The sequence below is a fragment of the Macrotis lagotis genome, chromosome 2, assembly GCF_037893015.1.
Source record: "Macrotis lagotis isolate mMagLag1 chromosome 2, bilby.v1.9.chrom.fasta, whole genome shotgun sequence".
NCBI classification, from domain to species: Eukaryota; Metazoa; Chordata; class Mammalia; order Peramelemorphia; family Peramelidae; genus Macrotis; species Macrotis lagotis.
In genome coordinates, this window is record NC_133659.1 from 260,285,869 (window position 1) to 260,357,957 (window position 72,089).

Sequence of the window (72,089 nt, forward strand, 5' to 3'; positions counted from 1 at the left end):
AAAAAAAATAGAATTTATCAGTCCTTTCTCTGGAATTGGATAGCATTTTTTTTTACCACGACCAGAAATAAATAAAGGTGACTGGAGGTGGCACTAGCTATGAGTCAATCAGGGCTAACTGACTTCCCCAACATCATTCAGCTAGTAGGTATGAAATGTTTGAGACTGGATTTGAACTCGGGTCCAGGGCTGGTGCTCTATTCACTGAGCAACCTAGCTGACCCAAAGCAACAGCTACCATTTGTATCACACCTTAAGGCTGGCAAAGTACTTTCCATGTATTACCTCAACTGATCTTCACAATAACCCTGTAATGTAGTAATTATCATTACCCTTCTTTTACTGATGAATAAACTATAATAAACTATAGGGTCAAGTGATCGTCACAGAGCAAATGAATATCTGAGGCAGGATTTGGACTGAGGCCTTCCTGACTCCAAGATACACATTTCAACTACTGAGCCATAATACTACCTGCCTGGTTCACACTTTTAAAATACTGCTAGCAGCCACCTTGTGAGATCATAGATAAAACTGTTATTCCCATTTTAGAAAGCTAAGGAAGCTGAGGCACAGAGAGTTGTTCCCCCAGTCACACAGACTCCAAATCTAAGCTTACGAAATAGATGCTTCAGGGAGTTATGAAGGAAAAAGGAAAAAGGAACTATCCTCCATTAACTAGCCTCTCCCCACCCTTCCATTTCCTAAGGTCACTAATAGGATAAAAATAGGTTGTTCAGTCATTTTAGTCAGCATCTGACTCTGTGACCCAATTCTGGATTTTCTTGGCAACTATACTGGCAACTGGTTTGCCAGTTCATTTTATAGATGAGGAACTGAGGCAAACAGGGTCAAGTGACTTGCCAAAGGTCACACAGCTAATAAATGTCTGAGGCCAGATTTTAAACTCAGGAGGATGAGTTTTCCTGTCTCTCAGCTGTGTACCCTAGCTGCCGCTAATTAAAATATACCCATTTGAAACTTCACCTATTATTTTTAGCTCTGACATCTGGAGCCAGGCAGAACAAATCTAATCCCTCTTCCACCTGACAGCCCTTCAAATATTTGAAGTCAGTTACTATATATTCTCTTTTTTTTTTTTTTTTTAGGTTTTTGCAAGGCAAATGGGGTTAAGTGGCTTGCCCAAGGCCACACAGCTAGGTAATTATTGTGTCTGAGACCGGATTTGAACCCAGGTATTCCTGACTCCAGGGCCGGTGCTTTATCCACTACGCCACCTAGCTGCTCCTAGTTACTATATATTCTTAATGTATTCTCCAGGTTAAAAACGCTCAGTTCTTCCTAGATTAAGACAATTAAAAAGTCTGAGTGAATGAATTTAAGGCCCAAGATCAATAATTTAAATTTGCATCAAGTAGTTGTCTTCATTTTTATAAACAGTAATTTGTCATTGTATTTACATAGTTCTTGTGTGAATTTTGATGGGTAGACTCCCTACTATTTTATATAAACTATAGTTGTTTAAAATGGAATGTCTCTATGGATTCTTGAGAATAATAATGCCATATAAGGAAAATAATGCTTGAATAATATTTTTGCTACTCAGCAAGGAGAAATAATTGTAGAATAATTATTTTTTAGCTTTTGTATTAGTTTTCTTATGAGTTGTTTATACACTGGACTGGAAAATGGTTATGATAAAACTTAAGGAGAAAGGACAAAGCCAATATTCTGAAGAAAGAAATGGTCATGTCCTTAATGAAAAAAGTGAAGGAAAAAGAATTAGGAGCTTGAGGAACTAGAAATAAGAAGTAAAGAGTCATGTCACCTTAGTTTCATTTCCAAGTAAAGCAGTCACTGCAGCTTTCACCAAATTTCTCCCTGCCCTAACCACTAAACACAATTAATTACCTTCATTTGTTTGCTGAGCTATTGGGCAAAAATGTGGATAGTAGTCCACATTAACCTCTTTTTTTTTTGCATGTAAATGGGGTTAAGTGGCTTGCCCAAGGCCACAAAGCTAGGTAATTATTGTGTCTGAGACTGGATTTGAACCCTGGCACTCCTGACTCCAGGGCCGGTGCTTTATCCACTGTCACTTAGTGTCCCTCACATTAACCTCTTGAATACAAATAAGTCTGTTTTCACAATGACCAGAGTGAAGTTTAAAAAAAAAGAAATTGATAATAGAGGAAAATATCAAAATTGTTTTTATTGATTTTACTAATTTTATTTTTTAACTTTTTTTATTAAAGATATTATTTGAGTTTTACAATTTTTCCCCCCAATCTTACTTCCCTCCCCCATCACAGAAAGCAATCTCTCAGTCTTTACTTTGTTTCCATGTTGTACATTGATCCAAATTGAGTGTGATGAGAGAGAAATCATATCCTTAAGGAAGAGACAAAAAATCTAAGAGATAACAAGATCAGACAATAAGATATCTTTTTTTTCCTAAATTAAAGGGAATAGTCCTTGAATTTTGTTCAAACTCCACGGCTCTTTATCTGGATACAGATGGCACTCTCCTTTGCAGACAGCCCAAAATTGTTCCCGATTGTTGCACTGATGGAATGAGCAAGTCCTTCAAGGTTGAACATCACCTCCATGATTTTACTAATTTTCTAAATCTAAGGCAGAATTCAAATAAGTACTAAAAGTAACTTAATAATATTCTTATTGGGGCGGCTAGGTGGCGTAGTGGATAAAGCACCGGCCCTGAAGTCAGGAGTGCCAGGGTTCAAATCCGGTCTCAGACACTTAATAATTACCTAGCTGTGTGGCCTTGGGCAAGCCACTTAACCCCCATTTGCCTTGCAAAAACCTAAAAAAAAATATTCTTAAAAGTGATATGGTTTTAGAATTGCAAAGGACCTTAGAGATCATCTAATTTGACTCCCCCTTTTTATAGATAAGAAAACATCTATAGAGATATAAACAAAGTTACACAGGAAGTTAATAACTAGGATTTGAACTCATGTCCTCTGATGGTAGTTGTAACATTTATACCTCTCTATAATATTGTCTCCTCCTTATTCATATGAAGAAAATTTCTTTTTTGAATTGGATTTGTGATTTCACTAGGGTAGGAAACTCCTGATGAGGAAGATTCCTCAATTAATGCAAATTAGGATCTGCTCTGCAACTGAATCTTAGAAAGTTTTCTGGGGCACTGCTAAGTAAAATGACTTGACTAGGGTCACCCAGCTAATTGGTATGTGTATGATGTGAAAATTGAACCCAAGCCTTCTTGACTCCCATGGCCAACTTACCATCCACTATGACATACTATCCCTGTATGATGAATACTAGTCAGAACACATGGAAGGAAATTATAAGATTCCCCCCAAAGGATAGATTCTTTTTGAATGGAAGCAGTGAAAGGAGCAGATAATCTTTCACTATCTCTTCTAATCTTATAATTGTATAACAACTAAGCTCATGGCCAAAAGATACTGCAGTATTAGTATTAATGTTAATACTTATTGGTGTCACAAGACAAAAACCAAATAAAAATCAAGTGTGATTGAAGATATGAAATATTATTTATAAATATATTGATATTATATTATGAAGTAGATTTGTATAAGCAAAATGTTTATGGAGTTTTGTATGATAATGACAGAAAGTCACTTTTAGCTAAAGAAATCAGAAGATAATAGAGGAGGTAGCATTGAAGCTTTGTCTTGAGCAGTGATTAGGATTTCAACATCTTTCTTTTTTTTTTCTTTTAATAGCTTTGTTTTATTCAAATGCCAAAACATAAGGTACAAATTGTAGTTACAATGCATTTGTGTCTGATTTAAAAACATCGATCGCAATGTTATAAACAACTTACAAAAGGGAAATGCAAGTTGCTTTGCTGTTGTCACTGTCTCCCCGGTCCATTTCTGGAGGATTATCCTCAAAAGAATTAAAATCTACTTTGATTTTCCCGCTCTACAAACAGGAAAACTCTATAATAAAAGAGAGTAATGAATGAAGTTACAACACAGCATCAAGGGTTTCCTGAAAGTAACTTGTACCATTACTGGGGGAGACTGAAGCAGGAACCTCGCTCCCGCTCCCGCTCCCGCTCCCGCTCCCGCTCCCGCTCCCGCTCCCGCTCCCGCTCCCGCTCCCGCTCCCGCTCCCGCTCCCGCTCCCGCTCCCTGCTACACAACCTTGACTCGAACGGGCCTCTCTGTCCCCATCCCATCTATAGATAAAGGTTTCACAATTCTATTATCTAAGTCATGTAATCTAATTAATTACAGTGGCCCTAATGAAACTGGCTCTTCGGACAGGATGAGGGCTTGTAATTAAACTGTGAGACCTTAATGTTTTTTTTTTCTTCCTGACAAGAGTGCAGGAGGGAAAAAATATCCGCATCCTTAAGGTATGCAGGCTAAATGATGAAAATAAATATTTAAAATCAGTGTTAAATTCAAATTTAAAAAATGAACTATGAATAACAAGCCTGCAGCAACATCTTAGCAGGAAGGGAAAAACTTGAAAAAGTATCTGAAAATTTTAATATTTTAAAATAAAATCAAATATCCTTTACTAATTCCCTAAGTTTTCTCCTAAAGGACCATTTTTTTCATATTTAATTCCTCCAAGGGATTCAGTTTTGTTCCTTTTTTTTTTTTGCTGTAAATCCCAAATCAACGATGACCAAATGAGAACAAATAACTTAGAAGTCATTTTTGTATGAACAAATTCACTACAGATTACAGGAAAAAAAATGTACATTTTTTCTTTGATGTTTTAACTTTATAAGAAAATAGAAGGTTGGATAAATATCCAGCACCAAAAAAACTGATGCACACTAGCTCTTTAGATAAATTGCACAATATTAAAAGTATTAAAATTTAAATATACCTACATGCCATATACTCATTTGTTTTTCCTGTGAGAAATTTACCAAGATTCCAATTCCATCTGCTTTTTCATTGCATTGAAATGCATCTCAAATGACTAATAAATCAAAAGGCCAATAAGCAAAATGCCTTTTAAACTGAAATCAATTGGTAAGATGGTGTCAAGAATTAGCAAAGCGGCCTAAATACCAAAATTCAGTAATCTTGGGCACTTTTCCATTACTAATATGTCACCATCAGTATCCATTTTGATTTCAAATGTGAATTGAAAAAAGTCTAATCTTTTCAGGAAACAAATGGGTGAAAAAGTTGAACTAATGGTATATCAATATTCAGTTTTTAAGGAAATTTATTTGTAGTGTAACGTTATTGTAAAATTCATTAGTTACTGGCAACACCTGCATTGCTTAATATAACTCTTCAGAATCTTGTTAAAGCATATTTAAAAAAAACTGAACCATAAAATGTACATTTATTTTTGAACATTGTGCCATTCAAGTCCACATAATGCCCACTGCATAAAATCAATGTGATGTTACAATAATACATGATCTGATTCTTATCCTAAAAGGCTTCTGACCATGTATAGTACCCAGAATAGACCCAATGCCTTAAATGTCAAACTGTAAAGCCAGTTATGATCTTAAAACAAAAGGGAGAATTTTCTATGGGATAAAGGTTTGACAGTGTTTAACTGTTTGCAGCATCTGCTTGCCGAGGCCATCCTTCCTCTTCAACTCCAGAGACATATTCCTCTTCAGATGACTCTTTAGTTGGAGCCCTAATGTATCCTGGTTCCTTCTTTCCTTCTACAAGTTCTTTATCAACTTCCACGCATACAATGTCAGAATTTGGTACTTCAAACATTGGTTCTAGTAACAGCTTTTCCATGATAGATCGAAGGCCCCTTGCACCAGTCTTCCTATCTAATGCCAATCTGGCTATAGCCTTCAAAGCATCTTCAGTAATGTTCAGCTCACACTTGTCCATGCTGAATAATGCCTGGTACTGGGGAACAACTGCATTATGTGGTTCAGTAAGAATCTGTACAAGTATTTTTTCATCTAAGCTATGCAAGGGAACCACCACAGGTAACCGTCCCACAAATTCTGGAATCATGTCAAATTCAATGAGATCTCTGGCTTCCACATGGCGTAATAAACGATCTTTCTCTTCAATATCTTGGTGAGCATTTGATTCCCCACTTCGGTTGGCAAGATCTGCTGCTGCTGCAGCCCTCCTGCCTTTTCCTAAATTAGCTGGCGTCCCAAATCCAAGATATTTCTCATTTTTCCTCCTGCTGATTATTCTGTCTAAACCATTAAAAGCACCAGATGCAACAAACAATATGTTTGTTGTATCGACTTGCACTGTTTCTCCACGAAGTTTACGGGAATTTTTTTTTCTGGAACTTTCACTATTGTACCTTCTAATAGTTTTAACAAACCTTGCTGAACGCCTTCTCCACCTACATCCCGTAACTGATGAATGCCTGGCACACTGCCAATCTTATCTACTTCATCCAGAAAGACAATTCCTTGTTGTGCTTTTTCTACATTATAATTGGCATCTTGTAGTAATTTGGCAATCACAGATTCAATATGTTCACCTACATATCCCCCTGAGTCAAGGTGGTACAGTCACAGATAGCAAAAGGTACATCAAGACATTTAGCTAGTGTTTGGGCCAGCAACGTTTTACCTGACCCAGTTGGTCCCAAAAGCAAAATATTACTTTTTTCAAGTTTTATGTCATCATGGGCAGAATCCAGGATTTCACCTCCCTGTTTCTCCTGAGGTATTTGTTGATTCACTTGTTGCTGCATTGATGCTCCTAGAGCATTACCATGTGGACTAATTCCAGCAATCTGAAGCAATTTTGTAAATCTGTACTCATCCTCCCGTCTTCTTATTTCTAATTCTCTAGGAGTTAATGATGTCTGCTTCTCAACTTCTGCTTGCTGCCTTAAGTTAGCTGGGATATTATTATAAATTTTCTTGTAATGATTGTACACAGCAACTGAAAGCACCTTCTTGGCAAATGATTGACCAACAACATATTTGTCTTTTTTGGGGGAGGAGGTGGTTTGTGTTGGAATGCCAATTTTACAGCTTCTGCTGCTGATTCAGGCTCTTTAATTATGCTTTTCTTTGAGTCGGCTTCAGATAGCACAACAAAAAAATGATGACATTTTTCACACTTCACAAACCGGGTGGAAGACACAAAAGTCTCTACATGTGTGCACAGATCGCCACATTTTGGACATCTCAGCTGGTTTCCTCCTTTCCGAGAACTTCCAGAGCCTGATTTTTTACTGCCCTCCCTCACTCACTGGTTTCTTATTTCCATCTCCAGAACCATTTTCGCTAGTCCCATCTTTTGAAGCAAAGTATGCTGGTGTTTCTGAAAAAGTTCTAAAAGGAGTTCTTCGAAGAATCTGTGTTTCAAAAGTCCCTAGCCTTCCTAAGACTGGGAAGTGACTTCGTCCACAAGAAATACCTCTGTGCGCGGAGCCGAGCGAGGGGGTGGATGAGTCGCGCGGCCGCGCAGGTACAAGCGCAGCAGCCGGACATCGCTGAGCCTAGGCCGGGGCCGCCCCGCCGCCGCTTCCCGGGCCTGGCCTCCTCCCCGCTCCGGCCGTCCTCTCCGGCTGGACTCAGGCCACCTAGGGCCGCCCGGCGCTCAGCGCACAGCCCGCTCGCCCCGTCGCTAGGGCGCGTCGCCCCGCTCTTGGCGCTCCGCAGCGCCGGCTCCGCCGGGGAGATAGCTAACCAACCCCCTTCCCTTCCTCCGCTTCTGTGTATGATTTACTGTGAATATGAATTCTTATTTTATGATCCCTGTTTCACAATATAAAAGCAAAATCCTCAATCTGAGGAATTGTCCCTTGCTCCAATAAAAATAAGAATTATTCTGTTTTCTTAAGAACTTTTTTGGTTAAGATTATCTAATTAATTGGGAAACAATCTTTACAACTAACGATTCTGACAAAGGACTCATTTCTAAAATATATAGAGAACTGAGTCATATTTTTAAAACAAAAAGCCATTCCCCAATTGACAAATGGTCAAAGGATATGCAAAGGCAATTTACAGATGAGGAGATCAAAGCAATCCATAGCCATATGAAAAAATGCTCTAAATCATTAATTATTAGAGAAATGCAAATTAAAGCTTCTCTGAGGTACCACCTCACACCTCTCAGATTGGCCAATATGACCAGGAAGGATAATGATCATTGTTGGAAGAGTTGTGGGAAATCTGGGACACTATTACACTATTGGTGGAGCTGTGAACTCATCCAACCCTTTTGGAGAGCTATTTGGAACTATGCCCAAAGGGCAACAAAAATGTGCATACCCTTTGACCCAGCAATACCACTACTGGGTCTATACCCTGAAGAGATGAGGAAAAGGGTAAAAACATTACTTGTACAAAAATATTTATAGCAGCCCTGTTTGTGGTAGCAAAGAATTGGAAATCAAGTAAATGTCCTTCAATTGGGGAATGGCTTAGCAAACTGTGGTATATGTATGTCATGGAACACTATTGTTCTATTAGAAACCAGGAGGGATGGGATTTCAGGGAAGCCTAGAGGGATTTGCATGAACTGATGCTGAGTGAGATGAGCAGAACCAGAAAAACGCTATACACCCTAACAGCAACATGGGAGTGATGTTCAACCTTGAAGGACTTGCTCGTTCCATTAGTGCAACAATCGGGAACAATTTTGGGCTGTCTGCAAAGGAGAGTGCCATCTGTATCTAGATAAGGAGCTGTGGAGTTTGAACAAAGTGCAAGGACTATTCCCTTTAATTTAGGAAAAAAAACCAGATATCTTATTGTCTGATCTTGTTACCTCTTAGACTTCTCTCTTTTTTTTAGGTTTTCAAGTATCTTTTTGCAGCAGATTATCTCATTTACATTGATACAGAATCATTTTACATGTTTTAAATTAGACATTGAGTGGCTTTATTTTAAGCAAATTAAAAAGGAAATAAAGTGGAACCATTCAGAAACATTCTTCATTAACTGATTTTTAGCATAAGTATTTTTTTAAACACTTAGAAGCCACAATATTCAACAAAACTGTGGCTACTATGGAAACAATACACTTTGCTATAGTTTAACTTGAAAACCTGAAACTGGTTAGATCGCTATTTTTAAAAAAAAAACCAAACACTTGTATATGAAGAGATGATGATTCTTAAAAGTCAAATAATTTAATGATTTAGTGATACTTTTCTGATGATGCCAACAATGCAAGGACAGTAATTGAAGAACCATGGTTGGCAAGAGCTCAGCTTAAACTCTATCCACTTGGGGACAGAGGATAGAGTAAGACTTGGTACAAGGGCAGTATAGTAGACTTGAAGTCTGGCTTTAAGTGTCAAAACTTAAGTGGTAAGGGTGACAGGTTACCTGTGTAATGATAACTCTATAATGATAATTATGTCCTGTAGTCAATACTTTAACCATCACCCCCACCATTAATCTTCTTAGATCATTAGATACCTTCACCACATCACAAAGTGCTTACTTTATTAGATGAACTGTACTCCTAGGATTTGAAAACAATGACACACAGAAACAGTTGTGATGAAGGGAAAAATTGAATAGCTCTTGACATACCTTTTTAGACAGAAAATTCACTGTCAAGGCATGCTGTGTATAGGATCCTAGAGAAAAAAGACAATAGGGATGGATTTACTTGGAGAAATTCCTCAGGAGAGTTGCTAAGTGAAAAGTTAATTAGTTCACAGCTGTATGCAGCTTAAGACTTCATTTTAAGCTGTGGGCAGAGGTGTTTTTTCTTGTTTATTTTTTTTATAATTTCATAGCAACAATTCCCAACATATCCAACTCCAAATTAAAATTTTGGCTCCATAAGAAGCATGTAATTGTTCTACTATATGCAGAGTCAGAAGGATTTTGGTTACCTTCCCACGGACAGGAAATCTGCATTATCTGTTAAGATATCAGGGTCTATCTTAGAGTTAAGGCATATCTTATTGATAAATCCATCCACTTGTAACCCTATTCTAAGGGGAAATTTGTCACATGATTTTATTGTTGCTGAACTATGTCAGAGAGCCTCTGCATGCAGCTGCTGTACTATTGATCTGGAGTCCTTTCATTTTCCAGTCCAACAGACAAAATGATGTGTCTCTGCAACGACTTCCTCTGTCTAGTTTCCAGTGGACCATTTGCCAGCAGCTGTATTTGTGACACCATTTACTGTCCCTTCGACATCAGTCTCATCTTCTGCATAGCTGAGCATCAGGCTTTGCTGTCTACTTGTCAGTCTTCTGGGAATTTTAATCTTTAGGTGAATGTAGTGGTCACCATATCCATAGCTATTAATCCGAGGAATGCCTTTCCCACTCATTCGAATCTTTTGGTCAACCTATATTCCAAGAGGGATTGTGACATTGATTGTTTCATATAGCCCCTGAGCTCTGGCTGTCCCACCAAGGACAGCTTGAGCTACAGAAATAAAGAGGTCTGAGTGGATATCTACTCCATCCCTTCTAAATATAGGACTTCTTTGAACCTTGAATGTTATGAAAATTTCTTTTTTCCCTACAGGCATTCTAACAGTCTGGCCATCCTCCACGCCTGCAGGTACTGGGACCACGACCTTCTTCTTCTGTTTGGCTTGTCCTGTTCCCCTACATACTACACAAGGAGTAGTTATTATGGATCCACGGCCTCCACATTGTCTACATGTAGAACACATCACAAAAGGGCCTGTATTTATGGTTTCCATTCCTGTGCCACTGCAGTAATGACACTGCTGAACTTTGGTGCCAGGTTCATTTCCTTTGCCATCACACCACTCGCATGAGTCATTAATGTTCACAGTAAATTCTTTGTTAACACACTTTGCAGCTTGAATGAATGTCAATTCCATGATATACTCCTGAGGTTGATCAAATACACTTTGGAAATCTCCAAATGAAGATCCTGAAAACTCCCCAAAGATCTTCCTAAAGAGTTCTTCTGGGTCAACAGTAGGGCCACCTCGCCAGTAGCTCTGTCCAGAACTTCCTATTCCAGATTCAAAGCTGGCTGAATCGTAAGTATCATACGGTTTTCACTTCATCACTTAAAACCTCATTGGCTTCTGCTAATTGTGAGAACTTTTCTTTAGCTTTAGGATCATCCTTATTCGTGTCAGGATGGTATTTCTTGGCAAGCTGATAATAGGCTTTCTTGATTTCTTTCTGGCTGGCAGTTCGGGGTACTCCTAATATCTGATAATAATCGTCTTTGGCTGAAGAAGGGGAACTTGTATGAAATGGAGCAGTACAAATTAAAGGGTAACATTTTATCCCTGAGAGGCTGCTGCTGGGTCTCAATGTCAGGAGTCTCGCTGGGACACAGACCCCGCCAGCCAAGGCGTGAAGGCGGTGCCACTTAGCCTACGACCCAGAGAGACCACCACGGGGCCCTCCCCAGGTGCCCTAGCCCCTTTCCCCACCATGGCTGGCAGCCGGGGGGGGTCCCCACAGCCAGCGACAACCAGCGTGAGGAGCACCTCGCCTCCATCTTGGCTTGGGGACCTAGACTTCTCTTCTTTAAGGATATGATTTCTCTCTCATCACACCCAATTTGGATCAAGGTACAACATGGAAACAAAGTAAAGACTGACAGAGTGCTCTCTGTGGGGGGGGAGGGAAGCAAGATTGGGGGGAAAATTGTAAAACTCAAATAATATCTTTAATAAAAATAAATTAAAAAAAGATTATCTAATTAAAAGTGAAAGGAGGGGCAGCTAGGTGGCGCAGTGGATAGAACACTGGCCCTGGAGTCAGGAGGAACTGAATTCAAATGTGACCTCAGACACTTAACAATTACCTGTCTGTTTGACACTTCACCCCACTGCCTTACAAAAACAAAACAAAACAAAAAATGAAAGGAAAGAAAGTTTTTAAAATATTTTTTAAAAGTAAACTAATAGGGCAGCTAGGTGGCATGCTGGATAGAGCACTGGCCCTGGAGTCAGGAGTCCCTGAGTTCAAATCCAGCCTAAGACAATAATTACCTAGCTGTGTGGCCTTGGGCAAGCCACTTAACCCCATTGCCTTGCAAAAAAACCTTAAAAAAGTAAACTAATTGAATTCTTGCTAGTTATTATATTATTGAAATTCTTTTTTGTTTTTGTTCTTCTTCTTTTTTTTTTTTTTTTAGGTTTTTGCAAGGCAAATGGGGTTAAGTGGCTTGCCCAAGGCCACACAGCTAGGTAATTATTAAATATCTGAGACCGGTGACTCCAAGGCCGGTGCTTTATCCACTGCGCCACCTAGCCGCCCCTGTTTCTGTTCTTGAATGCTATTATTATTTGAATGATTTTTCACATTTTGATGTATCAAGTCTCTGCATTTTGGATGAGTATTATTATAGTGGTAGAACTGCTTCTGCTTAAGGTGTCATTTTTAAAAAGTTTTTAAATAATGTAAGCTTAAGAGAATATTTGTGTTAAGCATTTCTTTCTTTCTTTCTTTCTTTCTTTCTTTCTTTCTTTCTTTCTTTGTTTCTTTCTTTTTTAAAAGATAAGCATTTATTTCTTTAGAGGAAATAAATAGCTGTCCCTTACATGATCTACTTATATATTGAATATCATTCTAATCTTCTTTTCTCGTAGACTTTACACATAGTTTGAATTGGAATAATCCATGGATAATGCATTAAGCTTCACTGGATGATATTATCCAGCTCTCATATTCATTAAATTATGAGCTATTAGATAAGGCACTTATCTGAAGAATACTTGTTGTTAAACTAGATAATCAGTTTTTTTTTAATTAGCACATTTCCCCCCATTTACATGTGAAAGCATGTTTATTATTCATTGTTTAAAACATTTGAACTTCAAATTCGCTCCCTTCTTCCCTCCTTCAAACTCCCATAATTGAGAAAATCACCAGTATGATATAGGTTAAAAATAGATTGTCATGGAAAACATTTCCATAATAATCAGACCTACCTCCCCCTCCCCCTGCCCCCTCCCTCCTGCCCAAGGAACTTTAAGAGAAATAAAGCTATAAAAAAGTGTGTTTCAATTTATATTAAGATATTATAAACTCTTTCTCTGACCATGGATAGCATTTCTTTTTTGTGGGTCAATGGGATTAAGTGACTTGTCCAAACTCACACAGTTAATAAATGTGAATGGTCTGAGGTCAGATTTATACTCAAGTCCTCTGACTCATCTTCTATCCACTGTACCATATATCTGCCTCTTAGCATTCTTTTTGTTTCTTTTTTTCCCTTTTCTGAATTTTACAAATTTCCCTGCAATCACACTTCCCTTCCCCCACCCCCACATAGAAGGCTGCCTGATAGTCTTTCATTGTTTCCATGTTATACATTGATCAAAATTGGATGTGTTGAGAGAGACATAATATCCACTAAGGAAAAAAATAAAAGAGATAGCAAAATTGCATAATAAGATACCCTTTTTAAAAACAATTTAAATTAAAAACAATAGTCTTTGTTCTTTGTTTAAAGTCCACAATCTTTCCTTGGATATGGATGGTCTTCTCCATTGAAGATACCCTAAAATTATCCCTGTTGTTACACTGATGAAATGAGCAAGTCCATTAAAGTTGATTATCACCCCCATGTAGTTGTTAGGGTATACAGTGTTCTTTTGGCCCTGCTCATTTCACTCAGAATCAGTTCACGCAAATTCTTCCAGGCTTCTCTGAATTACAACCCCTCCTAGTTTCTAATTGAACAATAGTTTTCCATAGTATACATATACCACAATTTGTTCAGCCATTACCCAATTGATGGACATTCATCCACTTTCCAATTTTTTGCCACCACAAACAGGGCTGCTATGAATATTTTTGTAAAATTGATGTTTTTACCCATTTCCACATTCTCTTCAGGGAGTATGCACATTTTTATTGCCCTGTAGGCAAAATTCCAAATTGCTCTCCAGAGAGGATGAATGTTTAAAGCTCCACCAACAATGTATTAGTGTCCCAGATTTCCCACATCCCTTCAAACATTGATCATTGTCCTTTCTGGTCAAATTGGCCAGTCTGAGAGGTGTGAGGTGGTACCTCAGAGATGCTTTAATTTGCATTTCTCTAATCAGTAATGATTTAGAGCAATTTTCCATGACTATGGTTTGCTTTGATTTCCTCATCTGTAAATTGCCTCTGTATATCCTTTGATCATTTGTCAACTGGGGAATGGCATGTTTTTTTAAAAATAAATTTGACTCAGTTCTCTATATATTTTAGAAATGAGTCATTTGTCAGAAATAATAGTTGTAAAAATTGTTTCCCAATTTACTACATTTCTTTTGATCTTGGTTACAGTGGCTTTGTTAGTGCAAAAGTTTTTTAAATTAGTGTAATCAAAATTATCATGATTGTTTTTAATGATGTTCTCTATCTATTCCTTGGTCATAAACTACTTCCCTTTCCATAGATCTGACAGGTAAACTGTTCTTTGATCTCTTAGTTTGCTTGTAATACTGTCTTTTTATTTTGTCTAAATCCTGTGCCCATTTTGATCTTATCTTGGTATACTGTGTGAGATGTTGGTCTAATTCAAGTTTCTGTCATACTAACTTGCAACTTTCCCAATAGTTTTCATGAAAGAGAGAGATTTTATACCAGAAGCTGGACTCTTTGGGTTTATCAAACAGCAGATTACTATAATCATTTCCTGCTGTGTCTTTTGCACCTAATCCATTACATTGATCCACCACTCTATTTCTTAGGCAATACCATAAAGTTTTAGATTTGGTAGGGCTAAGCCACTTTCTTCTCTACTTTTTTCACTAAATCCCTGGAAATTCATGACTATTTATTTCTCCATGTGAATATATTTACAATTTCTTCTACCTTATTAAAGTAATTTTTTGGAATTTTGTTTGGTAGGGCACTAAATGAGTAGTTAAATTTAGGTAGAATTGTCATTTTTATTACATTAACTTGGTCTATCCATGAGTTTTATTTGTGAGAAAAGTGTTTTGAAGTTGTTTTCATAGAGTTTCGGAGTCTGCCTTGGCAGGTAGACTCACAAGTATTTTATATTATCTGAAATAATTTTGAATGGGATTTCCATTATATCCTGTGACTTTGCTAAAGATTCTAATTGTTTCTAGTAGTTTTTTAGAGGATTTTTTTTGTAAGAATTTTCTAGGTAAACCATCATGTTATCTGCAAAGAGTGAGAGTTTGGTTTCTTCCTTCTCAAATTGAATTCCTTCAATTTCTTTTTCTTCTATTATTGCTGAAACTAATATTTTTAACAAAATATTGAATAGTAGTAGTGATAACAGGCATCCTTATTTCACCCCTGATCTTGCTGGGAATACCTCTAACTTATCACACACCATTACATATAATGCTTATTGATGGTTTCACATGGATACTGCTTATTATTCTAAGGAGCAATTCATTTATTCCTAAACTTTCTAATGTTTTCAGTAGGAATGGGTGCTGTATTTTGTCAAAGGTTTTTTCAGTGACTATTGATATCATATTATTTCTTTTAGGTTTACTATTGATATACTTAATTAAACTAACAGTTTTCCTAATATTCAACCAACCCTGCATTCCTGGGATAAATCCTGCTTCATCATAGAGTATTATCATAGTGATTATATTTCTATTAAGAGGTTTCTTTCTTATTATTTCTGAAGGGAAAGCAGGAGACTTTAGCACAGTGCCTGTCTTCTCTCCACCATCTTGGCCAGATGTCTCCTTAGCATTTTTATCATAAATTCTTCAGAATTGTCTTGTATCACAGCACTACTGAGAAAAGTTAAGTCAATCATAGCTGATCTTTCTAGCATATTGCTATCACTTTGTACACAGTGCATTTCACACTGCATCTGGTCATGTGTTTTTGAGGTTTTATTGAACACATCCCGCTCATCATTTCATATAATAGAATAATATTCCAGATAAGAATACATCTTTACAGAAACACAGAATAATTATAAAACAGAATTTTAAGTTTGAGCTCTGAGTCCTATGTGATTAGGCAAGGAAAACTGAATCCATCAGAACCCATATGAAGAAATGAGATGTCTTTCTATTTTTAAAAAAAAGTGTTTAAAATGTGTGTATGTGTGTGGTGAGTGTTTGTTTTATTGCCCTTGTAGGTTATGTGTATACTATAAAGGTTTGTCTCAATATGACTTTTATAATGTACTCTATTTCTTTTTGGGTCTTGTATTTCTCCCCTTTCCATAGATCCAATAGACAAAGTATTTTTTGATTTGTTAATCAGTCTGAGTTATCTCCCTTCATGTCTAAATTAAACATTTTGAACTTATTTTGGTATAGGGTGTGAGATGCTGGTCTAAGCCTAGTTTTTGCCACACTGTTTTCCCGTTTTCCCATCAATTTTTGTCAGATAGTGAGTTCTTATTATAGATGCTAATATCTTCTGGTTTGTCAAAAAATGAATTGCTATAATCATTTCATACTGTTTCTTTCATACCTATTCTAATCTCTATTTCTTAGTCATTACCATCAAGTTTTGATGACTGCTGCTTTATAGTATAGTTTTAGATCTGCTACAACTATGTCACCTCAATCAACAGTGATGCCATGCAAGAAGATACATAAATGATTTGCCCAAATCAGCAACATTAGACCCTCAGAAATAGTGCAACCTGCTGTTCCTTGATCTAGTGCAGTCCAATAGCAGTAGATTTTTAGAAGCTAACTTAGAAGATGATCACCCGTCTTAAACCAGCTCATCAATGAACTGACCCATTCAGTCAAGTTACCATATCTTATAAGGGTTAGATCAGCAAAAGTGCCTGACAAGAAGTCAGAATAGACAAAGGTTCCATTCATTGTAACATCATTCCCTGAAGCTAATTTCATGAGGATCATCTGGAGAAAGAAGACACTGAGATCATGCAGTCTTAAGTAGGAATTGCCTTAATCATATCTGATCCCTACATATGTAGTTCACTATCAGAGCATTATTTGTTTGAGCCAACTTTTCCCCACAGTTCATTACATCTCCCTTTTTAACTCTTAACTTTCCTGCTTTGTTGAAGTATCACCAAGTCGTTCCTACTTATAGCAAAATTTTAGAGATGAAAGCAACATCACAGACTTTCTGGTCTAAAACTTTCACTTTCTCTAAGTTAACATTTCTAAGATCACATTTCTAATTGGTGGCTGGTTTGCAAATAAGATCAGGTTTTTTGATCTATTCAAGGCTTTTCTTCTCTTTCAGTGAGCTAGTAAATAAAAGAACATTCAGAAGAGACTGCCTAATCCAGACACAGCCATAATACCTGAATGTCATTTCCACTTTGCCATATAGGACATTAGCTACTGGGTGGAAAAGTCCAAATTGTTGATTCCACTGTTATAGATGAGAGTGTATTTAAAAGAAACACAGGGAAATTTGTTCCATTTTTATGTATACTTGTTGATGTCAAAAAGTCACAGGCATAATTTTATTTGTATTGTTAATTTTCTCTTTGGATTATGAGAGTATGCACCTTTGTGGAATAGGCATTCATAAATTTCTTGAAACTTCCTTTTCATTCCCCTTAAAGGTAGAAACCTTAATAGAGGAGGGGAAGATAATGACTTGTTCATTGATGTGCCTTGAGAGTCCTGGAGAAGAGATTGAGACTGATGACTTTGTATAGCCCAGTCTCACTTTAATCTGATTCACTTGCAAGTTAAGACAACACTTTCCTTATGTCTTTGATACTCTTTGAGAACAAAGAACAACAAACCTTGGAAGCAATAGAAAGTGGATTGTAAAGACCAGGCAGTATATTAGGAAAACAAAAAAATAGTATAGACTGACCAGAATACATCCAAACAGTGATCATAGTGATCATTCAGTTTTTCTCATATGACTTGACAGTTCAATCATGGCAGTTTTCTTATTATTTTGGGGAGAAATACAATCTTTTTTACTGAGTCCCTAAAGGCTTGTTTCACTTGTTTATTTCTGAGTGTATAAATGAAGGGATTCATCACTGGGGCAACTGAGGTTGTGAGCACTGACACAACCTTATTCAAAGCCACCCCTTCCTTTGCAGAAGGTTTGATATAAATAAAGATACAGCTTCCATAGGTGATGGAAACAACAATCATGTGGGAGGAACAGGTGGAAAAGGCTTTTTTCCTTTGCTGAGCAGAGGGAAATTTTAGAATTGTTTTGATAATATAGGTATAGGACAGAACCACACACACCAAAGTGATAATTAATGTCAAAATAGCAAAGATCAAAATCATCTTTTCTATAAACTGTGTATCTGAACAAGTGATTTGTAGGATGGGAGATGCATCACAACCAAAATGATCAATGATATTTGAGTCACAGAATTCTAATTGGAGGCCCAAGCTAAGTGGTGGAAGGATAATCATGAGCCCAGCTAGCCAACAACATAGGACAAAAGTAGTACAGACTCTATTATTCATGATGGTTGTATAATGAAGAGGCTTACATATGGCCACATATCGGTCATAGGACATAGCAGCTAAAAGAAAAAATTCTGTTGCACCCAGGAGAATGACAAAAAATAATTGAGTAGCACAAGCATTATAAGTCACAGTATTGTCCCCACTGCACATGCTATATAGGAATCTGGGGATACAGACAGTTGTGAATGAGACTTCTAAAAAGGAGAAATTGCGGAGGAAAAAATACATGGGAGTTTTAAGGTGAGGATCCAGCAAGGTGAGGGTGATGATTGTCAAGTTTCCAATTATACTTAAAATGTAGGTGAGAAACAGAAAAATAAAAAGTAGGACCTGTAGCTGTGGATCATCTGTGAGCCCTCTTAAAATGAATATTGTTACTCCTGTGAAATTTCTCATTCTTGACTTCTTACATCTGAAGGACCTATATACCAAGGTAAAAAAAGAGATTGAATTGAAGCTGGAGCATGTAAGCAAATTTAGAAATGATATTTGGATGAAAAATATACTTAAATTTCTTGTGTGACTTTTCTTCTCATAATTGGCAAGAAATCATATAAATATGCTGGTTGTCTCAGATGAATTGCAGTGTATGAATAGGGAGTTTTCACTTAAATATTTTTAGACTGTGTCAACAACCATCACTAGCACCACCACTCCACAACTACCACCACCACCACCACCACCACCACCACTACCATACTCACCACTACCTCCACCACTACTACTACCACCACCACCAACATTACTATTACTACTATACTTCTCCACTCCTCCTCTTCCTCCTACTATTACTACCAGCTACTATTACTACCAACAACTACTACTTCTGCTACTGCAACTACTACCATTATTGATACCACCATTACTGCTTCTTCACAGAGAGTGAAATATGTGCTATTATTATTATCATTATTATTATTTTTAGTAGTAGTATGAGAGGCTAGGTGGCTCAGCACTGGTCCTGGAGTCAGAACCCAGCCCCAGACACTTAATAATTACATATCTGTGTGACCTTGGCCAAGTCACTTAACCCCATTGCTTTGCAAAAAACAAAAAAAATAGTAGTAGTAGTAGCAGCAGCAGTAGCAGCAGCAGTAGTGGTAGTAGTAGTAGTAGTAGTAGTAGTAGTAGTAGTAGTAGTAGTAGTAGCAGCAGCATACAAAATGTCTTATCTTTTTGTTGGACTGTGTATAGAAATATATGTCTTCCAAACCATGTAGGCTCATTCAGGTCTTGAGCTCTTTGGCAAAGACAGAATTCCTAGCTGCTTCTAATTGAGCCTTCATCTTGGTCTCCTGAATTCCTATTCAGCTTTGGGTTTACATTTAAGAATAGGTAACTGAACACTGATCTTGAGGATGAGTCCATATTAAGAGTTGATCTTTTAAGTCCAATAAGTACAGGGATCTTTGGTCTTGTCAATGTAATGGTGCCCTTTAGGAAGGTGGTCCTGTTTACTACCTAGAGGACTCTTGACTAGGATAAACCCCCCACCTCTGGGATGCCACGATCTGTTTTGACTTACCAGAAGACATGGAATTAAAGAGAGTGATAAGATCAAATATATTACTTCCTTTTTAGCTGCAAACTTCTTCATGATCTGATACATGGCTTAACCTTTCAGGATAGTGTAACAGTACTTATATCAATTGCATAAGGTTCTGGCAATGTGTCTATAAGAGCCTTTTTATATTCACTATTGCTTTAAAAAGGAGCAAATAAGGAAGGAAAAGGTATCAATTCCACACCTAATTTCTATTTCTTATGGGGAAACTTTAGAAATTAGACAAATCTAAGTTTTGTAGATAAATTTTCTTCTGTGCTGTGGTAGAGGTCTAATAAGCCAAAGAGTGAGAGAAAAGGAGACTGACTACCATTTAAGAGACCAGGTTTTGCAGGAAAAACTCAATACACAATATATATATCTACAAGCATAGCAGAGAGCCTCTATAGTGTATGCAGTGTTCCAGGCAACATGGTCCCAGAAATGGTTGTTTCTGGTTGGTGGAGTTATTAATTGGTTCCATCATTCTGGAGAGCAGTTTGGAACTATTTCCAAAGGGCAACAAAAATATGCTAACACTTTGAGCTAACAATATCAATATCAAGTCTATATTCCAAAGAGAGAAGATAAGAAGGAAAAATAATCCATGTGGATAAAATATTTAAAGTGGCTATTTTCCCCTGGTTGCAGAGTTAGAAACAGAGCCCATCAACCTGGAAATTGGTTGAACAAGTAGTGGCATATGATTGTGAAAGAGTACAATTGTGCTGCTATTATTATGTTGTATTCAATATTCTATGGCAGGATTTCTTAATCATTTTTGTATGTGTCATTAATTCCCTTGGAAGTCTGGTGAGTCATTTGAACCCTTCTTAGAATTATATTTTTAAGTGACTAAAAAAGACAAAAGAGTACAAAGGAAACAAATTCTATTGAATTATAGTTATCAAAATAATTTTAAAATAATCCAACTTTACAGATACTTCAAGCTAAGAATTTCTGTTCCATGGGCAGGTAAGTGAGATAAAAATACTCATTTTTATAGATATTATTATTATTAAAGAAGTAAAAATTTTGTGTAGATATGAGGGTGAGATGATTGCATTGGAATGATTCCCCCCCAAAAAAATAATGAAGAAAGAAGAGAGAGATGTACTGGGGGAAGGGAGAGGTTAGACTGGGGAAATATTTTTCAAATAAAAGAGGCATGCAAAGGATGGGTATTTATAATGAAGGGGAAAATGAGGATGGAGCATGATAGGTAATGCTTGAACCTCATTATCATTGGAATGGGTTCAAAGGGAGAAGAGTATAGACATAGATATAAATAAACAGATGTTGATATAGATAGATATACCCGTGTCTGTACACACATATGTAAATGCATGCATTTACTTATATGTGTATATATTTACATGCATAATGAGTTAGGTATAGAAATCTAACCTATCTAATAGGGAAATAGAAGGGATATATGATAAGAAATGTGGGGAATTAAAAAGGGAGAATAGATTAAGAGAGACCAGAATTAAACAGACTTTGTAGCAGGGACAAGATTAAAAAAAGAGAAAGAATGTTAAAGAGAAGAAAATAGAATGGAGATAGTGTTTCGTGTGCATGAATGTGTACATTGTGTACATGAATGATATGAGCTAATGCATAAAATGGAAGCAGATTGCAAAATGAATCAGAAACCAACAAAAGGCATACTTGAAAGAAAAACACACACACACAAAGGGCTAAGATAAAAGTTGGAGCAGAATCTAATATTTTTCTCACAACTTTAGTAAAAAAGGCAAGACTTACAGTCATGATCTCACACAAGGCAAAAGCAAAAACTTAATTTAAAATGATAGTTAGGAAAGCTACATTTTGTAAAAGGCACCATAGTCAAGAAATAATATAAAAATTTTATACAAATTTCTCTAATGAAGGTGCAATTTCTCAACTATTTGGGTAACTGAGTCAAATTATGGACTGAAATGATCCAACAGTGTGAAAAGGCAGTATTTGGAGGCAGAAGCCAAAGAAATCTAGGATGATATGGAAAAAAATATATTTAAATAGCTATTGATGAGAGAAACACAAGTTAAAACAATTTTGAGGTATCACAACACATCTTTCAGAAATGACAGATACTGGAGGAAATTATAGGGCATAGGTACATCAAAAAACTGTGAACTAGTGCTACTGTTCCTTATTTAATCATTTCAGTTATGTCCAATTCTTCAGGGTCACATTTGGAGTATTCTTGATAGATACTGAAGTGGCATGCCATTTCTTTCTCCAGGTCATTTTACAGATGAGAAAACTGAGCCAAAGAGCTTGCCTGGACCTGCATAGCTAATAATCTGAAATTTGAGCTCACAAAGATGATTTTTCTGCCTTCAGGTATCTCTGTCTACTATGCCAATTAGTCCCCCAGTCCAGAGATACTGAAGAACAATAGCCCAAAAGACTATCAAACTTTGCAAATACTTTGACATAGTGATACCTCTACTTAGTCTATATCCCAAAGAGATCAAACAAAAATAAAAAGAAATGACATAGACAAAAATTTTATATTAGCTCATTTTTTATGACAGCAAAGAATTATAAATTAAGGAGATGATCACGTATTGGGGAATGATTGAACAATTTGTGGAATATAGTTGAGTTGGTGCACAATTGTGCTTTAAGGAATGAGGACAGGAGTGGTTTCAGAAAAAAATGATGCAAAGTGAAGTGAGCAGAGCTAAGGGGGCACTGTATAAATTTATAGCAATTATCAAAGATTTGGATAATTTGTTCAAATGTGATATATGACTTTATCTAAAATAAAGTTATATGCTTTCAGAGGTGAAACTGATGGACTGTGAGTGCATATTGAAATATTATTTTCTCACTTCTTTTTTGTGATAAGGATAATATGGAAATATGTTTTTAAGTGATTTAACAAATAGAATTATATCTTATTGTTTTCTTTCTAAGTGAGATGAGGTGGGAGTATGGAACAAATTTTAAAATAAGTTAATGTTAAAAATTAATTTTTTAAAAAAAGGAATTATTAAAAATAATAATATTTAACAAACTAGGATGTTGGGTGAAAGAAACAACTTTAAGGCAATGGGAAGCATTTTTCATTGCTTCTCGGATCATATTCCCTAGGCTCTGGTAGACTCTTGTCTATGAGGAATATTGGTTATGATGAAATTCAAAAATGAACATAAAACTTAGTGTCACATGGTCAAAAAATATTGAGCTGTAAGGGACTTCAGAAGCCATCTAGTCCTAATATTTCATTTTACAAATGAAGATAGTAAGGCTAGAAGAGGTAAAATGCTTTGTCCAAGGTCACACAGTTCCTAGACATTTAAGTTTTGAATCTGGATACTGTGACTAGAGTTGCCAAAGAGTAGTCATCACACTTTACCATATAACTGTATCTTTTTTCTTCAAGTTCTAAGAATTTCAGAACATTCTTTCTTATTAAAATCTTATGTTTCTGTTCTGTCTATAAGAGTGATTGAAAACCAGGATACTAGGGCAGCTAGGTAGCACAGTGGATAGAGCACTGGCCCTGGAGTCAGGAGTACCTGAGTTCAAGTCCAGTCTTGTACACTTAATAATTACCTAGCTGTGTGGCCTTGGGCAAGCTACTTAACCCCATTGCCTTGCAAAAACTAAAACTAAAACAAAACAAAACAGGATATTAGGACTCTGTATTTCTGTTTTTGATAGCTGTTCTATTATAATTAATTGCAGTATATTTAGTTACTCAAATTGTCCCAGTCTTTATTGTTGGAGTTATTGAATTTTCTGCATAAGTGAATGAAAAAGAATTGTTCTCAGGAAACACAAATTAATTAATCAATTAATAAATTAAAGATATTTTAAAAGAACTACTTCAATTTTAACAGTTTAATTAATGAGATTTAAAAGAAATTGCTTTAAATTTTTTCCCATCAAGATCCCCAAAGGGTATTTATAGGAATCCCTGATTTATAGAAAGGAAATTCATTTCAGTAACATAGTTATTTTCAATTTTCTCAATATGTTTAATTCATAATGTGCAGAATAAAGTGTTAAGACAGATATGAGGCAATAGGTAAGATCTTGGAGTTCAGTATTTAATGGTGTACAGCCAATGATCACTTGGGAGAAAATGATATCTTTCATTTAATATCCATATCCAGTGACTCAATATATATATTTTACCTGTTGTAGCACCCTAACCAGGTTTGCTTTCTCTGGACAGTGTCACACTGCAAGATTACCCCATTGCACTTGATGCTAAAATGCTAGTTCTACACTGTCAAAGATTAGTCAGATAAAATAAGAGCATTTATTAACACTTTAAAAGATACAAAACAAATTAAAATATTATTTCATCTTCAGAATAGCTCTGAGAAATGGTTGCTATTATAATTGCTATCACTTTACCAACAAGGAAACTGAGGCTGAAAACAATGACTTTCTCAGCATAACATGGGTTCAAAGTGCTTGAGGACAAATTTGAATTAAACTCTTTCTTAATCCAAGTCCACTGTGCAGCCAGGATGTTAGCTCTAGAGATTTTGTGAAGCTATCTTACAATCATGTAGGATAAAATCACATTTAATGTGTTAATTCTCTAAGGACTGTTAGCAATTACTAAACATGAGATTTTAGGAAATGTTGCAGGCTCTTGTTTAGGAGAAAATTGTGCCCTGACTTAAAAGGCAGAGCAAGACATTTGTACATACTAAACAAGGTCTAAAAGTTGTAGGTGTGATGACTACTCTTTGGCAACTCTAGTCAGAGGATCCAGATTCAAAACTAAAATGTCTAGCAACTGTATGACCTTGGACAAGGCATTTTACCTCTCCTAGTCTTAGTAACTTCATTTGTATAATGAAATAATGGGACTAGGCTTATAATAATTATTTTTGGAAGCCTTTTAATGGGGTTTTGAGGTTTCCCTATGAACTCATCTAACTAAATATATCATGAAAAAATGGTTCAATAAATTTCAGGAAGGTAATTAACAATGATTTCTCAGCTATTCCCTAGTTGATGCTTTCTTCTTTTTCAAGTAATATTTTATTTTCCTTTGTGTATTAATGTTGTCTTCCAGTAAAATGTAAATTCCTTGAGAATAAAGGTGTTTACCCTTCTATCTTTTTTAATTCAGAGCCTAACATAGAGCTGTGTGAACAGGTTTTTAAAAACATTTGAATTAACTTCCTTTAAAGGATTTAGAGATCATGTAGTCTTTCCCTGTTATGTGATATATAGGAAGGCATGGACTACTAGGGTGAAGTGATTTGCCTTATATCATAAAGATATAATTTGAATTGAAATTAGAACCCAAATCCACCACAAAACCCTCTTTACCATAAAACAAGAGAATACTTTGGTAATAAAACTAGATTAAATAATTAAAATTCAGATTGAAAAGGTATAAATATATTATATACATATAATAGCATCTTGAAAGTTGCATCATAAGTTCAACTCCTCAAGGGGAATGATACTTCTTAACTCTCACCATTAAATCACCACTGGACACAGTCTACATAGAAAATATGCCCTGCCCATAATTCCAATTCCATCAAGATAAAAATTAAAGGACCTGTTATCTAGATAAAAGAAGTTCTCAAAAATAACTCACTAAGTCCCCTCCTGAAATTTCCATTAAAATATTTTGGATTAAGTTTTTCATTTCATTGTACTTTTCCTCTGCTGCAGGTGGCCACCTGCTCTGAAACAGTCTTATGAGAGCTTAAATAACTTGACCAAACTCACATAATCAGTATAGATCATAAGCATGATTCAAATCCTAATAACTAACAGATTTTGTGCTTTCTTTTATAAAATATAAAGTCCTAATGTTTCATCTTTACAGAAGTAGAACAAACCATTTTCATACTTACTTTTCTTACTGTTCTTCATAACCCTGGTGAGAAATTTAACTTCAAAAACCCCTTTGTGTGACTCAAAAGAATCACTGAGGTGTTTCTAAAGATTTGCATATAAACTTCTGACCATACTCAGTTTTGTATAAATACAATGATATACTCCTGGGCAGAGACTGGACTGGGAAGAATTCTGCTAAATTTCTGTCTTCCAAAATACTAAAGGCTCATAACTCTCTTCCTTAGATCTAAAATGAAAAGAATGAGAGGTCATGCCCTACTTAAAATATGGGCAGTATTTCCAGGTGTTTCAGATAACTAAAATGAAGATAAAACCACTAAAAACAAATGGGAATATTAAGATCTTCTGTTTGTGACTGAGAAAAATACTCAACCTTTCTGGACAGGGAGAGTTCCCTTCAAATTATGAGAACAAATGAGGATATTTGTTTGATCTGTTCAGTATGCTGTGGATGCTTGGGGATCAACTAAGCACATAAACAAAAGGGTCCTTGGGGGACCTAAGTTCAAAAGTCACTAATGATCCTGAAATATAATTAATCCAGAAAAAAGATGTTCAACAGGCAGTTTCAAGGTCAGTGCCTTTAGGGATAGGCAGATATAGCAAAACTATTGGCTCATTTTACAACAATCACCATTATATTATAAAGCTACCATTTCATTACTTTTCTCCAATTTGTTTTAAGGATTTTTGATCTGAACTCTGAAAAAGCTGAGATAGCTTGGGAGAGTAGGGCAGCAAGTACTGTCCACATATGTCCCAGGGATGCTTGGAAGATCTCGTTTTTTTCTCTCTATTTTAGGCAGACCTCCCAAATGCTTGATTCTATATTAATATAATAAGTTATGACATAAAACAATCATAGTCATAGTAGTATATGACAAATGTTAACATATTTATTAATATGATTACAGAAAATTTTAATATCAATTGTAATATGAATTGCCTAAACTTTCTGGTCATCATGACAATGGTAAAATTCCAGTAATATGGGGTGGCTAGGTGGCATAGTGGATAAAGCACTGGCCTTGGAGTCAGGAGTACCTGGGTTCAAATCCGGTCTCAGACACTTAATAATTGCCTAGCTGTGTGGCCTTGGGCAAGCCACTTAACCCCATTTGCCTTGCAAAAAAACCTAAAAAAAATTCCAGTAATGTCTTTGTATTCCTAGCTTTAAGATGATGGGATTCTGTTGAGCTGAACCAAAGTTCCCCCATTCATTACTACAAAGTTTCCTTCTAATCCCTGTTCAAACTGAACCTCAGCTTCTAGTGTCCTTGCCTCTTTTCATTGGGATTCATTATATGAAGGACAAAATAGTCAGAATGAAGTGACTTTCCTTGGTCAGGTTGCCAAGGGCCACTGGAGTCTCAAAGGCAGGCCCACCTAACTCATACTGTCACCTCCCCAACTCTTCTGAAAATGATACAAACTGAAACTCCTTCCCCACAGCAAACACTTTTTGATAAAAGGGGGAGAATAATTAAGAATTCACTTATAGTAATTAAGAAATTATAAAATATTGTGAACTATAAATTTATATCTTGAATAGTCTATTCTTTAAATTATATTTTATACCAGTCCTAGTTTTAACAGTAAAGGTTGAATAAAAACTCTCATAACTGAATCCACCTGAAACTATCACAATTAGAACTTGTTGTTTAAAACCTTATTAGACAGTTTAACTCACATTATTCTGGAATCTGATCTGAAGGCATAATCATTAAGGAATGCTATTAATTCAATGTAACCATGATGCCAATTACCTTATGGGGCTGACATCTATGAACTACAAATGGGTGTAATAATCTTGGAATGAATGGGTGATGAATATTGGCATGGCGTGAGATAGGATTTCCTTGACTCGATTCCCCTAAAATAATATTTTTTTCTTCACTGGAAATTTCCCCACCTTTAAGTCTAGCCTGGATTTCTCATCAGGATAATGTAGCATTTATCCTTATTTTATAGTCATGTCCCTATTCTTTTGTAGCAAATTTCTATAATCATGTCAGAAGATCAATATGAACAATTTTAAAGCTTTATCTAATATACTAATATTGGATCACATCTGAACTACTATTAGATTCAGGTCTAAGAGTTCAGCTATTTAGCCTAAAATTTTAATTCTTTGAAATATTCTAAGCATCAAAAATAGGGGTGGCTAGGTGGCACAGTGGATAGAACACTGGACATGGAGTCAGGAGTACCTGAGTTCAAATCTGGTCTCAGATACTTAATAATTACTTAGCTGTGTGGCCTTGGGTAAGCCACTTAACTCCATTTGCTTTGCAAAAAAAAAAACCCAACTAAAAACCCCCCAAAATAAATGAGAATTTGTTCTTGTTATCTATAAGTATCCACACACACATCTATGTGTATGTATATTTACATATGTATGTGTGTCCTTAAGTATTTTAAAATATGTGAGAATGATTGGATGCCAATTCAACAGTTTATTGGACCAAATTATATTATATTAATTATTAAGACTAGATTGAAATATCTTCAGTTTTGTTTGAAGAAAAAAACTTTGGTGCAATCAATTTCCTTCGAGGATTGCAATTTATGGAACATCTTGTGTTACTATTAGTATAGGGCTCTCCATAAGACAACATCCCACTTTTCTCATTTACTAAATGGGAAAACCACTATAACTCAAACAGCAAAGTCTCATTAATCACAGTGAAACTGGCAATCAGCCTTATTTCTCTTTATGAAAAGCAGCTTAAACTTTATCTTGATGTTTAAAAAAAAGCAGTCATTAGACCTTGATGAAGTAAATAATTAGGTAGAAACTTTTAAACTATCAGATAACTGTCTCTTATTCAAACTTTACTGTAGGGTTTTGCCTTCTGGACAACCCAGCTCAAGGTGGATTTTACTCTCTAATATCCTTGGCCATTCTATTAGGATAGATGGCATAAAAGCCAAAATGAAGTGACTTTCCTTTTGTTTGGATTGTCAATGGTTCATAGGGTCTCATGACCAGTTCTTGTTACCTCACCTATCGCCTCCCCACTCTTCTCCTAAAATTAAAAATTATTCATGGCTATGTTTGGTGGGGAAATCTACTGGATATTGCCCCAATTTGGCAGGTCTACTACCTTGTTATCTCAATTAAAGAGTATTTATTCCTGAACTCATAGCTTCATTTTATTTCAGGACTTAACATAGTAGTAGTAGCAGCAGCAGCAGCAGCAGCAGCAGCAGCAGCAGCAGCAGCAGCAGCAGCAGCAGTAATAGTGGTAGAAGGAAGAGAAGCAGGAGGAGGAGGAGGAGGAGGGGAAGAATAGGAGGAAGAGGAGGGGAAGAGGAGGAGGAAGAGGAAGAGAGAAAGGGAATAATAGGAGGAGCAGAAGGAACATAAGAAGGAGAGGAGGATTTACTCTAATATTTTGTGAATTTGAATTTGGATATAAGAAAGTAATATAAACTGTATAAACCTCTGTTTATACATTTGTAGAATGAGAAAAATAATTTAGATACTACTATACAATATAATGATTCTCAAAGGAAATGTGTAAGATACAATATAAATATCCATTATTTTAATAAACATGCACTAATATAAAACTATATCTACAATGAATACATTTATTATTCTATTAATTTCTGTTGTTATTCCTATTGTTGATCTTGCTGTTGCTGTTGCTGCTACTTTTTTTTTTTTTTGCAAGGCAATGGGGTTAAGTGGCTTGCCCAAGGCCACACAGCTAGGTAATTATCAAGTGTCTGACACCGGATTTGAACCCAGGTACTCCTGACTCCAGGGCCAGTGCTTTATCCACTGTGCCACCTAGCTACCCCTTGTTGCTGCTACTTTTAATGCTACTGCTACTACTAATATTATTACTGCTGCAAGTGATTAACTCATATTCTAAGCAAGGTTTAATGATCTCTATGAGGTCCAGTTCTAGTTTCAATTTTTGTTGTTTTTCTTCAATCAATTATTTTTGTCTGATTCTTAATGACTTCATTGTCATAACATGCCATCTGCTTTCTCTTGAAGTTTGTCCAATTTCATGTCCATTATTTTCCTTGATAGTATCTATATGTTTTATCTTATGACATCCCCTTTTCCTTTTGCCTTCAATCTTTCCAGAAATGAGAGCAATTTTTTTGGTTTCTGCAAGTCAGTGGGGTTAAGTGACTTGCCCAAGGTCACACAGATAGGTAATTATTAAGTATCTGAGGACTGATTTGAACTCAGGTCCTCTTGACTCTAGGGCTGGTGCTCTATCCACTGTACCACCTAGGCTTCCCCGGAGTCATTTTCAATGAGATCTGTCTTCTAATTATATGACCAAAATATTTAAGTTTGAGCTTCAGCATTTGACTGTCCTGTGAGTAGTCTGAATTTATTTCTTTAAGTATTGACTGATTTGATTTCTTTGCTGTCCAAGGGACTCTCAAAAGTCTTCTCAAACACTACAATACAAATGTGTAGATTCTATAACTCAGCTTCATCCAGAATACTACTGTAATCTTTCATCTGGAGAAAAGAGAGTGTTCTCAGGAACCTATACTCTTGGACTTCCTCAAATCTAAGTTCTGAGATATATCACATTCAATCATACTTTCACCACCTTTCCAAATGGTATAAAATTGTCAAATGTTAATAGAATGTAAAAGAGTTTTTAAGTTAAAGATTAAACTGAAATCATACACAATTTGGGGCTGGGGAGGAGTTGCCCTAAGACTTATTCTTTGTCTTTCCTTTTAGGATTTTTGATATTGAGACAATAGATCTGTCAGCTGTGGCGAAATAAATTGAAGAGAAAAAGTCCAGAAAGAACCCTCTAACCTAACAGGAGATAGAAAGACAAATAGTAACTAAGAAGAAATAGAGAATATACTTTTCTGATTAGCTTTGATAGATACAGCTGTAACTTAAAACTCAAAGATCTGCATACTTATAAAATTAAGAGGAAATGTTTGGATTCAACTTGGGGAGAATTTCATATTCAAACATTTCCTTTAATTGTCTTGTGTATCACCTAAAAGGATACAAATATATACATAATGTTTAGAATGTAAAGAATTTCCCAGTAATTCCCTCTAAAAAATTTAAGTGAGTTTTTTTCAACCCTTCCTCTCAACTCATATTAAATGTTGGAATTCTGAATTATGTAACAATAAAAACATTTTCCTGAACTATAAAAAGATAAAAGAAAACATACTATTACATGAAAAAATGCAAAATAATCATTGAAACTTCTCTGATACATCATTTATGTGACAGTCTTTACAAACCTATTCCCAACAAGACTAGACGCAATTTATTTGTTTTTCTCTCCCTCTCATTTTGGAGAGTGTTATTAAGAAAAAGAGAGAAAGAAAAATCCTCAGAGACAGAAAAGAAGATGATAATATAATTATGCACCATAATTAGGTCTGACAACAAACTTTGACTATCTATGGGAATTATAATCCTACAGATTGCTTATGGAAAATGCAACAAGAGCATCAGACACTCTACTTTGGAGCAACAAAAATTGATTGAAGAATCAACAGCAGCTGGCTTCCATTATGTTGCCTATATGAACTTTAGATAAACTTGAGGTAAGGATTATCTGAGTGTTACAGTCTAAATATAGCAAGGTAGTTCATCCATCCATCCATCCATCTATCTGTTTATCTAAGAACTATTTACTAATAATTAAAAATATGGGTAGTGATATGATAGGTGTCACATAAAATCTATGAAAATTTAATTTCATTAAATTAATATTTTTTGACTATTCTGAGAAAGTTGTTATGCTAGGAAGGAGAGACATAGTCAAAAATGAAATAATCTCTCATTTCAGTGTACATATAATCTGTATACCTAGAAGGAAATAAAAAAAATAAGTTTAGAACTAGGGTTCTCTGCAAATGCCTCCAGTAGGTTGTTATACCTCCAAGAGGGGAAGGACTATTTCATTTTTTAAATATGAATCTCCAGGGTCTAAGTACTCATTCATTTAAAAAATGGGAAGTGAGTTTAATAGTCCTCATTACTTTAAAATTGATAAAATGGCCAAAAGAGATAAATCAGAAGTGTTCAGCAAATAAAACCTATGTATAATCACATGAAAAAATGCTCTAATTCACTACTGATTAGATAAATCAAATTTAAACAACTGTGAACTACTACTTCATACTATGAGATTGGCTAATATGACAGAACAAGAATGACCAATGCTTACAGATTAGTCATTTTCAGGTTGAGGATTTAGGATTAAGAGAAAGAGATACATAAGAGATAACTTTTATAAAGCATTCAACAGATTCTGATAGGTTTTTGTTTGTTTGTTTATTTTGTTTTTCTTCCTCTAGATGGGTCTAGATAGCTGGTCTAATACATTGTCCTAGTTCTCTGAACTGCTGAAAGGAGCTGCTTCCATCAAGGTTGATCATCTCAAAAAGTTGTTGTTAATGTGTAAATTGTTCTCTTGGTTCTGCTCTGTTCTCAGCACCAGATCCTGTAACTCATTCCATGTTTCTCTAAAGTCTGACCATTTTTGGTTTCTTGTAGAATAATAACATTCCATAATATTCATATATCATAATTTGTTTAGTCATTCTCCCAATTGATGGGCATCCCCTCAATTTTCATTTCTTTGCCATTATAAAAAAGAACTGCTATGAATATTTTTGTACATGTAGAATTTTTTCCCCTTTTTTATGATTTCTTCTGGATATAGGTCTAGAATTGGAATTGTTGGGTCAAAGGGTATAAAGACTTTCATTGCTCTTTGGAAATAGTTCCACATTGCTCTCCAGAATGTTTGGATCCATTCACAACACCACCAGCAATGCATCAATGTCCCAATCCTCCCACAACCTCTCTAACATTGATTATTTTCCATTTTTTCTTATCTTGGCCAATCTGATAGGTGAGGTGATACCTCATGGTTTTAATCTGCATTTCTTTAATCAATAATGATTTGGAGCATTTTTCATATGATTGTATATAACTTTAATGTCTTCATTTGAAAGTAGTCTATTCATATTTTTGATCATTTATCATTTGGAAAATGACTTTATAATTTGATGCAATTCTCTACATATTTTAGAAATGAAACAGAACAGCTAATTGTGAAAATTATTTCCAGCTTGATGCTTTCCTTCTAATTTTGGCAGCATTGATTTTATTAGTGCAAACCCTTTTTAATTCAATATAGTCAAAATCATACATTTTGCAGTTTATAATATATTCTATTTATTTTTTGTTAATTGATTTATCCCTTTTCCATTGCTCTCATAGATAGAGTATTTCTTGGATTATTAATTCATCTATGGTGCTGCTCTTTATGTCTAAATCATATATACATTTTGACCTTATTTTGGTAAAGGGTGTGAATTGTGGATCTATGCTTAATTTTTGTCATACTATTTCCCAATTGTCCCAATAATTCTCTGGCAAATAGTGAATTCTTTTCCAAAAAGCTGATGTTTTTGGATTTGTCAAACAGTAGATTGCTGTAGTCATTTACTCCAGTTTTTGTCCTAATCCACTGATCCATTACTCTATTTCTTAATCAGTATCAGGCATTTTTTGATGACTTCCCCTTTATAGTATAGTTTTAGATGTGGTAGATCTAGACCACCTTCCTTTACATTTTGCTTTCATCAGTTCCCTTGCTATTTTTGACCTTTTATTGATCCAGTTGAATTTTGTTGCTATTTTTTCTAGCTCATTAAAATAGTTATGTCCTAGTTTGATTGGTATGACACTGAATAAGTAATTTAATTTGGACAGAATTGTCATTTTTATTAATTAGCTCAACCTAACCATGAGAACTTGATATTTCTTCAATTATTTAGATCTGACTTTATTTGGGTGAGAAGTGTTTTATAATTTTTTCTGTTCATAATTTTTTTCTGTATTTTTCTTGGGAAGTAGAATCCTAATATTTGCTATTGTGTACAGTTACTTTAAATAGAATTTATCTTTCTATCTCTTGCTCTTGATTTTTTTGTTCACATACAGAAATGTTGTTGATTTATGTGGGTTTATTTTACATCCTGCTACTTTGTTGAATTTGTTAATTGTTTCAAGGAGTTTTTAAGATGATTTTCTCAACGTCTATCAAGAATATATTTATTGTTTCTAGTTAAAAAATATATTTACTTGCATTATCTTTGTATCTTACCTGGCAATGACCTTTCTTTGGAATGGTAGCACTTGATGTGGAAAAAATAGCATATGCATTAACATTTCAATTTAGAAATGTTACTCTTTTTTATGCTATTTCTTCAAACTTTGTCCTATTCTGTAGTTTCCTTCTTGGTTTGTTTTTCTATTTATATAAACTGGTGACAAAGAGAATAGGGAATTGAACTCAGAATTGGGAAGACTGGAATTCAAATGTGAACTCAGAAAATTTCTAGTTTTATGAGCCTGAATAATAAAGTAACTTAAATTCCACTTCAGTTTTCCAAATCTTTCTCCTTCCCTAAGGCTTCCCCATTTCTACCCTCATCTCAGTTTGTAAACTGGAAATATTTTTTTTTTTACAAATGCTGTTAACATCACTCTATATTTGATCATACCAGAGTCAAATTATACTGGGTTTTTCTGCTGTTTTCTTCTCTAGAATAGCATGGTAGACATGGACATATGTCAATTAAACTAGAAGACTAGGCTAAACAACTCAACCTGAATCTTGAATCTCTGGCTGCTGTTTCTGCTTTGATTTTTGTTTTTCTTTGTTTACCATAATCCTAGACTACAAAACAGTGATTTTCACACTAACAGTTCTAGCATTGGAAATGATTTGTATAAGAGGTTGAGAGTTTCTTAGTTTTCCTTGTGATGCATTGAAGACAGATAATGACAGAAAAAGGAGCACTAGCTTGTCAGAAAAAATACAACTGGAGGGAATTATTTGAATAATGCAGAGCCAGTGTGATATGTAATATGCCTATTCAGTTGTCCCATGAACTGTATCATGTTTGAACATTTTAAGTATCATCCTTGCAAAAGAGCAAAACTGTAATTGTTATGATTCTTTTTTTTTAGGTTTTCGCAAGGCAAATGGGGTTAAGTGGCTTGCCCAAGGCAATACAGCTAGGTAATTATTAAGTGTCTGAGACCAGATTTGAACCCAGGTACTCCTGACTCCAGGGCCGGTGCTTTATCCACTATGCCACCTAGCTGCCCCATGAATTAAAAAAAAAATCCATGAATACTTGTGAGTTTTTGTAATGTAGGATGCTTTCTGGGTAGAGGAAATAAAGTGTAGTCTTATACCTGATTCACATTATTTATTGATTACCTTTCTATTCTACCTTCCTTCATTTTGTGGTAGATCCCACACATAAGTTAGAGCTGAAATATTAGTTGATTCTCCTCAGGAATCTGAGGAGGTGGCACAAAGAATCAAAGAACTTAGGTCTAGAAGAAATTATAGTGATAAGTCATGTTTGAGTAGAGTACATGAAAATAACTAATACTAAATAAGGCAATGGAAAGGTACACACTTGTATGTTCTGAAAGAACATAGAGTATGTACTTTAGTAGCCAAAGAAGTTCCACTAGGTGTCTTATCAGGACATGATTTGATCAAAGCTACATTAATGCAATTATTTTAGAAGAACAATAAAGAATGAATAGAAATATTGAGAGACTGAACAACAGTCCAAGTAAAAGGTAATTAAACTTTTAAGCAGATTGATGGTAGTGGAAATCCAAAGGAGTGGATGTATGTGAGGAAATCTTTAAGGAGTACTAGTTGCCAGGCAATGTGTTAGATGCTGGGAGTACAATTCCAAAGGGTTTGTCCTTGAGGAATTTAAAGTCTAGCAAAGGGAAGCAATATGGAAATATTAGATAGAAATGTACAAAACAATTATAAGATAATACTAGAAGTAAGGCAAGAATAATTTTAGGTGGATGTCAATTGGAAAAGTTATTGAAGTGAGGAGATAATATAAACATGTATTGATAGAATTAATAAAATTCAATTCCTAAAAACAAATTTCATAATTTACTTCCTTGCTTACAATCTTATGTCTTGCTTAATCTATCTCATAGAACAGTCTTTTGGATTTCTTGAATGAAAAGATATTTGAATGAAATTTTGTTTAAATGGATACAAATCATTTGAAATATGATAAATAGAAAGTAGCAAAACAAAAATACTCTCTGGGTGAAAAATGAGCTATATCTTTAAGGAAGTGAGAATTATTTTCTCATGAAACTCTGAAGGCAAAACTCCAAAAGAAATCCCTAACATATGTTATATAATAACAGCATCATGAGAGTAAACAAGTCTTCTCTCCAAAGTAACTTTTGTGATAGGAATGTGTTTGGATGATGACCAAGTCTCATAATTACATCATCTATACTCAGAAACATTTTTTTTTCATGATTAGGGATGGTGAAAATGACATTGAGCAACTACGTAAAAAATTAAAGACTGAAAATGGCAACGGGGGGACTACTAATAGTGAAATCTCTGAAGGTCATCTGAATAATTCTTTATTTTTTCTTTTTTCTGTTTAGCTACATTTCATTAAAATTACCATTTATTTGAGAAAAAGATACTTCTGATCATGTCCTTAAAGGCTTGCTTCACTTGCTGATTTCTTAGAGTATAAATGAATGGATTCAGCATAGGAGCAACTGAAGTATTCAGTACTGCTACCCCTTTGTTCAAAGCTACTCCTTCTTTTGCTGAGGGTTTGATATACATAAATATACAGCTTCCATAAGAGATGGAGACTACAATCATATGAGAGGAACAAGTAGAAAAGGCCTTTTTTCTTTGCTGGGCAGAAGGAATTCTCAGAATGGTTCTGAGGATGTATGCATAGGAAAGAATCACTAATGTCAGAGTGAACATGAGTGTGACTACAGCTAAGCAGAAACTCATGACCTCTAAGACTTTGGTGTCTGTGCAAGAGATCATTAGCATGGGAGAAGAGTCACAAGTGAAGTGATTGATGATATTTGAGTCACAGAAATCCAGCTGGAGACCCATGATGACTGGTGGAAAGATAATGAGGAAACCTGTCAGCCAAGAGCTGATTATAAGCTGCCTACAGACTTTGGGATTCATTATAGTTGTGTAGTGTAGGGGTTTACAGATGGCCACATAGCGGTCATAAGACATGGCAGCCAGCAGAAAAAATTCTGTTGCACCTAGGAGGATTAAAAAAAATACCTGGGCCAGGCAAGAATTATAGGAAATTTCATTGTTCTCAGTTACTATACTGACCAGAAATCTTGGAATGCAAACAGATGTAAATGAGATTTCTAAAAAGGAGAAATTCCTGAGAAAGAAATACATGGGAGTCTTGAGGTGAGAGTTCAGCAGGGTGAGGGTGATGATGGTTAGGTTGCCAGTTACACTCAATATATAAGAAAGAAATAGAAAAAGGAAAACTATGGCCTTTAACTCTGGGTCATCTGTCAGTCCTAGCAGGATGAACTCTGTCACTGATGTTTTATTTCTCATTTCTTGCTCTGGACTTCTTGCAGATCTGTAGATATAAAAAAAGAGACAAATGACCTAGTGATCAATGAAGGTTTTATTGGACATTTCTGCTGAGTGGAGAACCACAGAGAGCTTAATGAAGGACATGGAATACAAGAAATAACTAAAGAATAGTTTAAAGAAGACAAAGAAGTGAGAAAGCACGTGTTTCCTTTTTTGTCTTGTAATTTGTTTGCACAGATATGCTTCAAAATAGTTTTATTAATTTTACCACAATAAAACAAAAAACATCATGACACTTTTACAAATATAACATTCAATTAGGTTGAGGATAGTGAATATATTTTTTCTAGTAGTAAAGATATTATCCATCAAATAACCTATCCTTTCAGATAATCATGGATTATTATGAAAATTCATAGGTGATAAAAAGGAAAATTGTGATCTATTTATTGCACAAACAAAATCAATATAGTTAAAATTATGAAAGAAACTTAACTGAGAAAATATCTTTTACTGAAATTTCAGTGATAAAAATTTTGTTTCTAACCTAAAGAACTAAGACAAATTTCCCTGCCCCCAAAAAGTAAATGGAGCTATTCCTCAATTGTTAAATGATCAAATGATATGAATAGGAAACTTTAAGAGGAAGATATAAAAAATACTCTGAATCACTAATAATTGGTTAAATGCCAATGGCAACAACGCTGAGGTACAATCTTTCAGACTGACTAAAATGGCGAACAAAATTATAAATGGGATGATTTCAGAAAAAAATCTAAGAAAACTTAGATGAACTGAAGTGAAGTGACCTGAATCAGGAGATCAGTTTATATAATAATTTTAATATTGTTAAGATATCAGATTTAATGAAGGGAAAAAGTGAGGGGAATAATCATTTATATATGTTCCACTATGTGCTAAGCACTGTGCTCAGTATTTCACAAATATGAAATTTGATCCTTACAATAATGCTGGAAGGTAGGTACTATTGACATGATGATTTTCTAAGATTTCTTCTGTCTTTCATAACCTAAGACTATTTAATTCCATCACAATTTCTCTAAATGAAAGTTTACTAGATTTGAGTTTTCTGTAAATTGATAACCTTTTCTTTCGATATCTTCTGTAATTCTCTTTCCATTTGACTGCCAGTCAGAGCAAAGTAAAACTGTCCTGTGGTTCTTTTTTTTCCCCTTTTCTTCATATAATAAAGTGTGCCATTGACAAAATTCTGCTGATAAAGTACCTCACATCCAGTTATTTTCATCTTGTTTTTCCCTACAGAAAAAAATAAATAAAGCATTTGTCCTCTTGGGTTGATAGAACATTTAAAGTCTGAAGAATATTGAGTACCTGTAGTGAACAGAAAGCTAGTTCTCATCTGCTCCCCATGCAATTCTTTATCTGAATTGAGTGTCAAAGGATAATTGACAGTCAGTGAAAGAATGGACAAAGCAATTAGACATATATTGGATTTTCTTAATAATTTAACTGGTTGATTTATTCTAGTGTCTATGTAACTTAAAGTGTAACCATTATCTTTCTGATTTCCATATTGGTAAGATATCAAAAACATGAGGAAAGGGAACATAGTGGTAGCAGAGAAGATTTTTAGAAGTTGTGAAACAATTTGACATTAGAGGTCATTTAGTTCACCTCCATTCTCTTCAGTGTACATCATATATTTGTAACTTTATTTATTCATGTGCTTATTTTACAAACATTTATTATCTTTTCATCTTTCCTCTTCTACAAATAGTGAAAAAGAAAAATAAAATCACAAAAATATAATATTTCTCTTAAAGGTGGAATGATTCGTCTCCAGAATTCTTTACTCATAACTTATTAGTCTTAATGATAATTCTAAGTTTCAAAATTGTTTTTTGAACAATTAGGGTGGCTAGGGTGGTACAGTGGATAGAGCACCAGCCCTTAGAATCAGGAGTACCTGAGTTCAAATCCAGCTGTGTGGCCTTGGGCAAACCACTTAACCCCACTGCCTTGCAAAAACTTAAACAAAATAATGCTGCCATTGCTCAAATTATTCTCCTTATATCTATTAACTTCATTCTGCACTAGTTCATTAAGATCTTGTCAGCTTCCTCTAAAGTTAGTCATTTCATCATTCCCTCTATCAAAATAATATATTTTTTAGGTTTTTCCAAGGCAATGGAGTTAAGTGACTTGGTGCAAGGTCATACAATTAGGTAATTATTAAGTGTCCGATGTCAAATTTGAACTCAGGTCCTCCTGACACCAAGATTGGTGCTCTAGTCACTGTGCCATATAAATGCCCCTGACAAAGTAATATTACATATATTCTTGTCATAATTAGTTTAGTCATTCCCAATTAAAAGTGCAGCCTCCTTTCTTCAGTTTCCAACTTATAAATATTATGAGACCTGTTACAAAGATTTTTGAACATATAGATCTTTTTAAAAAAAATCTGTCTCTAGATAATTGAAAGGTTACACATAGGTTAGGGTATACATGCACAAAACTTTTAGGGCAGAGACATAAATTGATTTCCAGAATAGATGGGAAAATTGATAGTTCTACTATATTCATTAGTGGACCTCATATCCCTTTCAGCATTTGATGGTTGTGAGATAGACCACTGGAACCCAAATTGTGCTTAAAAGAGCAATAAGAATGGGAAGCACAATACGTCCCAAAGAAGTTCATTCTAATAGAATTCTATTTGAAGTTCATTCTAATCTTTCTAAAACTCAAATATCAGTATTAATTTCCCACCTATATCTTCATATCTTCAAAATTAAATGTTTGTTCAATTTGTACCCACATTATATGAACTTGTTATTCTTGCTATTCTTTGATTTTATATATATATATATATATATATGTATATTAATACTCTCTCCAGCTTTTCAGTATCCATGCCAAAACATGATACTTGTAACTAATGACAGTAATAGAGAAATTAGTTAACCTGGAAAGGACAACTAGACTATAAACTCATTATTTAGGAGTTTGACAGTCAATAAAGCAATTAATGAAGTATTGAATAAGGCTCTACTTTTTGCTAAATAGACACTATAAAAGGCACCAGGGATACAAAGACAAATTAAAACACTCTCAGTCCTTTAGAAACTTACATTATATAGAAGAAAAAATATGAATGTAATTTTGTATATAAAATGCCTGAAAATGAAAAACTAGACAAACTTAGGAGGAGTATAATCAGAAAAAGTCTCATGTAATATGTGGTGCTTATATTCAACTTTGAGGGAAGATCAAAATTCAAGGGGACAGAGATGAGGTGGGAATATATTTCAGAAATGAGAGACAACTTGGACTAATGCATAAATAAGGAAAGATGCATATGGAGACCAATAAGATCAGTTAGGTTGGTTTGAAGCAAACATAATGGAGACTTGTGTAATTAGACTGGAAGTATAAAATCACAGTACATTAGAATTGGAAGGGACTTGATCATTTACCTAGTTCAATGCCTACACAAAGGTATAGTTAAGAACTAGGTTGGAAAGGACTTTCTTTGAAGGCCAATCAAAGATATTTGTAATTTATTCTAGTAATGATAAGGTGCCAATGGAGTTTTTTTTTAATCTGGAAGTATGGTCGGGTCACTTTAGGAATAAAATTTGGGCAATTATCTTGAAGATGATTTAGAAAGGAGTGAAATTTGAGGCAAAGAGATGAATTAGAAGGCTATCGCAATTGTCCAGAAAAGAAATAATGAGGGTTTAGGATGATAGGTATGTAAATGAAGAGATATAAGAGATGCTCTTCACAGATGTAATTTCTCAGACAACCTTCTTCCTTGTGACTGTCCTAGTGTCAATTTGCTTTAGTTTTGGAAATTATGTGGAATATAATCTGTGGAATTTGTGGTAATTACTAATTAATAAAGATTGTGATAACTAAAATATGAATTTTTCATTATAATTTTTACTGATGCTATTGCAAAATGTCCAAGGGCAATTTGATATGGGTTATGATTGTATTCCAATGGACGTAGAGAATAGATACCTTCCCCAAAACTATGGAATCATAAAAAGAATAGCCATTCATAACTGCATTCATATTAAGGAATGAAACTGAAAATATTCACAATCTAAAAAAGCAAATTGTTCTAGGAATTATTTTTTTTATTATAGGACTTCAATAATGATAAGCTACATTTAAAGTTCAAGATGATAGGTTTAAAACTCAAGATGGAATATATGAGAAAGAAATGTTCAAAGAACACCTCTCTGAATTATAACACCTAGAAAAATAAAGTGTAACTAAGAAAAGCCAGAAACATACTCACTTTTCTGATTAGCCTTGATGATTTAATTTCTAATTAAACCAGTTTAAACTCAAAAGTTCTGCTGATTCACTTAAATTGAGAAGTAGTATTTGAGGAATTCAAATTGGGGAGCATTTCATGATCAGAAACTTTTATTTTGTTGTCTTTTCTGTTGCAAAAATGTGACAGCATTTCTCATCCCATTTTCCCAATTCTGTACAAAGTGCTAGATCCGAAATGCTGGGAATCTTGTCAAAAATGACTGCTATATTACTTTTTTGAACTTCAAAAGAGGAAAATGCTGTCAGGAAGGAAAGATAATTCTATCTGTTTTATCTTCTCTATTTTATCATTATCATGACTTTCTTGGTAGAGGCAATTTATTTACTCTTCTTATGGTATCAGTGGAATTAATTAAGAAATGGAAAAAAGTCCCTTGAGATAGATATTAAGAGCATTCTTACAATCATTTTTTGCAATAAGCTTTGAGTGACTGTGGGAGTTGTTTGTTTTTTTCTTATTTTTTTATTTCTTTATCTATTATTTTTACATATACTTATTATTTCTTTGTCTCTTAGTTTTTCCCATGCCAAATGAGCACAAAATTTGAAACTAAGGAAGGCTCTCAGAAGAAATATCTTGAGTATAATAAAGCAAATCTCTGAAATAGTTGTTTCCAAAATATTGTTCATCCTGCATTTAATCCAATCATTTATATGGCTTGAGATGAAATTTATACTTTAGAATTAGTCCTTTGGATTTCTATTTCTGATTGCATTATTATTATTATGATTATATGAATATGATTACATATCTTCTAATTATTTTTTTCCTAATTTTATTACAATTTTATAAATTGTTCTAATTCTGTTGATTTCTTTTCATAGTAGTGTATAAAGATCATACTAGATTTTTCTGAAACTATCCATTATGTCATTTCTTATGAAATAAAAATATGCTATATTTCATATGTCTATTTTTAAGCTATTCTGTAACAGATGGGAATTCCCTTTAAATTCCATTTGAAGTTATTATAAAAGAGCTGAAGATCTGCAATAATATTTTAAGCCTATATGTATTTTTAACTATTTCTTTTAAATTTTTCTTTTATTTCTTTGATGTTAGGACACTCAAGTATTTTGTATTTTCTGTAATTACTTTGAAAAGATATGTTCTTTACATTTCATTCTGCTAGATTTTGTTGGTAATGTAAAAGAATAATGATGATTTTTGAGAATTGATTTTATATCTTGGAATTCTGATGAATTCAGAGTGACAGGGAGTTTGCTTAAAGCAGTTTTTCATGCTAGTTCTGGTTGATTTCAGTCAAGTTAAACTAAGCTAGCACTTGACTTAAGGATGTAGAAATCAGATTCCTGTCTCTTCATGTCTCTTGATTGGTTGCTATCCTTCATAAACAAAGAGAAATAAAATGACATATCTATGTCAGGGCCACACAATGTGCCCATTAACCGTAACCCATTTATGGTGAACCAGAACAGAATGTTTTTAACAGAACAGAATGTTTTATCATGGATTCAGTAAAAAATAGAACACAGGAAAATTTGTATTGGAAATATTTATAAATTTCTAAATTCCTCTTAGTTTCTAATAGAACAATAGTGTTCCATAACATACACATACCACAATTTGTTCAGCAACCAATTATTGGACATTCATGCAATTTCCAATTCTTTGCCACCACAAACAGAGCTGCTATGAATATTTTTGTACAAGTGATATTTTTACCCTTTTTCATGATCTCTTCAGGGTAAAGACCTAATAGTGTTATTGCTGGATCAAAGTTTTAGACACATTTTATTGCCCTTTGGGCTTAATTCCAAATTACTCTCCAGGAATTTTTGGATGAGTTCACAGCTCCACCTACAATGTATTAGTCCCAGATTTCCCACATCCCTTCCAACATTGATCATTGTCCTTTCTGGTCATATTGACCAGTCTGAGAGGTGTGAGGTGGTACCTAAGAGAAACTTTAATTTGTATTTCTCTAATAATTAGTTATTTAGAACAATTCTTCATATGACTATGGATCACTTTGATTTTCTCATCTGGAAATTGCCTTAGCATATCCTTTGACCATTTGTCAATAAAGAAGTGGCTTGTCTTTTATCCAAAAAATTTAATGCAGTTCTCTATATAGTTTAGAAATGAGTCCTATGTCAGAAATACTAGTTGTAAAAATTGTTTTCCAATTTACTACAGTTTTTTTGTCTTGGTTACAGTGGTTTTGTCTGTGCAAAAGCTTTTCAATTTAAGTTAATCAAAATTATCTAGTTTGATTTTAATTATGTTCTCTACCTATTCCTTGGTCATAAATTGCTTCTCTTTTCATAGATCTGACAGGTAAACTATTCCTTGATCTCCTAGTTTGCTTATAATATTGCCTTTTAAGTCTAAATCCTTTATCCATTTTGATCTTATCTTGGTATAGGGTATGAGGTGTTGGTCTAATCCAAGTTTCTGCCATATTAACTTCCAATTTTCCCAACAGTTTTTGTTTGATTCAGAGAGAGTTTTTAATCCCAGAAACTATACTCTTTGGGTTTATCAAGGAGAAGATTACCAAAATCATTTCCTCCTATCTCTTTTACACCTAGTCTATTCTACTGATCTACCAATCTGTTTCTTAACCAGTACCAGGCAATTCTGATGACTGATGCTTTAAAATATAATTTTACATCTGGTAGGCCTAAGGCAACTTCTTTTGCACTTTTTTGTTAAAACCCTGGAAATTCTTGACTTTTATTTCTCTATATGAATTTACTTAAATTTTTTTCTAACTCATCAAAATAATTTTTTGGAATTTTGCTTGGTAGGGCACTACATAAATAGTTTAATTTAGGTAGAATTGTCAATTCTTCTTTTTAAGGAATTCTTTTCCTCATTTGCCTTTGGGACTGCTTTTCTCATTTGACATAAACTGGTTTTTAACATGTTATTTTCTTCAGGATTTTTTGTATCTCCTTGACGAAGCTGCTGACTTGGTTTCCATGATTTACCTGCACTGCTCTTACTTCAGTTCCCAATTTTTCCTCTACCTCCCTTACTTGCTTTTTTTTAGATTTTTCAAGTCAATGGGGTTAAGTGGCTTGCCCAAAGGCCACACAACTAGGTAATTATTAAGTGTCTGAGGTTGGATTTGAACCCAGGTGCTCCTGAGTCCAAGGCCAGTGCTCTATTCACTGCACCACCTAGCCACCCCCCCCCTTACTTGCTTTTCAAAGTATTTTTGAGTTCTTCCATAACTTGAGGTCATTTCCTATTTTTCTTGAAGTCTTTGGATACAAAAGCTTTGACTTTTTCAGCTTCTGAGTGTATATTTTGATCCTTCATGGCACCAAAGTAATTTTCTATGGTCAGGTTCTTCTTTTTTCTGTTTGTGCTTTTTCTCAATCCAAAATAGATTTATTGCACTTCCAAAGCTTTTGGAGGATTTTGGGATATCTCCCTGGCACTCAATTCCTTCAAGGTTTTATAAGAGGCTCTGACTGCTCTCTTGGTCTGGGGATGACCACAAACACTACCCTTTGTCTTGGAGATATGAATAGGGTCCTGGTTCCTCTATGGTAGGCTGGATCTTGAATCGGAGTATTTGCAAAGCAGCAGAGCCCTGCCCCAGCATCAGCAGAGAGACCTTTGCAGTCTCTCCTCACCTCATTACCATCTGTGGGCTGAGCACTCTGGAAGTAGCTGTTGGATGACTCTGCATTTTCCCACCACAGGGTTGTTCTGAGGCCAGGGCTGACTTCGCTCTGTGCTCCCTTTGGTGTAGCAGAGTTCTGTCTGAGCCTATATTTTCTTGGGGTTAAATATCAGGACAAAATTAGCACAATTAACAGATAATCAAGTCATATTCTATTGCATCTTAGCTTCAGATGCTGCATTGAGTGCACAATTACTTGTCAAAAAAATCACATACCAACTCTCCCTGCACTTTAGTCATGGTTTATAATCTTTTCAAGTTAAGTAATTCACCATCAGTACGGAAAATAACCCTGACACCATTTTTATCCTTGTTGAAGGTATCCAAGAACATTGTTCAACAACACTGTGAGATTAACAACCTTGATGAAAGCAACTCCTCTCAGCAGTCCAGAGAGCCAGAACAATTGTATTAGACTGGCTATGGACTATATTATTCCCATCCAGAATAAGAAAAACAAAACAAAAGAAAACATACTCAAAAAACCCAACCCTTCAGACTCTGATGAACACTTTATAAAAATTATCTCTTATATATCCTTTCCCCTTAATCCTAATTTGTCATTCCAAATATTATTAACCTGTAAATACATTTATCAAAATATGCATGTACAATGCTAACCTGTGTGTTTGCCACTGAGGGGAGAGGGATGGGAAGGGAGGGTGGAAGGAAATTTTGTAACTTAAAAATATACTTCTGTATATGGATGAAAATAAATATTTTTTAAAACAAATATTGCTGAAAACATCATGCTAAAAAAACATGACAGCCAGTACACAATCTTGTTTCATTGTGTTGATGATTGAGAAAGCTCAAGAGCAACATGCATTTTCCAGAAACCATGCAAGCATACCATTGAGAAACTGGTGTACAATACTGATGAATTTCTCTGAGCAACTTAATTTTGTCATGTTCTTCCATAAGCCCCTCAAGATTAGAAGTATCAAAGACTTTGGTCAGTTCAATGAATATGGTAAAAAACCTGTGCTTTTCTCCTGGCATTTCTCTTGAATTTCTTAAGCAAAAAAAAAATAGATTGACAGCTCCTTGGCCTTTTCTATATCTGTACTGCTCTTGGACAATTGATCCTTTTCCAGGTGAAGGATCATCTGATTAAAGAGGACTCTGGTATGAATTTTGCTGGCAATGACTAAAAGAGAAACCCTCCCCCTTTCCCTAACCAGTGATTATCACAGGAGAGAGAATCTATTGCTTTTTCCTTTATGGAGACGACCATTGGAAATATCCTTGATGTCCATTGTGATATCCTCCTCTTGAAATCTTGAAGATTTCAGTAAGCTTTTATATGAGCAATGGACCCTCTTCCTTGTAAATGTCTGTGGGAATAAAATTAGCACTAAGTACTTTTTCAAGCAAGTGACCCAACAATTTGACTAGAGAGGAACTGATTTCAATATGAGATATATGGTCAGAGACTTCAGTATTTATTAATCTTGAGAACAGTAGAATTGTTCAGACATTTTTTCCATGTGATTCCTTCAGCACTTAGTCTTCAGGCCATAAATAGTTTTCATGACATCTTAAAAGTACTTTGGATTGTTACTGTCAGCATAAAGCTGAATTTTTTTTTCTTATTGAACCCCTAATCTTGTATCTCCTTGTGCTTTACTTGAGCTTAACTTTTGATGAATTTGGCACAATGCCTTCTTTTTCTTTTAGGTTTTTGCAAGGCAAATGGGGTTAAGTGGCTTGCCCAAGGCCACACAGCTAGGTAATTATTAAGTGTCTGAGACTGGATTTGAACCCAGGTACTTCCTGACTCCAAGGTCAATGCTTTATCCACTATGCCACCTAGCTGCCCCTCACAATGCCTTCTTAAAGACAGATGAGCAATCTGCTGATAAACCCTGTGAAGTCTCATTTTCCATTTAATAACATCTGGATTGGCTCATCATTTTCATCAAAGTAATCCTGATGTTTGTGAATGTTCTGGTCCAGATGAGTAAACACATTACTGTATACCAAATATCTGAAAAGTTATCACTTCTTTTTCTGCTCCACTGTGGACAGCCATATATTCCCTCTGTGTTAGCATCAGACTGATCATCCATGGGAAACACTCTAATCTGTTGAATTTAAGTCTTCATGTATTCATCTTGCCTTTGGACTGCTTCTTTTGTTGAATAGCAATCTTTAATTTAGAGAGGACATATCTGTGATTGTACCAGAATTATGTACCACACATCATCTTCATCACTCTCATATCCTGTCTGTCTCTTCTGTTTAAAATGGCATCTACTAAATGTCAACATGTTCTATGAGAGGGCATTCATGAAGTTTAATTGCATTTAATTAAATGGAAGGTAGTGTTGGTGATGAGGTTAGAGACTTCCAAATCTTCAGTAGTAAGTAACTATTACTGTCTTTGTTTATGATTCCATTCTTCTCAAGGGCTTCATATTATATTTGATAGTTTGTGCTAATTCTGAAATTAAATTCATCCAGAATTGCAAACTTATTCTCTTTTGGCATACTGATGATGATTGTCTTAAAGTCTCCATTAAATTTTTCTTTGACTTCATTATGGTTTGCCTCGATGGGAACAGACATACTGATAATAGTGTTTTTGTATTTTACTGCAAATGGCAATTGCATTATCTTGAACTTGTCATTCCCCTTAATCCAGAACACATTCTGTTCTTACTTTTGTAAAATGGCCTTAATTTGCCAGTTTTCTAACTTGGGGTTGCTATTTAAGGCCAGAAAACCATTATAGAGGTTATACCATCTCCAATAGTCCTGTTTCTTATTAATCAGGTCATGGTGTGGTAGTTAATATATTTGTGCAATTCATGCTCTCAAGCATCTGCTTAGTTGGTGTGGTTCTCTTCAATACAAAGGATTAGAAATAGTAGAATTTAGATGTGATACTTACTGAGTTCTTTTGCAACTAGGGTTCTTTGTTTTTTTATATGTATTGGATTTCATATTGCCCTTATGTGTGCACACATTTCATGTATCAATGGTGAATGTAATAAGCTATACAAGAGGTTTTTTACAATTTTTACATTTTTTTAGGTTTTTTCCAAGGCAAACAGGGTTAAAGTACCTTGCCCAAGGCCAAACAGCTGGGTAATTATTAAGTGTCTGAGACTGGATTTGAACCCAGGTACTCCTGATTCCAGGGCCAGTGCTTTATCCACTGTGCCACCTAGTCACCCCTTAATTTTTATGTTTTGAACACAGAGAAGGATCCTTGTTTTCCATGGTAAGCAGGTCAGCATTAGGTTAGATGAAGCAGGAGATTTTTAAGGTGACTTTTCTAATTTCTTTGAATATTAATATATGAGCAGTACAGTCCTCATAAAGGATTCCTCAGATACCTAGAGAGCTGAAAAATTCTACTGCTGCTTCAATTCAGTGAAAAAACCACATGCCCCAGGCACCTGTGTTCAGGATTATAACTGTAGCTCCTAAGAGTATCGATGCCTGCTTCTTGATCACTTTCCCATTGTAACAGAACTTTAAAGTAGATTAAAAAATGATGAAGCCTTTTGACTCATGCAGAAATTGGATTTAAGTGAGTCAGAGTTGTATAGAGTAGATGACTTCAGTCTGTCTTTCAGTCATCAAAATCCGCTGGCCAGACAAATTCAAGATGAGCTGTGATGGCTCAGAATGCAATGGATAACCTTTACTTCTTCAGCGCCTAACCAAGTTTAAGTGACAATTTCTGGGTTCCTTGGAACAAATTATTCACATACATCTGTTCGATCAGGAAGATCTTTACATGACTAGAGTAAATACTGCTCTCCTTCCCTGCCCCATTTTACTGGTGTGTGGCCAATGTGTGTACTACAGCTTCTTGGTGTCTCAAGTAAAATGAGCGGATACCAAAGGTAGAAAAAAATCTTGAAAAGAGTTTTGCAGTCCTCGCACTGGAAATATTAGTTTTCCTTTAATGCCCTGTATGCCCCCTGGCAGTCTGTGGAATCCTGTGAATTTCTTTTCACATTAATGTTGTAAATGCAAAAATATAATATACATAGGATTAAATATAAAATTTTCTGAAATACAGTTATTGAAATTTGTCCTAAAATTCCATGCATCCTAGATTAGGAAGTCCTGCTATAAAGATACTACTATATCAAGGGGAAGAATTACTGGGAAATAATTTGATTTTTAATGATGTGGGAAAGATGAAATTCTTTCCATAAATTTAATTCATATGAATAATCTGAAATAACTGTGATGTCTTTATTCTAACCCTTCAAGGAGAAGGAGGCAAACCATAAGTAAAGCTATATTCAGTAAAGGATATATGCATAGAACAGACTCACTAATGCCGAAGTCAATATGTGCATAAAAGTAAGCAAGGAAAAATATGACTTCTAAGACTTTTGTGGAATCATTTGGTATCAGCCCTATGAAGGTATTCAAAAGAAGAAGATTAGGTTGATGGGTCAGGCCACACTGAGGAAATGGCAATACAGATTGTAGTTTAAGGTTTGAACATGGAATGGGATGTTTGCAAGAAGTATATGATGTCTGAACAAACCTTGCTAGAGAAGAACTTAAAATATGATGGCTACTGATTTTGGTGTTAGTGGTTCATGTTGGTTTTATATAACTTTATATTTTAATTCTTAGATTATTTATATTAATTTCATCCCCTAACATGTCTTATAATAAGGTTCCTCTTAAAGTCAGAGCTATTTTGAAGACATTTGAGTGGTGAAAACTCCCCTGAAGGATTTTGTTGAAACTTGCCACCAGTGGATTGATGTGACAGAAAAAGCATTTATTTTTAACAAAAAAAATGGCAGCTTTCTTTTAAAAAGTTAAGGCTATTGTCCATAGAATTTGGTTGGTTCAGAGTACTAGTATTATAAAACCCAAGCTAGTTAGAATTGACATTCCAGGACTTTAATAGCATTCCTATTTTCCTGAGGAGTACATTTTGAACCTGGCATTACTTCTGACTTGATGGTAGACTAAAATGTTGTTTTACCTGAATTGGAAATTAGCAATTATATCCTATTAAATCATATTGTAAATATTTTTTTCATTGAATTTGTGTTTGTATTCCAATTACAAACTTAAATAACTAAATTGACCTGAGTTAGGTCGGAATAATAGAAAACTGTATTGTGCTGAAGTCACCAAATAAATATGTGTGTATGCATGTATATACATATATTAAATTCATATATATTTAATATATGCACACAGTTATTATATATCATATACATTATATAAAATGTCATCTCAATTCATAAGATAACCGACCAAAATGCAAAAAGACATGATAGCACAATAACAAGAGAGCATTTTAATCTTCCTTTCATAAAAGAAAAAAATAACAGAATTAACAATAGTAACTAACATTTATATACTCCTTTAACATTTGCAAAGAACATTGCATATCTCATCTCACTAAATCTTTAGAAGTTCTCTGTGGGGGAAGCTAGGTGGCGCAGTGGATGAAGCACTGGCCCTGGAGTCAGGAGTACCTGGGTTCAAATCCGGTCTCAGACACTTGATAATTACCTAGCTGTGTGGCCTTAGGCAAGCCACTTAACCCCATTGCCTTGCAAAAAAAAACCAACCCAAAACCTAAAAAAAAAGTTCTCTGTGATTTATTTAGGTTTTCCTTTATATTACAGATATGTGCTTTATTAAAAAAAAATATTTATTTTGTGAGCGAAAAATCTTTTTGATCAAGTCCTTAAAGGCTTGTTTCACTTGCTGGTTCCTTGGAGTATAAATGAATGGGTTCAGCATGGGGGCAACAGAAGTATTCAGCACTGCTAGCCCTTTGTTCAAAGCTACTCCTTCCTTTGCTGATGGTTTGATATACATGAAGATACAGCTTCCATAAGAGATGGAGACAACAATCATGTGGGAGGAGCAAGTGGAAAAAGCCTTTTTTCTTAGCTGGGTAGAAGGAATTCTCAGAATGGTTCTGATAATATATGCATAGGAGAGAATTACTAATGCCAAAGTGAATATCGGTATGAATATAGCCAAGAAAAAACTCATGACCTCTAAGACCTTGGTGTCTGTGCAAGAAATCATCAGCATTGGAGAAGAATCACAATCAATCAATGACATTGGAATCACAGAAATCCAACTGGAGGCCCATAATTATTGGTGGAAAAATTAGAATGAACCCTGCTAGCCAAGAACTGATTACAAGCTGACTGCAGACTTTGGGGCTCATTATGGTTGTGTAGTGTAAGGGTTTGCAGATGGCCACATAGAGGTCATAAGACATGGTTGTTAGCAGAAAAAATTCTGTTGCCCCAAGGAGAATAAAAAAGAATACTTGTGCCATGTAAGAATTATAAGAAATCATTTTATTGTTAGTTATTATGCTGACCAAAAATCTTGGAATGCAAACAGATGTAAATGAGATTTCTAAAAAGGAGAAATTCCTAAGGAAGAAATACATGGGAGTCTTGAGATGAGAGTCCAGAAGGGTAAGGATGATGATGGTTAAATTTCCAGTCACATTCAATATATAAGTAAGAAACAGAAAGAGGAAAATCAATATCTGTAGTTCTGGGTCATCTGTCAGTCCCAGGAGAATGAATTCGGTTACCGATGTCTGATTTCTCATTGCTAATGTTTGATTTCTGCCAGATGTAAAGATGAAAACAAGAGAAAAATATTTCAGTCTAAGTTAAGTCATTTCTAGTGGGAATCTTTATTGGATAGAGAACCATATGGGCCAAAGTAAACAGATACGACCCACTTTACTAAAGTAAAGAATATAAAATCCAGAATATGATTGGGATGTGTCACTCTTAAGTCCCAACTAAAATCTCACCTTTTTATGATATTTTATTTATTTTTCCATCTATACACAATGGTAGTTTTTAGCAATAATTTTTTGCAAAGTTTTTAGTTTCATATTTTTCTCCCAACCTCCCTCTGACAGAAAGCAATTTATAAAAACTGTATATGTATTGCCATGCTAAACATAAATTAATATTTATCCTTTTGTGAATTAAGAATCAAATCCAAATAGAACAAAATTAAAAAAGAAAAAAGATATGATAATACAATTTTTTAAAAATGAAGTAGTAAGTATGTGTTTAAACTCCATATTTCTTTTTCTGGATATGGATGATATTTTCTATCATGTCATATAGAATTGTCTTTAATTGTTATATTGCCAAAATGAGCAGCTCTATCATAGTTGATCATCACCCCAATGTTGCTGTTGGTGTGTATAATGTTCCTCTGGTTCAGCTCATTTCACTCATCATCAAAAGTCCCATCCCTCATGATTTCTTGTTTGTTTTTGTTTTTTATGTTTTTTGTTTAGATTTTTGCAAGGCATATGGGGTTAAGTGGCTTGCCCAAGGCCACACAGCTAGGTAATTATTAAGTGTCTGAGACTGGATTTGAACCCAGGTACTCCTGACTCCAAGGCCCGTGCTTTATCCATTACACCACTGATGCAAATATATATTAAAGAGATGAAGGATATATTCCTATGTCAAAAAAGTGCACCCACTCTTCAAAGTAACATTGATCTGTTAATTCACATTCTTCAAAACTGGGTGATCTACTAACTCTTTATCCATCTGACTGAGCCCGGTCAGATCTTTCTATTTTGTTACCAAGGATCTTGTGAGAGAATATGTTGAAAGTTTTGCTAAAATTTATAGGCCGTATGGCTATTGCATTCCTTTGTGCTCTCAGTCCAATAATCTTTTTTTTTTTGCAAGGCAAATGAGGTTAAGTGGCTTGCCCAAGGCCACACAGCTAGGTAATTATTAAGTGTCTGAGACCGGATTTGAACCCAGGTACTCCTCACTCCAGAGCCAGTGCTTTATCCACTATGCCACCTAGCCGCCCCCAGTCCAATAATCTTTACCAAGAATGAGGTGAAGTTATTATGGTATAACCTATTCTATAACTAAAATATGTAATAACATACTTACTATTTACTTTTCTAATTATTAGGAAATATTAATTGTTCATTTATAAAACAAGAATTTTTAGGCACTTACTCTGTTCCTATTAATAAAGTAGGAGCCAGAAAAAAACCACAGAAAACCTCCACCTTTAAGGAATTTACATTCTCTTGTAGTATTTTCCCTTTATTGTTTTCAAGTTCAAGGAGTTATTTTTGAAGGATGCTCCCTTTACAAAATAAGACAATAAATAATTTTCTCTTCTTCTATCCTTCTCTGAAAATTCTTAAGGATTGTGGAAAGACCTGGGATCTTTATTGAGCAGGGGCACAGCAACCATATCTACAAAATTTATCAGTCAGATAGAATGATACATTGAATTATCACTGTAAAGAGTATTAAATGTTAGGAGTTTGCACTGACCCCAAAATAATGCAGAGACAAATGAGCTTTATCATCAGAAAAATGACAGGTTCAGACCCTTCTCTTAAGGAAAATCAATTTGACAACTGTGAGAAGGATGATTTTAGGAAGGAGAGTAGATCTGATGAAGGAAATCAATTTGGATAGTATTGCAATTGTAAATAGAAGATGTGATGAAGTTCTAAGCAAGACTGATGGTCATCTTACACAGGTGGCAAGACAAATGTGAATAATATTATCTTTCTCCTTGGAATCCTCTCTTGAATTATTTAGTGATAGATCACACTTATGGAAATTAATAACAATGTAAAACTGCAACATTAAGATGATGTATTCAGTTATAATATTTAGTGAATATCTTAGCAAACTATTATGTCTATATGCCATTGAAAATATCACAAGAATATTTTGAGGAGTAAATACCCAGGAAGGAAACCTCTAACCTAAGAAGGTACAGAAACACAGTGTAGCTAAGAGACATAGAAAACATACTTACTTTTCTGATTAGCTTTGATGGATTCAGCTGTAAGTTAAAGCCCAATGGTTATGTATATTTATTAAATTGAGAGGAGCTACTGGGTTCAACTTAAGGAGAGTTTCCTGTTCAGGCATATCTTTTTATTGCCCTGTCTCTTCATCAAATATATATGGATATATACAAAAAGTTTAGAATATAAAGTACTTCCCAGTTGTCCCTGTTATAAACAATTAAATTAGCATTTTCAACCTTTTCTCTCAAATTTATATCAAATGTTAGATGTTAGATGTTGGAAATCTTATCTATGTAGCCATGAAATCATTTTCCTTAGCTTTAAAGAGGTAAATGAAAATACTGTTACTAATGCAAGATGCTCATTTAAATTTTTCTGGTATATAATTTACATGACAGTCTTTATAGAGTCATTGTTTCTTTCCAAGAGGACTAGACTAAATTTATGTTTTTATCTTTCTCATCTCAAAGGGATTTATTAAGAAAAGGGAAGGAAGAAAAATCCTAAGGGACTTAAAAATGAAACTAATAATTCTATATTATTATATAATTTGGCAACAAACTTTAATTGCATGTCTCTGGTAGTTTTACTGCAGTTTATTTATGGAAGATGAAACAAGAACATGAGAAACTCTTTAGTTATAAATAGCAAAGAACAACTTTGATAATTCAATGAAAACTGGCCTCTTTGGCTATTAAGTTACCCATATGTACCTTGGTTAAACGTGGGGAAAGAAAATGGTACCTTGGTCACCTCCTTCAGGTCAAAAGGCCAAGGTATTTAATTCATTCATCTATCAATCTATTTACCGGAGAATATTTCTTGATCATTACCAATATGGATTAGTAATATGGCAGGGCTAAGATAAAAATTCAGGATGAAATAAAATATTCATTTATTAACAATTAAGTGAAAGTTGTTATTCCAAAAATTAGAGACTCTAAGACAAAAATAAAGCAAACTCTTATTTCATTAAGTAAGGGCATGTCACAATATGCATACCTAAAAAGAAATATAAAGTAAATTCAGTAAGGAATGGACATTGATAAACAGGATTCTCCACAAATACTTCTAATAGATGATAGAATTTAAGCTGAGCACTGAAGGAAATTAGGGTTTAGAAAATGTTTACATAAAGGAAGGAATGCTAGGAATAAGAAGGAGGTACAACAGGCACAAAGACCTAGAGATGGACAAAATCATATTAAATTTAGGAACTGGGTAGTATGATTTGCTGCAGTTTTAGTGAGCACAGCTCCAGTCTTGGATTATTGGACCTAGTAAAATAAGCTTTAATGTTTCCTTTGAACAATGAAACCTAAGTGACTGAAACATCTGTGCTTTAAGTACCAGCAGCAGCTCATGGATTATGTGGTGCAACAGATTATAGAAAACCTGTAACACACTTCAAAAACCACCTGGAACAAATTAACTAAATTATTCTATTTCATATGTAAATTGGCACTTAGAAAAAGTTTAAGTAAGCTCTGACCTCTGGACTTACCCTTTTGAATTGTATTGCTTTTTCTATTCAAAAAATTGTTGAGTAATTATATGAAATTAAAAAAGTTGGGGTACTCTCAAAGAAAGAACTACTTTGATTTCATCATCTTGAAGGGCTACTAGGATTTCCATTCTAAATGTAGTTCTTTATTGTGTCCCTAAATCAATTCTTGGTATTCCCTGCTCAGTACTAACAATTCTGTAAATCAGACAAGGCAGAAAAACTGTCACTAGTGAGCAGATCTTCCCTCTCTAATTCTTCCCTCCCCAACATTCTTATGGAAAACAAAATTAGGTTGTCTGGGAAATAATCCAGTTGGAAGTCCTTCCATCTAACTTGGATATTGATCCTATAGACTTCTAATTATTACTCAGTGCACTTCTATTTTGCAATTAAAAAAATGATCTCTTTCAGGTCCTCTTGGCAAGGCAAATTCTGCATTGCATTGTTCTCTGCACAAGTTCTACTAGGTATCTCTCTAGTATTTCCCTGTCCATCCAGTACAAGTGATGTAAAAGCAAGAAGAATAGCAGCCCAGGTGGAACTCCAAAGTCCATTTTTTTTTGATTTGCAACAATTCTGGTCAAAGTGAAGGTTCTTTCTTATGTGATTTATGTTTTTATATTTATCAAACACTGGGTCACTGAGTTCATTTTTTCCTGATTCTTAACTGCACAAATGATTTTTAAAAATGATGATATACAATATAAACTGGTTTGGATTTATGATTCCATTCCATTTCTTTTTTTAATTTATTTTTTATTCTCATTTTGTACAAATGTTTTTTTACATTAATAAAATATTCTTGTTTACAAGTAAACAAAATACCCCTCCTCCCCCATGAATATAGATAGACTTGCTTGGGTGAAAAAAGTAAAGGGGAGAGAAAAAAATTAAAATAAAAAAATAATAGTAATAATTGTGGGTATGGCCAGGTGGCGCAATGGACGAAGCACCAGCCCTGGAGCCATGAGCACCCGAGTCCATATCCAGCCTCGTAAACCCAACAATCACCCAGCCATGTGACATGCAAGCCACCCGATCCCCACTGCCCTACAAAAACCAAAAAAAAGAAAGAAAAAAAAGACCCAAAATAAAATAAAATAGTAATAATAGTAAGGGGTGGCTGGGTGACAGACAGAGCATTGGCCCTTGAGCCAGGAGCACCTGGGTCCAAATCCGGCCCCAGACACCCAAAGATCACCCCGCTATGTGGCCCCAAGCAGGCCATCCAGCCCTGCTTGCCCTACATCCTCCCCCAAATAATAACAAAAAATGTGCCTGAGTCTTTGTTCCAACACCAACAACTCTGTCATGGGTGGATCTCATTCTTTATGATAAGTCCATCACAAAAGTTATTTCCATATTTTTCCACCCTTGCCACTGCTGATCACAACTCCCTCCTTTCTTATTTCTCCACTACCATGTACTATATTTTCTCTCTCCTTTCACTCTGACTCTGCTGTAGGGTCGCTGAGTGGCGCAGCAGACAGATCCCTGGTCCTGGGGCCAAGAAGCCCTGAGCCCGCATACCACCCCTTAGGCCCAGAATTCACCTGGCCCTGTGGTCCTGGGCAGGCCTTCCAATCCCAGCCCTTGCAAGAAGTAAGAAAGAAAATGTGTTATATCTGGCCACTCTCCCCCCCATGATCCATCCTCTTCTCCTTTATTCACATCCCCACCCCTTTCCCCTGCTCCCCGCTCCTTCTTACTCCAGTTGTCTATACCCCATTGAGTATATTTGCTGAGTATATTTGTCTATACCCCATTGAGTATATTTGAGTATATTTTCTCTCCTAGCCATCTCTGATGAAAGCAAAGGTTCCCTCATTCCCCCTTGCCTCCCCCCTTCCATATCATTGCAATAGCTCATTGTAATAAAAAAAAATCTCATGTGAAATATCTTGGACTATTCCCCCTCTCCTTTTTCTTTCTCCCATTCCATTTCCCTTTTTTTCTATTGACTCCATTTTTACACCATATTTTTATCTTCGAATTCAGCTTTCTCCTGTGCTTCAGCTATAAAAGCTCTCTCTACCTGCTCTATTAACTGAGAAGGTTCATATGAGTATTATCAGTGTCATTTTTCTATGCAGTAATACATGCACTTCATCTTCATTAAGTCCCTCATATTTCCCCCCTCTCCTCCAATCTCCATGCTTCACCTGAGTCCTGTATCTGAAGATCAAACCTTCTGTTCAGCTCTGGCCATTCCAAAAGGAACATTTGAAATTCCCCTGGTTCATTGAAAGTCCATCTTTTTCCCTGGAAGAGGACATTCAGCCTTGCTGGGTAGTTCATTCTTGGCTGCATTCTAAGCTCTTTTGCCTTCAGGTATATTGTATTCCAAGCCCTACGAACTTCCAATGTAGCTGCTGCTAAGTCCTGTGTGATCCTGACTGCAGCTCCATGATATTTGAACTGTGTCCTTCTGGCTGCTTGTAATATTTTCTCTTTGACTTGGGAGTTCTGGAACTTGGCAATAATATTCCTAGGGGTTGGTTTTTTGGGATCTCTTTCTCTGGGGGATTGGTGAATTCTCTCCATTTCTATTTTGCCCTCTGCTTCTAGAATATCAGGGCAATTTTCTTGTAGTAATTCTTTGAAAATGATGTCAAGGCTCTTTTCCTGATCATGACTTTCAGGTATTCCAATAATTTTTAAATTATCTTTCCTAAGTCTGTTTTCCATATCAGTTGTTTTTTCAATGAGATATTTCACATTTTCTTCTAATTTTTCATTTTTTTTGGTTTTGAAGTATTGATTCCTGATTTCTGGTAAATTCATCAATCTCCCTGAATTCTATTCTTTGTCTGAAGGATTTGTTCTCCTCAGAGAGTTTTCTTATCTCTTTTTCCATCTGGCCAATTTTGCTTTTTAAAGCATTCTTCTCCTCAATAACTTTTTGAACTGTTTTATCCATTTGACCTAAGCTGGTTTTTAGCATGTTATTTGCTTCAGCATTTTTTTGGATTTCCTTGACTAAGCTGCTGACTTCATTTTCATGTTTTTCCTGCATCTCTCTCCTTTCTTTTCCCAGTTTTTCTTCCAACTCCCTCATTTGATTTTCAAAGTCTTTTTTGAGCTCTGTCATAGCCTGATCCCAATTTCTATTTTTCTTGGAGTCTTTAGATGCAGGAGCTTGTGCTTCCTCATCTTCAGACTGAGAATTTTGATCCTTCTTGGGCTCATTTGCAAAATATTTCTCAATAGTCTTCCTTTTGTTTCTTTGCTTGCTCATTTTCCTGGCCTGGGCCTGGTTTTGGGGTGCTTCCTGAGCTTTTGGGACACTCCCACAAGGGTCTCAGTGTGTGAGGCTCTCTCCTCCCTCCTGCTCTGTGAATGACCATAAGCACCTCCCTCTGCCATGGGCCGAGGTGGGGGGGCCCTGCTGTTCTATTGGGGGGGCCTAGACTGCTATCAGGATCTGAATGTGGTCAGAGCCTCAGAGTCCTGTTCCAGAGGCAGAACACAGAGCTCTGAAGTCTCTCTTCACTCCCCTCCCTCAGCTCAATGGGCTCATGCCCTGGGGGCTCCTGCTTACTTGCTCTGCCTGCTTCTGTTTCCTGGATCAGGGCTGGGGAAAGACCATGCTGCTTGCTGTGTGCCCTGAGGGCTGTGCTCCACATGCTCGTTCTGGCAGAGGTCCCCCGCTGTTCCCCCACTTTGTGCCCGGTGTTCCTCGGGGTGCAGCTCAGGAGACTCCCCCGCTGCTGTGACCTGAGACTCCCAGTGCCCTGGGGCTGCCTCCGGGAGGCTGAAGTTCTTTGGCTCTGGCGGGCCACCCCTCTGGCAGGCCAGACTATTGTTCTATAAGAAACCATAAATGTTCGTACTCTAGAGATACATGGAATGACTTATGGGATCTGATGCTGAGCTAAGGGAGTAGAACCAAGAAAACAATGTACACACCAACAAGAATATTGTGAACAACCTTGATGGAAACAGCTCCTTTCAGCAGTCCAGAGAGCTAGGACAACTGTATTAAGCCAGCTATGGAGTTTGTTATCTTCATTGAGAGAAAGAAAAACAAAACAAAACAAAACAAAACAAAACACATACACATACACATACACACACACACAAAGCCTTTCAGACTCTGATGAAAATTTTATTAAAATTATCTCTTCCCTTTGATCCTAATTCCTCATATTGAAAATGACTAATCTGTAAACATGTTTATCAAAACATGCATGAACAATGCTATCCTGACTGTTCACTGCTGAGGAGAGGTGGGTGGGAAGGGAGGGTGGCAGGAAATTTTGTAACTTAAAAATATGTATGTGTATATGAATGAAAATAAATAAATAAATTTAAAAAGACAAAAATAATTCTTTGACATTTTTGAAATTTTGTACCATTATGGGAATTTTTAAAAATTGTTTTCTACTTCTGCAAGCATAGCTTTTCCAGTTTTATTGAAATACCATTGAATATGTAAATTCAATTTATAAGACTACCATTTTCATTAAATTGGAATGCTATTGCCATGAATGATGAGTGTCTCTCCAAATATTTATGTTGCTTTTTATTTCATTAAGAATCTATAATTGTATTTGTTCAGGTATTGAATATGCTAGGAAAGATTGACTTCAAGTAATATTTGAATTTTGTTATTTTTTAATGGGATTTCTCTTTCTCTTTATTTTTCTCTCTTCTATTTTATTATTGCTACATAAGAGTTCCATTGAGTGACGTTGGATTATTTTGTAAACTACTGGTTTCTTAGTTTGAATTTCATTTATGTGAACAAACAATCATTTTCTCTCCCACTCACTTGAAAATCAAAATTCTTGTAACAAATATACATAGTCATGAAAAACAGGTTCTTATATTTACCATGTCCTAAAATGTACATATTTTCTGCATATTTATATTATATGCATTATTTTTAAAATTCAATTTTATTTTCAGCTCAGAAGTCTCCCCTTCCTATTCTTCCCCAATTGAGAATGTAAGAAAAACAAAATCTATTCCAAAGATGTACATATTTAAGCAAAATAAATACCTGCATTAAATATATCAGGCACAAAGAGCTATATGCATATATATATACAAAGTTATATTTATATAAATATATCTTTTGTATATATATACATATATCATACATATGAACAATATTGTAAAGTTAAGCAAATTTGAAAGATTTAGGCACTGATACATGCATGTAGTTATATATATTTGCACACATATGTAGAGATTTACATACTCAAATGTATCTGTATAAATAAGGATTGACATCTTCAATTAGAAGAGCAAGGAAGAAATTACTTGTTAAATCTCTATTGGGTGAAATACATTTCTGTACTAATGGTCTGTGTGTATGTATTCTTTTTACCATTGACCAATTCAGATGACAATGAAGTGAAAGTTTCTTCTTTTCCTTGCCCCCATTCTTTTTTCTTGTATAGACTTTTCTTTATATATCACAGTTACGCGTGTTCTTTTCCCTCATCCTTCATCTCCCTTTTTTCCTCTCAATAGTTGCTCTTCCTCTCCCTTTTATTCTTTTAAAACCATCAAAACGAAATAAAATATCTTTCAAGCCCTCTAATTAGAGTCACATTAAGAAACAGGATGATATAGTTTTGAAGGGCCATGTCTCTATTCTCACTATTTAGAAACATAAACAGTTTAAACCTTTTAGCTGACCATTCTCCTTCTTTTGACTCTTTTGTTTGTATGTGAAATTTTTTGTTTAGCTCTGGTTTCTTCATCAGGGAATGTTTGGAAATGTCCTGTTCCATTAAAAGCCTATTTTTTTTCCCCTATGAGATGAAACTAATTTTTTTTTGAGAAAGTTACAAGGTTTTAACCTAAATAGTTTGCCAAACTTTATTCTAGTTCTGCTTATTTTACTCTGCATTAGTTCAAAATGATATGCAACTGATGCTGGTACATATCCTGTGCTAATTTTTTTTTTTTCAGAGTAGGGAAGGAAATCAAGCATTTAGGGGACAGCATCTCTGCAAGCCTTGGATGTCTCTTAGCTAGGTGTGGTTCCCAACTGGAAAGCATTGTATTTTAACTCTGACTAACCTTTCAGTTCTTCAATTCTTCCTCATATGGTTGTGCAGGGTGAATGTTGCTAGGTTGGGGGACTGTGAGATGAGTTTTATCAGAATCTCTATGTTAGTGGTAGTTATGGTTATGAAGTCCATTTTATATACCCAAGGCAGAGGCCTGTAATTTAGCTTGTGCCTCTGCCTTTGGAACATGGGGTTTGGAGAAATGTTGAATATTTAGGTTTTAATGTTCTCCAGTGTTTATACTTTTAATCTTATGAAATTCAAGCTTTCTATTAAAATTATCTCCCATAATAATCCTGCTCTATAATGAGAATTAAACCAAGGAGTTGTACTCACAGGAAATGCTAATGACCAGATGAAAAAACTGAAGTTAAGTACTTAAAAGTTAAAATGATGACAGAGTTTGAGAAAAATCAAGGATGAACAAAGGTAATTCTTACTCTTTCCACTTAGGAACAAAACAAATACTTTGTTTCTATTAAATTGATTTCTTATTGGAGGTAATAATATGAGCAGGGAAACCAGAATGTGGGGAATGTAAATCATTATGGAAAGAGAGGAAGCTATATGTTGGACAATTTATCATTAGAATCTATGAATCTAAGATTTTGACCAAGAAAAAAGAATACCAAGGTGGTAAAGAAGGGCAGGACTTTCTTCAGAATGAAGATTTGATGATTATTTTGAATATCCTGATTCATTTCTCTCAAATAGCTTTAAATTGATTGGAATGGTCTCTTGTAAAGGTTTCCAGTTCATCTAGTAGGACTTAAGGTTGCAATTTTATAGCTCCCAAGATAATAATAATTGCATGATCTTTGACACAGTAGTCTTCCAATCAATCTAAAGAGTAGTACTGCACATTTTATGAGGAGAAGTGCATCATTTGTACTTGAATGGGCAGGGATCCCCCTGAACTTTAGGATTTCTTTACTTTATAGACATCAATTATATGTTGCTCTACTGTTGTCATGACATCTGTTCATTTATCCCAGAATTAATTAATCACCAGTATATCTAGGAAAATATTCTTAAAATATAATTTTAATTATAAAATTAAAATAAGCAAAAGGAAGAACTGCCTACTCCCTTTTTCTTTCCTTCCTTTCCTTCCTTTCTTCTTTCCTTCCTTTTTTCTTCCTCACTTTCGTTTTTCCTCTTTCTTTACTAAATTTCTTCCTTAAATTCATTCTTTCTTCCATTCTTCATTCCTCGAGGAGATCTAAGTTTTCTAGGTATTTAGATTAACATAAAAGAAGAAACTTCATTTGAATAGATACCTAATAATAAAGCACATGTTTCTATTGAAGCAAGAAGCTGATTTAAGAATAACATGGGGCAGCAAGGTAGAGCAGTGAATAGAGCACCAGCCCTGAAGTCAGGAGGATGTGAGTTCAAATCCAGTCTCAAACACTTAATAACTACCTGGCTGTGTGATCTTGGGCATTTGCCCAAGTAAGAGATTTCACGTATCCTGTTGCCTTTCGAAAATTAAAAAAAAAACAGCAAAGAGTAACATGGAATGAAGAACTCTTAAGAGATGTCACAACCTTTCATATCATATTAGGGTTTGTGATACATGGAAGCAGTTGTTTTGAATCCTAGGAAGATTTAATAGTGTGGAGTGACTGTGAAATGTTGCAACAGTTTATATAAAGCCAGTGTAATTTCCAAAAATATTAAGTAGAAGGGGGAGAGACTCAATCAACTTATAAATAAAATGAATAAAATTACTTAAAATGAAGGAGTAAGGAAATAAAAAAGGTAGTTAGAATATGCATGTTTTAGGGAATATTGGGAATCATTGTTTCAAAATAAAAACTTTCATTATGTCTTTATGATTCAACAAATACAAATGAAATTAAATAAATATTTAATAACTACTCTGCACAAAATACTGTACTAGGCATTGAAGAGAGGGGAAAAGACAGATTTTTATATCAAACATGGTCTCTCCTTTCATGGATATAACCAAAAGTAAATATATTTTTAAATTATATAATATTTAATAACATGAAAGAAATAGAAATACTTTCTTAGATGTGAGAAGAAAAATATTATTAATGGTCATGGAATGAGACAAAGCTTCATGGGGATATGGATAAAAATAGCTGAGATGGTTAAGGGGAGGAAAAGGAGGAACAAATATCCAAGCCACAAGAAATGGTATCAGAAAAGATAGAGAGGGGAAAAAAGTTCTAGGTATTTAAGGAGAATAGTAAAGTTGAATAAAATTGTAGAGTAGTTAGAGATTAACCTGAAAAGTTAGGGAGACAAAAGATTTTGGAAGACCTTAAATGTGAATCTAAAATATATGAGCTTATTTTTTAGCAGTTGAAACAAACTAGAATGATTTTGAGCAGAAGAGCAGTATAACTGCATGCCTATGAACATAGAAGATTGTTTCAGTTCCATACAAAGTCACTTTATTGAAGTTTAATTTGATTAAGAAAAAACATTTTTCTAGTTAAAGTCTTGAAGGCTTCTTTTACTTGTTTGTTCCTTAGAGTGTAGATGAAAGGATTTAGAAGTGGGGCCACTGAAGTGACGAGGATGGAAACCCCTTTATTAAAAGCTACTCTTTCCTTGGCTGAAGGTTTAATATACATGAAGATGCAACTTCCGTAAGAGATGGAGACAACAATGATATGAGAGGAACATGTAGAAAAAGCTTTTTTCTTTTGCTGTCTGGAAGGGATTCTTAGAATTGTCTTAAAGATGTTTGCATAGGAGAGAAGTACTAGAGCCAAAGTGACTAGCAGTGTCAGTAAGGCTAAGAAAAAACTCCACAGCTCAATGACCTGAGTGTCAGTGCAGGAGAGCTGCAGAACTGGAGAATAGTCACAGATAAAATGATCAATGACATTGTCATCACAGAAATCCAATTGAAGGCCCATGATAAGTCCTGGGGATATTGTCATTAAGCCAGATAACCAAGAGCCAAGGATCAATTTGGTGCACACTCTGTTATTCATGATGCTTGTATAATGCAGGGGCTTGCAGATGGCCACATAACGATCATAAGACATAACAGCTAAAAGGTAAAACTCTGATGAACCAAAGAGTATGCCAAAAAACAACTGGGTCACACAAGCATTATATGAAATTGTTTTGTCCATGGTCACAATGCTGATCAGGAATCTAGGAATACAAGCAGTTATCAAGGATATTTCTAGAAAGGAAAAATTGCGGAGGAAGTAATACATGGGTGTTTTGAGGTGAGGATCCAGAAGGGTAAGAAGGATGATGCTGAGATTTCCTCCAATGCTTAGTGTGTATGTTAGGAAGAAAAAGAGAAAAATCACAATCTGTAAGTCTGGATCATCTGTCAGACCCAGAAGAATGAAAGTTGTCACTGTTGTATGGTTTTTCATAGCTACCTTGTGATCTGCCAAAACTGGACAAACAAATAAAATAGAAATCAGCTTAAGAATCAAAGCAGTGAACAGTATTCCTGTGTGGGGTGGTGGTGAACAATTCATTTAATTAGTTCAGTTAACCTTGACATAGAATTAAAACAAAAAAATGTCTCTTTTGTTATTCTAAATTGTCTTCACAACATGCACTAACCAAAAATAAAACTTCTATTTCTTCCTCCTCCTTCTTCCCTTCTCTCTCTCTCTCTTCTCTTCTATTAAAACCTATAAAGTAGCTTCTAGGAATTTTTATTAGTCTTTATTCATCACAAGAACATGTCTGAATTCCTTGTCAAAATATTCCTGTTTTGCTAAATTAAGTCATTTTTCATCATAGGCTGAAGCACAAGGGGATCTGTTGATGGATATCCCTTTGGCACATGCCTATACTTTTTTTTTTCCTCTTCTCTATATATTTTTGAGAGACAGTATAGCCTAGTGAATAAAGGGTTAGCTTCCAAGAAAAAAAGATCTGTCTTCAGGCTTGCCTCTAAGCATATGCAAAATGTGTGAAAATGAGTGAGTCATTTAATATCTGTTTGTGCTAAACTAGTATCAAAGATCATAAATGCAGACCTACAGAGATAAAAAGTTTCCTTATTCAAATGACATCATGATCTAGTTCCTATCCACTTTATCTTTTGTGATTTCAGGAAACCATCTTGTCTTATATGATTAACAGTCACCATTAAATCAAACCTTAATTCAGTTCATTAGCTTGAGAACCAATAAGAAGCATCCCCAATTTGACTTATTTTAGATCAAAGTTTATTTAAGCTAATTTGACTCCTCCCAGTTTTGTCAACCTTTTATCTCTTTGATCTAATAATATAATTTTAAAGTAAGAAAGAAAAATCTTTACAATTAGAAACTTTGAGTACCTACTTATATTTGGATGTTCCTTACTATTCTATTTGAAAACAGTATCACCAACATTGCCATCATATCAGTCAATTAGTATTTATTAAGCAGTTACTAAGCCCTGGAAATTATTATGGAAAATTCCTGTTTTCTATTGCTGCTGCTGCTGCTACTCCTACTCCTTCTTCTACAACTACTACTACTACTGCTGTTGCTACTGCTGCTGCTACTGCTGCTGCTGTTACTATTACTACTGTTGCTATTACTCATATACATATAGTGTATTATAATTTGCAAAACCTTTTACTTACATTATTTCCTTTGAACCACAAAATATTCCAGTTAAGAAAGATGGTACAGTTATTACGATCTCTGCTGTATAGAAGAAAAGCCAAGTGTCTCAGAGATTGTTTGAATTGCCAATAAGCGTACAGACAGTTTGGTGAGTAAGCTTTTGTTCCCTTTGTTTGCTAGTTTGATTTTTTTTTGTTCATGTAAAAATAATTTATGTTGCCAGAATTTTGAGACTTTTGGTGTTTAGGGGAGAATTTTAATATGCTGAATAGGCAGTGTAGAGCACTGACCTGAAACATAGACAATTATGTTTCTCCCACACAGGAAGGTAATGTTGACTCTAAAAGAATGGACCATTGTTTACAAAACTGTCCCCACTGTGTCAAGAAATGGTGACATAACTAAAATTCTAAAGGTCTACCTTATAGCAGCATGTCAGAAATGGTATTCATGATATTATTTGCACCTAGATTCATATTTTAATGGTAAAATCTTAGTATCATCACTAAATACCTCATAATGACTTCCTCAATAAATGCCCTGATTTCTGATTTGAAAATTCACTTGAAATTCATGTTATTTTTCAGTAATCATAGAAAAATAAAATGGCTAGAAGTATGAAGGGAAGATAATCCAACAACTATTTCCCCCTCTATTCTAAATAGAAAGACAAGAATTGTCAGTTTACTCACTTTAATTTTTTTTAATAGGAAGTTGAATGTAAGTTGTTCTTTGAATGATTTCTGGTAAGAAGGTACAGTTCTCTAAAATATCCAGTGCTTTCTAATCAGCTCTTTCTCCCTAAACTCTCAAAAAAAGAATACCAAAAAGGAAGTACCCAGGACTTGAACAGCAAGAGGCATTTTGGGATATAGTCCTGCCATATAACTTCAAAAGGTATTAACTAAAACTTATTTCTCAACAAAGACAAAATGGCATGAAATATAAAGCTATTATCACTTAAATCCAAGCAAATATATCCTTGTAGTAGGTGGAAAATACTATTCTAATCAGCATGAAGTAGAGTTAAGCCTGATAATTACAATTTATTCATTGCATAGCACTGTATTTTTCAGCAGATATAGGACCTTTATTCAGAACACAAACAAATAGGTCTCTGGAGAGCTATACAGAGATGATGTCAATTAAACACCAATATCATTAGCTTTACGAAACAAATTAAATAGAGTGTTTGCAGGGTATCAATATTGATGACCATGTGTCTTTGAATTATTATTTTTCAATATTTAATATTTATTTATTTTCATTTTGTACAAATAATGTTTTTTATATACATTAATAAAATATTCTTGTTTAAGAGTAAACAAACTACCCCCCTCCCACCAAAAATATAGACTCCCTTGAGTGATAAAGGGGAGAGAAAAAAATTTAAATTAATAAAAAATAATAGTAATAATTGTAGGTATGGCCAGGTGGTGCAATGGACGGAGCACCAGCCCTGGACCCAGGAGCACCCGAGCCCATATCCGGCCACATACACCCAACAATCATCCAGTTCTGTGACATGCAAGCCACCCCAACCACACTGCCCTGAAAAACCAAAAAAAAAAAAAAAGAAAAAAAGACCCAAAATAAAATAAAATAGAAATAATAGTAGGGGTGGCTGGGTGGCGGACAGAGCATTGGCCCTTGAGCCAGGAGCACCCGGGTCCAAATCTGGCCTCAGACACACAACAATCACCCTGCTATGCGGCCCCAGGCAGGCCACCCAGCCCCATTTGCCTTGCACCTTACCCCACCAAATAATAAAAATAAAAAATGTGCTTCAGTCTTTGTTCCAACACTAACAACTCTGTCGCTGGTGGATCACATTCTTTATGATATGTCCATCACAAAAGTTGCTTCTATATTTTTCCACTGTTGCCATTGCTGATCGCAACTCCCTCTTTTCGTATTTCTCCACTAACATGTGCTATATTTTCTCTCTCCTTTCACTCTGACTCTGCTGTAGGGTAGCTGAGTGGCACAACAGAGAGATCCCTGGTCCTGGGGCCAAGAGGCCCCAAGATCCCCTACCACCCCTTAGGCCCAGCATTCACCTGGCCTTATGGTCCTGGACAGGCCATCCAATCCCAGCCCCTTCCAAGAAGTAAAAAAGAAAATGTGTTATATCTGACCACTCTCCCCCCATGGTCCATCCTTTCCTCCATCATTCACATCCCCCCTTCACCCTGTCCCCCCTTCTTACTCCAGATGTCTATACACCATTGAATATATATGCTGTTTCCTCTCCTAGCCACCTGTGATGAGAGTGAAGATTCCCTCATTCCCCCTTGCTTTTCCCCCTTCCATATCATTGCAATAGCTCATTGTAATAAAGAAAAATCTTATTATATGAGATATCTTGGCCTATTCCCCCTTTCCTTTTTCTTTCTCCCATTACATTTCCTTTTTTTTCTATTGACTCCATTTTTATACCATATTTTATCTTCAAATTCAGCTTCTCCTGTGCTTCAACTATAAAAGTTCCTTCTACCTGCTCTATTAACTGAGAAGGTTCATATGAGTATTATCAGTATCATTTTTCTATGCAGGAATACATGCAGTTCATCATCATTAAGTCCCTCATATTTTCCCCTTCCCCTCCAATCTCTATGCTTCACCTGAGTCCTGTATTTGAAGATCAAACCTTCTGTTCAGCTCTGGCCATTCCAACAGGAACATTTGAAATTCCCCTGGTTCATTGAAAGTCCATCTTTTCCCCTAGAAGAGGATCAGTTTTGCTGGGTAGTTGATTCTCAGTTGCATTCCAAACTCTTTTGCCTTCCGGAATATTATATTCCAAGCCCTATGAGCTTTTAATGTAGTTGCTGCTAAGTCCTGTGTGATCATGACTTCAGCTCCATGATATTTGAACTGTGTCCTTCTGGCTGCTTGTAATATTTTCTCTTTGACTTGGGAGTTCTGGAACTTGGCTATAATATTCCTAGGGGTTGGTTTTTTGGGATCTCTTTCTCAGGGGGATTGGTGGATTCTCTCCATTTCTATTTTGCCCTCTGTTTCTAGAATATCAGGGCAATTTTCTTGTAGTAATTCTCTGAAAATGATATCAAGGCTCTTTTCCTGATCATGACTTTCAGGTATTCTAATAATTTTTAAATTATCTTTCCTAAGTCTGTTTTCCATATCAGTTGTTTTTTTCAATGAGATGTTTCACATTTTCTTCTAATTTTTTATTCTTTTGGTTTTGAAGTATTGAGTCCTGGTTCCTGGTAAATTTATCAGTCTCCCTGAGTTCTATTCTTTGTCTGAAGGCTTTGTTTTCCTCAGAGACTTTTCTTATCTCTTTTTCCGTCTGGCCAATTTTGCTTTTTAAAGCATTCTTCTCCTCAATAACTATTTGAACTGTTTTATCCATTTGACCTAAGCTGGTTTTTAGCATGCTATTTTCTTCAGCATTTTTTTGGCTTTCCTTGACTAGGCTGCTGACTTCATTTTCATGTTTTTCCTGCATCTCTCTCTCCTTTCTTTTCCCAGTTTTTCTTCCAACTCCCTCATTTGATTTTCAAAGTCTTTTTTGATCTCTGTCATAGCCTGATCCCAATTTCTATTTTTCTTGGAGTCTTTAGATGCAGGAGCTTGTGTTTCCTCATCTTCAGACTGAGTATATTGATCCTTCTTGGGATCATAGATAATGTATTTCTCAATGGTGTTCCTCTTTTTTCTTTGCTTGCTCATTTTCCCAGCCTAAGCCTGTTTTTGGGGTGCTTCCTGAGCTTTTAGGACACTCCCACAAGCTGTCTCAGTGTGTGAGGCTCTGTCCTCCCTCCTGGTCTGTGAATGACCATATGAGCCCCCCCCCCCCACGGGGCTGAGGTAGAGGGGACCCCTGCTGTTCTATGGGGGGGGGGCCTAGACTGCTATCGGGATCTAATGTGTTCAGATCCCCAGAGTCCTGTTCCAGGGGCAGAGGACAGAGCTCAGCAATCTCTCTTCACTCCTCTCCCTCAGCTCAATGGGCTCATGCCCTGGGGGATCCTGCTTACCAGCTCTACCTGCTTATGTTTCCTGGATCTGGAATGCAGTGGCCAAACTGCTTGCTGTGTGCCCTGAGGGCTGGACTTCAGAGGTCACCCGCATTTGTGCCTGGGGGGCATAGCTCAGGAAACTCCCCAGCTGCTGTGAACTGCGGCTCCCAGTGCCCTGGGGCTGCCTCCGGGAGGCTGAAGTTCTTTGGCTCTGGCAGGCCACCCCTCTGGCTGCTGCCCCTCCAACCCTGGGAAGCAGAGCCTTTCTGCTCTTTTCCAGGTTACCTTGAGTAACTGCCTCACTGGGTCCCTCTGTGGGTTCTCTCTTGAAAATTTAAAGTCCTTAGTTCCAAAGATTTATGAGAGAGCGCCTAAGACACCATCTGCTCTTGTCACCATCTTGGCTCTGCTCCCCAAGTCTTTGAATTATACATGCTAAAGAGCAACAGTGTTCCAAACTTTTGCAGTATTTGTTATATCCTTTGACTACTTTTCTATTTACAATCTTATGCAATTATGAACCTCCATATTTCAAAGCAACTCAAAATTATTAATAATAAGACAAACACAAATCAAAATTTCACTTAAGTTACCTTTCCTAGTCAACAAATTGGTAGAGGTGACAAAAATTGACAATAGTCAATTTCAGATGAGCTATGGTAAGACAGGAAAATTAATGAATTATTGGTGCAATTTGGAATTGGATAAATGAAGAGATTAAACTATCCATACTCTTTGAGCCAAACATGTCAATACCAAGCTTATACTCCCAGAAAAAGTTATTGATACACAGGAAACTTCCAAATATAGCAATGAATTAATAGCAAAGGTAGTGAAGAATTTAAAATAAAATGTATTTCTAATGAATAGAGAATTCCAAAATAATTGCAATTTATGAATATATTAGAATGTTAGTGTGCTAGATGAATGTAAAGAAATATGGAAAGACATGTTCTAAGGTAGAGTGAAATAAGGATATTGGAAACAAAAATGCACAGAGTAGAACAATGGAAATGGAAAGAGCAATGACCCTAAAACAATCAAAAGGGAATATTCCCAAATTACAAACAGCAATCTTGATTCCAAGAACAGATGCAATAAGATAATACTATCTTCACTCTTACAGAGTAAAAAATGGACATAGTGTCAATTGGTCTTGGTTATTCTTCCTCTTTTTTTTCTTTGTAAAATTTTGTGACCTAGCTGGTTTTCTTGGAAGGATTAAGGTAAAGGAAATGAGAGAAATTATAGGGATATAAAAGCAAAAGATATCTATAAAAATTGATTTCAACACCAAGAATGGATAGTTGGTGTGGACAGGCCAACATGTTCAGGAGATGACCATCTAATGATAAAAAAATCAACAAGGGATAAAGTAGGCTAGGATGAAATATTAGAGACTTGATCAGTTGTAGGATCTCTGTGCAATGAAAAAGGCACCATGAGAAGGTTCAACTAATCAGTATAAAGGGGCATATAGATAAGGACAAATAAAATCAGGGTGTCAGGAAGGTAGGGTGAGTCAAAATGAAAATTTTCTTTGAAAATTTGACATTTTGATTTCAGCAATCACTTTTTCCAGAGAAACATAATTCTTTTAATGTAGTACTTGTGAACTTATCTCATTTATATATTTCTCTGGGTGAAAATGAAAGAGTAAGCATGAGGACCACTGGAGTAATAAGCACTAACAAAAAATACCCCTTTGGGTGTTTGGTATAGCATGGTCCATATGAAAATGGAGCTGCCGTACATTTTGTCTTCATCCACAAACTTGGGAAATTCCTTTTGTTCTCTCTCACATCATCAAAGATTTGTGAGAATTGTGTGGTTAATATATATTTCATAGTGAATTCCCAATGCCAAGGAGTACCTAAATATTCCCAGGCCAAAGAGAAACCCCATCTGTTATAATTTTATTTTAATTTACTTTATTGTATTATTCCAAATTTTAGCACAATAAAAGCATCTCCATATTCATAGCAAACTACCAAAAGAAAACTGTAAGCAGAGCCAAGATGGTGGCAGGAGAAGAGCCTCTCTTAGGTGCTTCCTCCAAAATATTTCAAAAACCTTAAAATTATGACTTTTAACTAAAT

General features: G+C 35.2%; 4 protein-coding genes and 3 pseudogenes across 4 annotated transcripts; 1 reads left to right on the forward strand and 6 right to left on the reverse strand.

Moving 5' to 3' along the window:
- LOC141514892 (large ribosomal subunit protein eL36-like) overlaps positions 1–1,069 on the forward strand; it is a 2,192-nt pseudogene extending 1,123 nt beyond the window's left edge.
- Positions 1,070–5,359: 4,290 nt separating this feature from the next.
- LOC141511647 (ATP-dependent clpX-like chaperone, mitochondrial) lies at positions 5,360–7,396 on the reverse strand. The gene is given in 6 exon segments (XM_074220759.1): positions 5,360–6,224; positions 6,227–6,444; positions 6,447–6,890; positions 6,893–7,142; positions 7,144–7,350; positions 7,352–7,396. Coding segments are annotated over 6 exon segments (1,875 nt in total). The 3' UTR covers positions 5,360–5,513.
- Positions 7,397–9,642: 2,246 nt separating this feature from the next.
- LOC141514893 (dnaJ homolog subfamily A member 3, mitochondrial pseudogene) lies at positions 9,643–11,374 on the reverse strand (annotated as a pseudogene).
- A 6,331-nt stretch (positions 11,375–17,705) lies between these two features.
- Positions 17,706–18,659, reverse strand: LOC141512198 (olfactory receptor 6C2-like). Its single transcript, XM_074221035.1, has one exon. It carries the CDS (start codon positions 18,657–18,659, stop codon positions 17,706–17,708), a length of 954 nt encoding a protein of 317 aa, XP_074077136.1.
- A 17,517-nt stretch (positions 18,660–36,176) lies between these two features.
- LOC141512199 (olfactory receptor 6C76-like) lies at positions 36,177–37,115 on the reverse strand. Its single transcript, XM_074221036.1, has one exon. It carries the CDS (start codon positions 37,113–37,115, stop codon positions 36,177–36,179), a length of 939 nt encoding a protein of 312 aa, XP_074077137.1.
- A 13,595-nt stretch (positions 37,116–50,710) lies between these two features.
- On the reverse strand, positions 50,711–51,677 carry LOC141512200 (olfactory receptor 6C76-like; annotated as a pseudogene).
- Positions 51,678–63,856: 12,179 nt separating this feature from the next.
- Positions 63,857–64,804, reverse strand: LOC141512201 (olfactory receptor 6C74-like). Its single transcript, XM_074221037.1, has one exon. It carries the CDS (start codon positions 64,802–64,804, stop codon positions 63,857–63,859), a length of 948 nt encoding a protein of 315 aa, XP_074077138.1.
- Between the last annotated feature and the right edge of the window lie 7,285 nt (positions 64,805–72,089).

Coding starts and splice junctions, on each gene's coding strand:
- LOC141512198 (XM_074221035.1), bottom strand. CDS start 18,659: ATGAGAAATTTCACAGGAGTAACAATATTCATTTTAAGAGGGCTCACA.
- LOC141512201 (XM_074221037.1), bottom strand. CDS start 64,804: ATGAAAAACCATACAACAGTGACAACTTTCATTCTTCTGGGTCTGACA.
- LOC141512199 (XM_074221036.1), bottom strand. CDS start 37,115: ATGAGAAATAAAACATCAGTGACAGAGTTCATCCTGCTAGGACTGACA.